The following is a 70,179-nucleotide window of genomic DNA, read 5'->3' on the forward strand; positions in this document are numbered from 1 at the left end:
AAGTTTTGCCAACCGCGCAGGTCATGTCGGAAGTGCGACGGCGACGGCCTCACTCCCGAGGGTACTATGCAGCGGGTTACTCAGCGGGTAGCAATTGCCTGGTGCGGTACTTGGGAGAGATGGGAGAGCAGTGCCAGTTGGATGGGGCTGTGTCCATTGCCAACGGCTATGACCTTTCCCACGGGGTGCAATACATCGAACGTCGGGCCCCTCTGCTGGAACGGTAAGTGCTCCAAAGAGACGTTGTCTCGGGTTTGTGTGAACGTTCAGACTGAGATGAATGACATACATGAGCTTATGCATCAGTTTGTGCAAGATGTCTGGTTCCTCTTTCCTCGCATTGCCGTTTCCAGGCCTTTGTTCATTTTATCGTGTCATCGAATGAACAACAACATGAGGATTCAGCATGCATTTACATCTGAGGAGGTAGCGCTTTCTTGCGGTGTCCTGTTGATTCAAATATTCGTGATTTGGAGTGATGGAAGGACATTTCATGCGCTGGTAGTTCTCCGAAGTCGTTGGTTGGTTTGCAGGATGATTACGATGAATTTGCTGAAGATGTTTGAGTCATGCGAAACAGAGATCGAGACGCACGCGCCTCAGCAAGTGCAGAAGCAGGACGTGAAGAAAGCCAAGACAATCCGTCAACTCGACCACGCTGTCACAGCAAAGCTGTACAAATTCAAAGACGTGGAGTCGTACTACAAGGATTCGTCCTGCATTAGCGTAGTGAATGGGGTCGCGATCCCCTTACTATGTTTGAACGCACTGGATGACCCCCTGATTGATGTCAATCTGAGCAAGATGGGAGATCAGTTTGCGGCCGATAATTCTAACATCATCTCTGTTTTGACGTCCCATGGCGGACATCTCGGCTGGGTCAAGGGGTGGCGACGGCAGTGGATGAGCACCGCCATCTCGGAGTTTTTGCTGGCAGTACACCACGCTCGTGACCAACGCGAGCTGTTGCATACAAATGCTGCAAAGCGAAGATTTTCGTGCGATGGGTGTGAAAGTGTTGATGAGGCCATCACATCCGCTGCATAATGCGGCGATTGGCCACAAGATTGGCTAGTGTTTCTTGCCGTTTTGGCCTCTGTGTATAGTCTTCACTACTACTCATGCTATTACATGGTATTTTTGTTCTTAGATGCGAATTCGTGCCATCATGCTAGATGTTTAGATATGGATGTATGTTTGTTGAGATGTCGTTACATGGGAACAATCTAACTCACAGCAGGCATAGCCGGAGGATATCAAGGGCTGTGACCTCTGTGAGAGTAAACATGGAATCCTTGGAAAGGCACTAGAGTCTGTCGCTGGAGACCTAGAACTCAACACTCCCCTATGCCAGACAAGGATGAACAGGAAGACAGGTCATGTAGTTCGAAAATGCCACACCTAGATCGGAACGGTGAAACAATCCTACATCTATCAGATACCCTTGTCCCATAGCTATTGTGCTTGGGGTCACTCCCCATTCTCGAATGCAACTGTCAGACATGATACGTTCTCAAGTCAAGCAGAGGATTGTGATCAATCTGACTTGAAGCACGCAGTTGAGTGATATCTCCCCTGTGGCAGACTTGCCACATCACCAAATGCATGTTCATTAATATCGTTATACAGTTACTAGGTGCTGCATGAGGCTAGGGAATTTGGATGTTTGTCAATCAACCGGGGCGTACTGACTGAAGCCCCTATGTTGGCTGGCTTGCCCAAATCACCCCATGCCGTGATCCACATAAGCTTGACGAGCATGAACGAGCTGAATTAATTTTGACGGTCGTCTTGTGTGCATTGGGTGAGGAAAGCTCCGCTTTGAAGCTCCTCGAGCCTTTCGTCATCTGTAGGGTTCGCGCCAGGACTTGCGCTTGTATGAAGCTTGGGATGTGTAGGCAGTCATGCTAGCTAATTCGGATTCGATAGCAATTGATGAGGGCCACTGATGACGCCTTTATGCGTCTGCGGCTATCCGATGTGCGACTGGCATGTATGAAACTATGAAACTTGGGGTTGACCGTGAACTTCTTGCAGCAGTGGCGTTTGCGCCGGTGCGAAGTCTAGTTCAGGTAGCGCTGTCACACAATTATATGATGCGTTTAACGCGTTGGCTGCGTTTGTGTTTGGTGGGAGGATCACCGAGGTACAACTTGTAGCCTCTATGGTCCGGCCCAGGGAAACAGCCTCGGCACAGTGCCGTGTATTTCCCAAATGAAGTGAATATCAGATGAGGCTCCGCTGACGCGCGGGCTGCGGGTGTCTTTGGTGGACAGGTCCCCAGGTGCTGCAATTGGCTTCTGACGAGCAAGCCAGCGTACGCCTTCACCAAGGGCGCAGAGTCGTTTATCGCGCCTTGAATCAGATTCTTTCATAATACACCGCCTAGCATACACCGTGTCGCTTGAGACTTCCTCGCTAAACTACGCTGCATACTAATCAACGGCGGCGGAGAAAGCCCAGTGAGCGTACGGACCCATAACCTGTTAGAGATATCGTCACATGGGAACAATCTAACTCACAGCAGGCAAAGCCGGAGGATATCAAGGGCTGTGACCTCTGTGAGAGTAGGCATGGAATCCTTGGAAAGGCACTAGAGTCTATCGCTGGAGAGCTGGAACTCAACGATGCATGAAGGAAGACTTCAATGTAAAATGGCACCAGCTGAGATTATGGGTTTGTTCAATCGGAATGCTTTTTGAAAGCAAATGCTTCATACAATTGAATTCACACATTGTCCCTAACTGCATGCATGGAAAGTAATGGTACAATGCATATCGCGGTGTGACAATAGGTCGCAGAACATCATTTATTGCGCAGAGATCTAGCGATAAAATTCGCGCTGCCTGGTCGAAAATTTGGCCAGCACCATTGTCAAGAGACCGACATCTCTGATGTCATTGGGCTAAATCATGTCCTGCAGATGGTTCCTGTCGGGAATGTGATCAAGCTTTACGACGTTACTTGTACGTCATGTATCTCAGAGATATCTATCAGTCCCAAGAGATTATTGTACATGCTCAGCAATGACCTACAGCAAGGAAATGAAGACTTTCGACCGTATTTGATCCAGCGTAATGATTCACATTTATGGACTTCAAATAAACGCTTTTCACATCCTATCACATCCAGCTGTAATTTCTTCAACATGGCCTCCGCGGTGTCGAGCCGTTTGTTAAGCACTAGCGTTTACAGTCACAGAGAAGTGTCGAGTTTTCGATACGTTAAGCGAACTGCTCGATGCCAGGCGGCAAGTCCCAGACAGCCCGAAAGCGAAGGTGCGGTTGGTGTCAATACTCCTCGCGAGGGACACCACTCTGCGTCACGATTCTTTGAGCAGCCAAGTTCTCATGTGTGGTTGATGCATTTCTCTCCTTTCGTGGCAGTCACATGTTGCGTGGACTGGCGTTTCGGTACGCGCAAATGTTTGAACCCAAACACATCGTATTCAAAAACCGCTGCAGCTCCTTTTCTCCACCGGAAAGTGCTACAGGCTGTGCAATTTTGTTCTTGTAATTCATGTTGTATATCTATCTTCATTTGCACGCTCCACGATGCTCGTATCTTTGTCCCAAAGATTCGTGGCTGCACGAGAGGCGATGAAAGACGCGTGAAACTTGGTGAGAGGTAATTCTTTCGCACGCGCTGGATGCTTTGAATAGTCGCCGGTGGCTGCAGGGGGAGTCGCTGGCGATAGTGGGGCCGCAGGCACGAGCGGATCCCCCAGAGTGGTTGCGCTGCCGTTCCAGGACTTGATCAAGCCGTACCAGGTGTTTGTGGTCGCTGGTATTGCGAAGATTATAACGATGATGTACGTGTCAAACCTGGTGGTCCTCTCCTACGCAGCACCCTTCGCCAATGTTCTGGGGCAGAACATGGCGGTAGCGCTCACGATGGTGCCGGCTGGCTTGGCACTATGGGCGCTGGGAGGGGTCATCCTAAAGAACAAATGGAACGAGTCGAATCTTGGCCTATTTATCATTGTTACGGTTTCATTGTCTGTAGTGTATCTCTTATATGTATTTGGGCAGATGCGGATGACCGAACTCGCTCGTGCAATGCATGCAACAAGCATGGCGCGGTAGCAATGTAATGTGTACACTGCCACTGGTAAGCATGTATTGTACATTGTGGGTTCTCTCCAGAGCGCCTCTGCGTGTGTGGCCTCTTGCAAATGCGGAAGGTACCTGATTTGGGTGGCGCTGGTCTTTTGAATGTCAGGTTGCACTCTAGGCAAAATGCTTTGGAGGGGTTGGTTCTGAGCAGGTTAGGTTCCTCGAAAACCAGGACAAGCGTGGCGGCAGAGGAATGGATGCCAGTGCCTGATTCACCATGGACACAATGTGCTCTTCTCAGAATGGTTGTAATGCAGCGCGGTGTTTGCATGTTGGCCTGCCTATGCTTCCATTTGTTGTCATTGCGAACGTGTACATGCCCATGTCCTCACTCCAGTACGTTTCTGCTCACCAATGAACCATTTGCAGGTGTGTTTGGCTTGATGAAGGGGTTCGTTGCTTGCATGGTTGGTGATAATACATACTCGAACCCATATCTCGATTGCTTGATCAATCAAGAATATATCATTGTTGAGGGGGTAAAGCTATGACTAAATTGGCTAGCATTTGGACACCCAGAATCCCGTCATGTTCAATTTTCACCGTTAATCCTTACCATTGTACTCCCTTACAATCACAAGGGCCTGTCATGGCAGCTTGACACTTGGTCAGCAGTGCTCTCAAACTCATCTGCAGCAACCTGCTCAACATAATCAACAGGGAGAGGTCCCTCCACAAGCAGGACGGAGTTCGTTGACAGAAATAATGGTACGCCATCCATCAAGGCTTTACCCACGTTCAGCTTCAAATATACAGTTGCCCAAGTGTTGACGCGGGCAAGGCTCCGTTTCGTGGCAAAGTGGATGTGGGTGCGGGCCATCCTTCTTAGGAAGCCATCTTGCTGAATCGTTCGCCATGCCTCAGCACTAGTGATGTGTATTGCAGTTGGCACTTGCGAGGCCGAGGTCACAGGCTGTAGCAATGGTGCGTCCAAAGCAACAGAGTGTCCTTGCGTTGCTCTGATTCGAGGTGGTTGATGATTCTCATCCAACTGCAATTGCCAACTCATCCAACTTCAGTGGGGCTTGCAAGCATGAAAAAAAGTATATATATATATATATATATATATGTCGGGTGTCAAACATGCCGCACGGCAGCAGTCTTCATGCAATCTGTTGCTTTGGGGGAGACTGCACTGAAAGCTCTTGCCGCCACCCTGCCACATTGCATCATCAACGAGCAAGTAGGACTGGATGCTGAGGGCACGTCTGTCTTCCCGTGTGAAACGCAAGATGCAAGAACGAATGCATCAATTCAATTTATCCTGTGGTCTCCTGTAATGCTACTGAAGATATATCCCACCCACGCAGGAGAGTACCACAGGTGCCTTGCTTCATTTCACACTGAAGGCCAACATTGCTGCAATTTCACATGGAAGAATGGGACGGTGTTTGCCTGATTGTTTGTTGGAAAGAAGGAGTGCTTCACATTCCCCGTGCTCGCACCAGAAACATTTGGTGCAAGGTTAACCCAGGGTAACTTCTGAGCAAAGTCGTCGTGGGTGCCAAGCCACTGCCATTGGCTCTTGCTTATTAATGCGGGGTAGAATGCGCTCACCTCAAATCTTCCTTTTGCATCATTTTCCACAACCATCTTTATTGCTGCCATGTCAGACCTCTGCTTCATGTGGGAAACCAAGTCTGCGACTGCCACCCATCCGCTGGAATCCATCGTCGGAGGAGGATGATGCCGTAGAGCTTTTGACATGCTTTTGGAAAGTCTCACTAGTGCAGGCTGATTCATGGTAGGTAGTTCTTGGTGCGTATGTGAACACTCGTCCCTCATGTCGAAACCCTGACTTGCCCGTAGTACTGAGTGAATCGGGGTGTAATAATGCTTTTCAGAGCTATTTCAAGTAAGCACAAGACATAACCGATGCAACGCTTGCAGCGCATCTCTCATTTGTTCTCTATGACCGTCATAATGATGGTTGCTGTGTTCCGTTCTAGATAGGCTTCGAACCCTGATAGGCTTACTTCGAACCCAGCATTAGTCAAGCGGAAATGCAGTGGGTGCTACTATGCTCACTGAAACATCGCTACTCACACAGAGAAGCAACATTGACACTTTCATCCCTAGAGATCGTGTTATACCAATCGCGCTTGAGCTTCGGCATGTGCAATCCTGACTTAGGTTTTAGAGTGGTACGGGATTTTAATTGCCGAGGGTGCTTTACACAGTTCCGGGCTAGTCTGGGTGCAACTCGCTCGCATTCAGGCTCCGTCCAATGGCAACGCTTTAAACTTTTTGCGGTATGTGATTTTGGGAACACAGGTGGAGCCCTGCGCGATTCACGAATACGATGAGCGAAGAACCAGATGCACGCGACATCTTGCGTGTCATGGTCTCCACTGACAACCATCTGGTACCTCTCATCACCACCCTCTTCTTCCTGGGCACGCGCACCCCTGTAGCCACAATATGCTTTTCGTGATGCGCACGTTCGCTGCGTGACTTCTCATTCATCGCTTGGATCATTTGGGTTTCTTGAGACACCTTGTGCGGTAATTTTCCTTCAAGTGACATTTTTCACGAATCATCATTGCAGGGTGTGTGGGAGCGTGATGAATGGAGAGCGCAAGACTCGTTCGATGCGTTCGAAGAGGTCTTCAAATGCGCTAAGGAGGCGCATGTTGACCTGGTCCTATTGGGTGGCGATCTTTTCCACGAGAACAAGCCGTCTCGCAGCACGCTAGTCAAGTGCCTTGATATCTTAAACCGCTATTGCCTTGGCGATGATCCTATCGCTTTCCGGGTGCGTGTCAGCAAGATCAATCCTGTTTTTACCGACGGTTGAGGGAGTGCATGCGCGTGCGTGCGTTGAAACGTGCGCCCGCGCAGACGGGATGCACGTAAGGAAAAGACGATTGTGCTACGAGCATGTTGCCATTAGACAGCGACGCGCAACACGCGCATGGCACGCCACGATGCGCTAGCGTAAGAAGATGCATTGTCGAAAGTGTAAGCGTCCGGCCACAGCAGGATGGCAGTCCGGGCTCATTTGTACACGTGTTGACAAGCAATGGATCGGAGATTATTGGTTGCCGAAAGCCGCCGGCTCAAGATATCCACACCCATGCCACAAATCGCGTATCACGCATGTCGCAAGTAGCGTATATGTTGCACGTTGTGCATGTGCGTTGAATCGATGTTTTCACCTCGGTTGCTTTTTCAGAAGGTTGCCTCGGCAGTAACATTCCACCATTGTCTCGCACTCGTTGCAGGTGGTGAGCGACCCGGAAGAGCTCGTGTCTGGCGTTGACATCACACAGAGCAGCACTTTGAACGTGGGGCTTCCAGTCTTCACGATTCATGGTAATCATGACGATCCGGCAGGTGCAGAAAACCTGTCAGCAATTGATATTCTGTCGACCATTCACTACGTCAACTACTTTGGCAAGCACACATTTGAAAGGGAGGCCGACGGCGACATTGGGCGCGTCACTCTCAAGCCTCTCCTTATCACAAAGGTACGCTGAGCAGCGTATGGGTGGTGCTGAATAAATAGCATTGCTCTTGGAGGTGTCAGCAGCGAGGACATTGAGGATGCCCGCTTTTGTGTCTCAGGCACGACACTGCCACTGCCATGCAGCCACACAGAAAGCAGAGCGGTGTTTCACAAGACCCTGTCATTTGTCGCGCCCAGATGCCCGAAAACGCATGTGTTTTGGGATCGAAGTCGGGGGTCGAAACCCATTCTGGCGGAGCACCGAAGCAGAGGTTTCAAACACGCATCAATCCGGGCATTAGCACCGCTTCATATAGGCCTGCTTCTGCATTGGTCAACACCTGAGCGTACCAGCCCACGATCGGCATGTGTCATTTCACCTCTGTGCTGAACATGAACAGTTCGTCGCCTTACTGCGAATTGAAGTGTTAGTTCAAAGGCAGCCCGTCATTGCCTTTGCAGCGTGCTCACATTCGCTGCCGTATTTGCAATGGCAAGAACGTTACGAAATGCCACGCAGAGTGAAGACTGAGTGATAATGCCAAACCCTGATGTTTTCTGATGTCCTGAGCTGGCGAGGTTCGTGATATTGAGTGACTGGTGCTCCGAAGCTATCGCTATCATTGGTTGAGAAGGGCCACGGCAAGGTTGCGCTTGCTCATGTGGATGGGCAAGCACTTTAAAGCAATGTGTGCTGCCTGTTGCTTCATTCAGCGGTGATATCTCAGATAGCTGTAGCGTTCACAGCAGCCAATACCTCCAGGGCGCGACAAAGGTGGCTCTGTATGGTCTCGGCTTTCTGCGGGAGGAGCGTTTGGCAAGGTCGTTTCAACTGCCGGGCCAGGTGCAATGGGCGAGGCCAGCTGAAGATGCCGATGCATGGTTCAACATCTTCACCCTGCACCAAAACCGCGTGCAGCACTATAAAACTGGCCCCAACAACAAGGCCCGCAGTATTCAAGACCGTTTCTTGCCTGCCTGGCTCGACCTGGTGAGGCCTCCCACCCGCTTTATTCTGACTTGATCCCAAGCATCTCTTGCTCGCTCCAGTTGTATTCTCTGCTGGCTGTTCGCCCCCTCGCCTGTCACCGAGTGTTTGCTGCTGGCCAACACTCAGCTTCTAACAGCAAGCCAGGTTGGGCATGGGCGATGTAGCGTCAGATGCTCTGACTCTGACGCGTACTTTGACCTTTGTCAGCTGTTTCGATCCAGTTGCCAGAAGGCTGACAGAATTGAATGAGGTCTCTGCAAGGAGGTGGATATCAGGAAGGTTGTGGATGTCCACGTGCCTGCATGCATCCACTTATGTTTGTTCAGCAGCACTAATTACCAAGGAGTTCTTGGATGTCCTTGTGGATGCGGTATTGCTGTAAAAGATACATCATTACATCACATAGATAATGGCAGGAAATAGTCAACAAGCAACAAAGACAGCTCATTCGAAGTGATACAGCTCATTGAACGTCAGCGGTCGGAACAAGCAAGCCTGTCATAAACGCGCGGCCGCTCGCACGAGCTAAACCTTGAAGAGAGCGCCGGTACATGATACCATTGCCCCTACTTAGGCCGATGCTGAGTTCCCGAAACATCATCATCATGATCATGGACCATGCTTTGCGAGGGCGAGGCTGGACTTGCTCTTCAGTGCATGTTTTGTCTTTCCACCTGTGCATGTAGTTTCGGAGCAACACAAACATTCACTCATGGCAATGTGATCAATCATCACAAGCACCGTCAACACTACAGTATCATGGCTACCAGGTGGTATGGGGACATGAGCACGAGTGCAAGCCCACTGCGGAGAGTGCGAAGGACGCTGATCGGCTCTTCTCAGTGATACAGCCCGGTTCCACAGTCGCAACATCGTTGAGCGAGCCCGAATCGAAGCCAAAGGCGTGTTTCCTTCTTGACATCTGCGACCAGCAGTGGCGTCTGACACAGGTGCCATTGCAGTCGGTTCGCCCTTTCAAGTGGCATGCGGTACGAATCTTTGCTCAGTTCTGCTTTCCTCTGAAAGGTGCATGGACCATGATCAGTCCCCTGGCCATGCGGAGCCATCTATCCGAGATATGTGTTTGTGTGATGCGCCGTGGCATACTGCACTCTTCTTCCAGAGTGCAGTATGCCGCAGCTTTTGTGCGCACGATGAATTGCAAGTAACCCTCGCAACTTCGGACTCCCATATATTGGACAAAGTGGCACTAGACAAGTTGCGGGGTCCAAGGATTTGATGCAAATTGCTGCCTGGCCTGGTTCGTTTCGATCCCTCAATTTTACTTTGTCTGGCATGGCTCTGCGGCCAGATTCAGCGGCATATCCAAAGTACTAAGGCTCACTTGCTTGTCAATACAATGCATGCATGAAGAAACTTCACAGCTTTGCCCGACAACATATTTGACTGAAGCTGATCATGTTGAGTGAAGTTGTTCGTGCGGACGCATTGACCACTGTACTGTTTCGCAGTTAGTAGTACTTAGGTTGCCAATGTCCACGTGGATCCGACCGATGGTGTAGAAACAAGATACATGATCATGACGTGTCCCTAATGTACCTACTGACCTTGTGAGTGACGCGAATTGACGCGAAGGTCTTGAGTCTGGGCTCGGTTGGCATCTCATCAGCATCTCACCGGTGTTCAGGCGACATGCATGACCACTCTGAACGTAAACCGGAGTGGCCTTTCGTGTCAGCCACTTGTCATTACATGTCAGCCAACATGGCACATCAGTGCCACTTCCTATAGCATGTTGGTCAACCTCCAGGCCTGGACTCCAAGGTCTGGAAGCTGTGAAAGTCCCTGATGCTTTGCCCTTGCTGAGATTTATACAAACCAAGCAACATGTCAGGTCAGGTTATGGTAGGTCAGGCTGGTCCAGGTATGCTAGCCTCAGATGATGGTAACGATAGCACTGATTCCCAAGTAGTTCTTGGAGTTGCCATTGTCCATGGGGATGCAATAAGTCTGTAAAACGATACATCGTCATCAAGCAATGTTGACGAGCATGCGGTGCAAAACTCAGAAGCCAGCATCCGATTGTGGTGCCTAGATCTGCAGGTGTCACTGGCAGAGCTTGGAGCAGAGCAAGGCAACCACAAGCAAATCGAGCAGCTGCTTGCGCAAGTGGTGGAGGACTTAATCCAGGAGTCACTTGAGGAGCAAGCCAATGCAGGCAGTGTAGACGCTTTGGGGGCTGAGGTGCGGGAGCCCAAACTCCCCCTCATTCGTGTACGGGTGGACTACACAGGGTACTCCACAATTCACTCGCAGCGCTTTGGGCAGATGTTCATCAACCGCGTTGCCAACCCACAAGATATCATCTTGTGGGCAAAGTCATCTGACAGGTATGGCCTAGTGGGAATGCCCTTGTCACGTCCGTGTCATTTCCCTGTCATGTCTTTTGATGCAATTGTACCGAGGTCTGGCGCCGGTTAATACCCTCGGCAGAGCCGTTGCGCTTCCTGAGTGTGTTTAGTCTTCATTTAAGCCACTCGTATTCAGTGTACAGAATAAGAGTATCTGACTGATTGAATCACTCTGCTTCATGCCTCTCATCGCAGCGCTGTTGCGGCGTGAAACTTGACGATGATGCAGCACCGCGTTCAGGAAGCCGAGGACTGGAACGGGAGCGCAAGATCCAAAAGACTTTGTGCCTGAGGCCCTCGACAAGAGCCACATGGAAGATCTGATCGCGGAGTTTGCGGGGCAGCTTGAGATTTTGCCCGCCAAGGACCTGGGCGAGGCCCTCAAGCGCTTTGTCGAAAAGGACGAGAAGAACGTCCTGCAGCAGACGTTTGAGAAGGCCCTCAAGGACACCCAGGATGCAGCCCTCAACAATCTCGTGACTCACGACTCTGCTGCAGCAGCTCAAGTTGCAGAGCCTCGGGGTGCGGTCTTCTGCTGTATTGTTAGGCTAGCTTTCCTGGCCGCGACCTAGAGCGTATGCTATCATACAGTATGTTGTCCGCACCCAACGCTACTAGTTGCGGTCGCCAGTTGCAGCTCTCCATGCTCCAAGCCTCTTCACCTGCGGGCCGATTCCTTGCTCCCAGACACTCGCCCTGCCAACATCCACCTTTGATGAAGGTCTGTGTTGTCAGCATACTTGGGTGCCTGTGTTCTCGATGATGATGGTGATGTATCTTCAAGTTTCGGCTCGTGCGAGCGGCAGCGCGTTCATGACAGGCTTGCCTGTCTCGATCGCTGACGTGCAATGAGCTGTTATGTTTTGAATGTGTTTACTTGGTTGCTTGTTGACTACTCCCTGTCGTTGCCTATGTGATGTGATGTGTCTTTTTACGCTACCACATCCACATGGTCATGGGCAACCCAATGAGGTGCTTGGGACTTGATAATCCAGCTAGCAACTAGGAAATGTAAAAATAACAACCGTTGAACACATGAATGAATTAATGTGCCAGTTGAACCCTGTCAACATATAGCTTGCAGTCCTCTCAATCATGATGATGGTGCTTGAATCAGGTTTCTTCCCACAAGCTGGGACCAATTCGTTCAATATGCGCTTGTACTCATGCCGCATGAGTCATGCGTATTACAAAGGGTTCGCCTCCTTAGCTACCATGAACATCGTGAGGCTGGGGATGCAGATGGCGAGGATGGTGGTGACAAGGACGGGATGTACGTCATGAGCACAATCCACGCTGCGGGCAAGAAGCTGCAAGCGGAGGCAGATGCAAGGTTTGCAGCAAATGCCGACCGGCGATTGCAGCAGTCTGCGCATGACGATGGGCTCGGGGGGTCCGACGATGACATGGACGAGGACGGAGGACGTGGCGGTTTGCATCCCCTTTGCAAATCAGACCACCGAGAGCTACGATGCCTTTTTGAGGCAGCGTCAGCCATTCTGAGGCAATGCAAACGAGCCACCGCGTGGCTGAAACTACCTCTTGCAAATGTTTGCAGTTCTCGGTCTCGTTTTTCTTTGCGCACTTCCGTCCTTGCTTTCAACTCTTCTTCCGCCCATGTCTTCACACCCCGGGAATCAAGTGCAGTGCATAAGCATGTGGAAGCTGCCGGGTTCCGTCTTGGACGCTTGCGAGCAGCCCTTGTGCTTCCCGATCCGGTTTCCTGCGACTCTTGAAGTGTGAGGAGCTGAAACTCTCAACATCCTGTCCGTTGATTTCCCTAACAATGGTGCTTAGTCATTTTGTCTTTTTGCACTGGTGCAAACTCCACGTAGATGGTCGCAAGAACAGTCGCACGAAAGACTGCAGGCCCTCGTGTGTGTCGCAGTGTACTGCTTTTGCAACGTGCAGTACAACAGGGCCTCATCTCTGTCGGGTGTCACAAGCGACAGATGCACTTGTACTCAGCAGAACATGCATATATTCAGCGCGTTGTATGGTATAGGAGATGGAGAAGAACCCGGTGCCAGCATGCGGCCTCCTCTTGCAAAGCGCGGTCGAGGTGGGACTGGGGCAGGTGCCTCGTCAAGCGCCCGTGGCCGCGCCAGCACCTCCAGGGGTCGTGGTGCCAAAGCTAGCGCTCCTGCCAGCAAGAGCACACTGCATGCATTCCTTTCACAGCCTGGCAGCACAGCAACAAAGGCTGCTGGCAGGTGCGTGTGTCCATTGCATCACAGTTTGTCCCTGCTGGGGCGGATGTGTCTCTCTAGATATGCCAGGTGAAGCTCGTAACATGATGACCTCGCAGGATGAAGCTTGACCTGTTTGAACTCTCCCAGACGTTGATGAACTGTACAGTCATTTCGATATGTTTTCGCTTCTGCCTTCAACATTGTCCATCTGTGCCAGCCGTGTGTGGAATCTGCATGTCCAACCAGGTCTGGAAAAACGCGATGGCAGATGTGGGTGCAGATTTTATACGCAGCACACCAGCAGGCTGTTCTTAGCCCGACTACCACATGATAGAACGGCTGCTCAGGACTTGGGCACTGCCGCCGGGTGAACTTTCCTCTTTAGTTAACTACTCAAATGCAACAGCTGGTGATGCAGTCCTCTCGGCCGGCACTGTACATGTGGATAGATGTTCTGGAGGACAAGATTCGAAGAGAACGTATTTTGGGAGGAAGGAGCTATACTGAAATGTGACATCTGCAGGCAAACACAACGGCCCTCTGCTCAACGTGCGAAGAGCAAACTGGCCGAGGCTGGCCTAGACAGCGACGATGACACCATGAGGAGTGATTTGGAGGAGGCGATTGACGACGATGACGACGTCTCGTTCGTCAGCCATACACCTATCCAGGCGCCTACGACTCAATCGGGGCCGGGATGGAGTCAACAGGGTCGCCAGAAAGCTCCCGTCAAAACGAGCCAACAGAGCACTGCTGCTATGCCTCCTGCAGGTCGAGGGCGCCGCGCAAAGAAGTGATGCAGGAATCGAATCAAAGGAGCAGAAACTAAAGCTGCTTGCTCTCACTTTTCCTGTCTTCTGTATCATTCAATACGCGGACATGTGAAAGCCTCCGCAGTCTGCAAACCGCTTACCAGCTTCCTGTTCATCCTTGCACTCGCTGCCGAATAGTCTAAGCATCTTTGGAAGCAGAGACTTTCATCAGTAAGGAATTGCAATCTGTTGCAGGTGGGGGTTGTGATGTGATTGCACATCACACGCTTTACATGATGCGCGATAGTGTTCCATAGCTTGACATCCTGTTGGCTCTTCCTCACCGAAGCAGACATTCGCATTTCTACCAGCCGTGCCGGAGACGTGATCAGAGCTGTGTAGCTATAGTAACAGCATCAGCATCGCCCTATGAAGCGACGGGTTGCACTCTGACTCTCAAGACGCGTACATGCGAAGTCACATGCATGCACCAGCAAGACCTTGTCGACTGATTGGTACAAGGACTGTGTTTGTGGGTATCGCCACATCACACTTTCATGTTTGGTGCCAGTAAGTGGCTTAGTCGGCGATTATGAGTCAGCTTGCTGCGTCATCAAATCAAGTGCGCTGGTTGCAATTTGGCGGTGCGCATAGTGTGTCCAGCCTGATTTGAAGCAAGATGGGACTATTGTTACTTGTAACAGGAATGGACTGGAACCTGTTGTTGCTGAGAACGATGTCACTTCCCTTCTGACCACGACACCGCGCAAGCAGTTTAGGTTGGACGCGAGTCCAGAACAGCCGACAGCATCATATCATTCCTGCTGCATTTCCGAAGTATTCTCAGAGACATAGGGCAATATGGATCGGCATGTTGGAAGATTTCATATGACTGTTAAGGACAAACGTCCAGGGACATTTTACCAGAGGTGTGTTGCCCGTGTTTTGTAAACCGTTGATGCTGCCGAGAGCGCAACCACCAATACCTACCGACCCTGTCTCGACCCGAGAGCTCTAACATGTAGAGTGCTCATAAAGCGTAGTATACGATGTTCACGTTTGATTGCAAATCTCCAGCACACTGGACCCGACCGGGCATGTTTCCCTCAACGGCGCTTCATATTCGGGACCACGAGCAGAGGTACTCTAAGTTCCCTAGTCAAGGCCTCTAGCAGCAACGCGAACAGCATTGCAGCGAGCCCACTATCACGTTATTACCCTACACCTTATCTCATTGATCTGGTTGGCCCTTGAGCAGGTGAACGCGTCGTGCGAGACAAGCGTCAAATCGAAACACTGTGCTATGCTCCGAGAGGTCAGATTGCATCGCCGAATGGCACGCTAGCTAGGCCCTAGCCTAGGGTCGCCGTAGACAGAGATGGCGTCTGAAGTGTATCGCCCTGTACGTTTCTGTAGCAAGTTGGCAACATTCTCCCAGCAAGGACGTCGAGCTGACTTACAGGACAGTTTGTAATGTAGTGAACCATGCAGGTGGTCTCTGTCCAGCTTGATGCTGATGTTACATCAGACAAAATCAAATACAGGGGACACGCTGTGCAGGGGCCAAGATGTGGACGCACCTCCCGGAACACTGGCTCCAACATTGTGCGTTCCACTTCCAAAAGTTGGGTCTCCGAAAGCCGCCGAGGGCCGGCCTGACAATGGGCAACACATTGGCGTCGTTGGTCACATTGAATCAAGGAATCCATCTCAAAGAATAAGAATAGATATATCTGGTTGCAAACGACTCACAGCGCCATGGTAGCTGCTTGAAGAGCATGTGCACCAGTGACTCATGCAAACAAGCATGCAACAACTTGAAGGAGAATTCGTGGCACCAGATATCAAACTGTATGGCCTGCCACCTAGTACGCATTTCCAGACGTTTCAAAGTTATAGTTATTTGTTTAGGCTACTGTGCTTTCACTCGCTGCTACACACGTCGTAAACGCCGCTTTCTTTGGACTGGCGCATCTCTTTTCTTTTTCGTTTCTTTTACGGCCTGCCATGAGCGTTGTATAAAGGGGGAAGATGGCAGTTGGTCCTTGAGCCTACACTGTTGCGGCCCCAGGATCACCAACGCTCAGGCACCGTACCTAATGGGCCTGAAGAGAAGAAAGATGCAAGTCTCCTTTATGCAATTTATGTATTGTTCGGGTACCACTTTGGTCTCATGTGTGTGTCTACTCCTTGCTCTATATAAGCAGTAGAGAACATTGAGGAATGTCGGCAACAATCTCATCCCGGTACGATGGGAAGGGTGGCAGGTAACACCTGTCGCGGCAGTTACATCCAGAACCGAGCAACGGTTCCTTTTCCGAGCAGCTGCACATGTGCGCAGGGATCTGTGGTTTGCTCGTCCTGCAGATGGCGACGCTGGCGTGTTGTCGCTAGCAATGATTCAGAGGACTGCTGCCAGCGCCAGGCATGTCTCTGCCCCGAGTATGCAGGATGTCCTCGCACCTCTCCGAGCTGGTTACGTAGGTCCTATTCTCTGTGGGAAAACGTGCATCCTGCAGATGTCAGGCAAGTGTTGTGAATAGCCTCGTGTGGCCTAGCGCACCGTCAATGGATAGGTGTAGATACCTACTGCGATGTTGGTATGAATGCGGCAGTGCTGTATTCAGATACATTGCCATCACTGCAACCTTGGGGCAATGTTGACAAGAAATTGCAACTGCAAGGTAGTCTTGCAGTTTTGTAGCGCAGAAGACAAGGCCATACTGAGCAATTGATGGCAGTTTCACAAAAAATGCAGGTTCATGTTATAAACGTGCGCACAGGGTAGTCTACAGGGCCACGTATGACCCTTCAGGTCATAGACCGGGCCATTGTGTGCTCCAACAGTGCCAACGGCTGGCAGAACTGCCTTCCAGATCAGAATCCTTGCATGCCTATTAAGCGGCTACTTCAATGTTTGTACTGCACTGCACGCACATTGGTTAGTTTCACAATGCATGACAAGTAGTTCTTGGAGTTGCCAATGTCCATGTGGATGCGGTAGTGATGTGAAAAGATACATCATCGTCATCACGACTACATGAAATGGCAATGCAGGTCGGTGCGGCAACAGGAGGGCTCGTGCCTACCATCATCCCAGCAACCAGTGTGGTGGAACGTTCCACTACAGGAGGGGCATAGGCCACACGCGCTGGACCTGCATACGTCTAACAGACTATGCCATAGAGCTGCAGACCGCCACCCTGGCTCATCGGTGAACACCAGCGTTGACATTGCACAGTTAGCCAGCACTCGCAACGGTCAACACAGACCAACATCCCTTGTGGTATGTTGCAACCTCCCGCTTGGCGGCTTCAGCAGAACTCATTTTTAGCAACAGGGTGTGCTCGTTCAACATGATCACGCACGCCTGCCAGTTCCTTTCCATTGGCGTTTTTGTATATGATGGTTTACGGCGTACGCCAGCCCTCTGATGAGCGAGGTACAAGCTGCCGCTCGTTGCGCAAGCGCCGCAACGAGCGCTTCCGCAACGACAGCGCTCGTTTCGTTGCAAAATGAAGCGAAACGAGGAAGGCTCTCGTCAGATGAAAGAAGTAGAACCTTCTTTTCGTACACTCAAAGGAATGCTCTCTTGCACGGCATGACTGATGATCTATGAAGCTGATGATGGGACTTGCCACATGTGCAGAATGCAGCTTACATTTCTGAAATGTGTCATGCTTTGTCCAAATCGGCAACTGACACGCGCCTTGCGGTGTCCTGCACATCAGCCGCTGAATGGATACACAGTACGTGCAGCGTGCAAAGCGCCGAGCGGAAAGCGCTAGGAAGCCAACGGACGTCGACAATGCTCCGTCAGCCGCTCCGTTTACGTGTTCGATGCAGCAGCAGCGACCACAAAGCTGCAGGGCTCACTTCTCACACCCTAACGACCAGGCGAACGAAGCCCATGGTCGTTCGTTCTCGATAGCTCACCACCATACCACTCCACTTTCCCCTGTGGCTGCGCCAGTGCCAACTCCTCCACAAGGACGCGATGATGGCGTGACGCCCGATCTTTTGTCGGATACGCACCCAGCAGCTATGATTCAGCTTTGCCTGCTTGACTCGATGCTGCACCGGCGCGCGAAAGTGCAGGGTGACCCTTGCACTGGTCATGTGACTAAGCTGTACGCTCAACAGCTGAAGCGGGCCAGCACTGCTCCCATGATGGATAACCGCCAGCGCCATGTCGTGCGCCCAACGTCCCCTGGCCACTTCACTCCTGCCCTCAAGCATCCCCACCCCGCCGGCTGGCGTAAGTTCCTGGAGCACTTGCAGACCTTGGGCATGCTGCAAGGTGTGCTTGCAACCATTTTCGGGTTTGATTGATATGATTGCACGCAGGGCGTCTTTGCCTACAAGAGGTGACAATGGAACAACGCAAGGATATCACGCCTGCACGCAGCTGTGCTCCACACATATTGGTGACTATAGCTGGCCCGTATTGATTGCATTGATTGCACCACGGATACTAGCATGGGAACAGGGGAACTTCCTCAAGGCACATTGATCTCTAGTTGTTCTTCACCCGCATAATACGAAGGGACCAGATCCTTGTCATACTTGCGAACATGTCGTGTTGATTGCTGTGGTTCTGGCACTTCTGTTACGTGAACCTTGTGAGCAGCACTTTTCTGCAGGAAAGACGGTGAACAGCCTGGCGGCTCAGGTCACACAAGGGAACAGCTCCCTTCCACAGCAAGCGACACCATGGGGCGCCAGCAAATTAACACCGCGCAGCACAAGTGCACATAAATACTTTTCTCGCCCGTGGTCAGGGAACAAGCCCCTGCTGCAATCAGGAAAGCTGAAGTACTCGGCCAGGAAAGAGTTTATGTCAGTAAATAAGCACGCTCCGCAGGTTGGGCAACAGTTGTATCCAGATTTGGTATTGTTGAAGGGCGTGGCCACATGATTATGTCAGGCACATATCTTACATGGCATTTGATTGTTGTTTTGTTCCTGGGCTTGTGAGTTAGATTGGCATACCTTACCTTTGCTGTCAAATTACCTCATTGCAGAGACACCTTGTCCCTAACGCGTTTATGACCAGTAACAATTTCTTGAGAGGCCGGCATATTCAGTAGTCGCGAGGATGTCAAAACGTGCTTGTCTTCGTCGTGTACTGCTGATGACTGACAGATGAAACCCACCTGACAGGATGGATGCCTTGGCCTGAAAACTAAAAGCAGGCAGTGCATGCATAGTCGTTTGCCAATCATAAAGTGCAACACATTGTGCTTCTGCTAACAGGTCACATGGCTGCAACAGAATCGGACTGGTGTTTTACAAGTCTGCGTCCGGAGACTTAACATGCACGTCCAGTGGCGGCATGGCGATAGGCAGTTGGTTCCAACCATGCGCTTGTTGCATCTACATACAAATGATACCCTAATCTAACTTGTTATGGACTACTCAGTAAGGCACCACAGGGCAGCTAGACATCTACAGCAAAGCATAGAATGCTTAGTTTCCGGGGGTGAACTTGGTGGCGTAGTTCCAGGCGTTGGCGGCGAAGGGGTCAGCGACATGGTCAGACCAGTTCTCGATAGGGCCCTTGCCCGTGACGATGGCCTGCACGTAGTACCCGAACATGGAGAACATGGCGAGGCGACCGTTCTTGATCTCCTTCACCTTGAGCTCAGCAAAGGTGTCGGGGTCGTCGGCGAGGCCAAGGGGGTCGAAGGCCTCTCCGGGGTAGTTCTTGTCAAGACCCTCGCCGGCGGGTCCACCGTTGACACGGTAGCCCTCCACCAGGCCCATCAGCACAACCTGCAACAGGCACGCGACGCTGTCAACTGCATAATTTGATGGTCTGGCCAGTGACGTGGAGAAACATGGAGATCAACTGCGTCAAGCGTTACGAGTACTCATGCTACAGCTGTGCAGTGAGTGACAATTTGGCTCCAATGCATACGAACAGCACAAGATTGCCCTACCCATCTTACACGTGCACTCTTAAGTCTTCCATATTACCAGCGCCCTTTTTCCTGTAAGATTCGATTCGCCATTATGGTTAGCAAGCAAATCAAGATAGCAAAAGTAGCAAAGCACGCAACTCGGCGTGTTTTGGTGCATACCTGGAAACCAAGGATGGCGAGGATGGACTGGGCATGCACCAGGGAGGGGTTGCCGAGGTAGTCAAGGCCACCGTCAGCGAAGATCTGGGCACCGGCCTTGAACCACACGGACTCGCCAAAAGAGACACCGTTGTTGGACAGGATCTCGGGCGTGACGCAGCCCAGTGTGCCGAGCATGGCCCAGCGTGCGTGCTGGAGCTCAGTCTCGCGGTAGGCGGCGAATGTCTGGGGGTCAGCCGACAGACCGGCGGTGTCCCATCCGTAGTCACCGGGGAACTCACCAGTGAGGTAGGCGGGGGTGGAGCCCTCGCTGTATGGGCCCAGCCACTGAGCGCGGTTGGGGCCGTAGAACTCGACAGCCGCCTTGGCCACAGTGCTCTTGGCCTGCACGAGCCATTCATGCTGTTGACATATTGCGAAGAACAGAATCTCATCCGTAAGCCGCAGAGCGCCTATGAAAGAGCAGTACCTTGTATCTCAACAGAGATGCACCCTTCACTTCGTGCTAGACTCACCAGATATGTCTCTGACAAGACTTTCGCCAAGATCTTGACACAGACAAGATGAGCGCAGCGCGTCCTGCCAACAACGAAGTTTAGGAGGAGGATAACTTTGTGCATCGCAACATAATTGCTGGATAATCGTCGAGGAAACAGGGCAACGTCTAAACGCAAGCGTCGTTTGGAGCGAGCTCACATCACGTGATGGATGGAGATCCTGGCACGGGGCATCACATTCACGCTCCAAATATCAAAGTAAGCTGCAGAAGATCCAAAGATGCAACAGCTGAGAGGATCGAAATAGATATCCCAGCGCAGCATCAGCACTGCTGATGTGATTGATGATTGCATCCCACTTCAGGCCTGATACTGTCACGTCAGGGGCGAAACCAGTACTGCCTTAGCTGACCGCTATGCAGGCCTCACAAGCGGGTAGGTGCAATGGAATGTGGGATTGAACACTGCCAGTTCAGAGAACTCTTTGGAGTCAGTGAATGAACAGGCGTACCTGTGTGGCCTTGCGGGCAACGACGCCGGAGAATGCGATGGAGGCAGCCATTTTAGTATGTCGATGTGAGCAAAGGCAACTGGTACAAAGTATGTGTACTCACCAGTATTTATAGGTTTCTCCTGAGGAGTGAGAAAACAAAAACTGAAAGTGCCCTGCTTCATAGTCAGGATCACGATTGTCGAGATCCTGTGCAACTTGCACGTGCCTAGCACAAATATCCGTGGTGTGTGGCTACACGTTGTGCAATCTGACGCATCACGTGCCCTTCGGGCACGTGAGAGTCTGTGCCCACCCTGTTGCCATCTAAGATTTTGACCAGCAGCTTATTGCATAAATAGCAGGGTCCGCATAGAGACTACACCAGTTCGTGTTTCACCACAGCACATCACTTCATCATGGCAGCCTCTATCGCATTCTCCGGCGTCGTTGCCCGCAAGGCCACCCAGGTATGTCCATACTGCGCGCGTCGAATCCTCGCCTTGGATTCATGAAAGCGCTCCCGCAAAGAAGTACATTGGTGCTGTTTGCAGTTTAGCTACTGGCTGGTGCTACTTAGCAATCAATCGGTTATCATGCTCGCTCCTTGGACTTGCCGCGATAGTACTGTGGGTCGATCAGCATGTGTCTGGAGAAGCTTTGCGAGTGCAGCGACAATGACAATGTCTATCATATGTTTGTTGTGGTTATTATAGTGCTGGGTTCAGCCTTTGCATGCTCTCTTGACGCGATCTGCAACATAATCGTTGGAGCGTGCCTGGATCCGTATGCGAATCTCGGATCTGGCGACGGTCAAGCTAAACCAACTCCAGGATGATACGCTGTGTAAAGGCAACTCAATCAATTCCAGTCATATCAGCGTGTACAGCCCCTGTGTTAGCTGACCCGCTTTGAAATGTGCCTTACATTCGGTTTCGGATGACGTGTCCCACCTGCCTCTCCTGCACAGCTCCTCCTATTCCATCGTCTACGCGTCCCCTGGTGCGTGCAACCCGTTCGAGACAGCTCGCAATTCGAATTCTGACAGCAGCTTGTTCGTGCAGGCCAAAGGCACTGTGGCCAAGGCCGCTGTCGAGTTCTACGGCCCCAACCGCGCTCAGTGGCTGGGCCCATACAGCGAGGGCTCCACCCCCGCCTACCTCACTGGTGAGTTCCCCGGTGACTACGGATGGGACACCGCTGGTCTGTCGGCTGACCCCCAGACATTCGCAGCCTATCGCGAGACCGAGCTCCAGCATGCACGCTGGGCCATGCTCGGCACACTGGGCTGCGTCACCCCCGAGATCTTGTCCAACAACGGTGTCTCCTTCGGCGAGTCTGTGTGGTTCAAGGCCGGTGCCCAGATCTTCTCTGATGGTGGCCTTGACTACCTCGGCAACCCCTCCCTGGTGCATGCCCAGTCCATCCTCGCCATCCTCGGTTTCCAGGTATGCACTGAATCACGCTGTGCCGCGTGCTGTGTTACCTAGCTCTCTCGATTTGCTTGCTCATCGTCATGATGGACATCATCTTACCGGTTACATGTGAAGCTCTGTGAAAGAATTGTGCACAATTAGCATCTACAGCAAAATTGGCACTCACTGCAGTGCTGTAGTTTGATGTAGTGAAAGACGCTGATCTCCAGGGTTCTCCACATGATTGCCCAGACCAACAAACCTTTAGTTGACACCGACGTTCTTGTTGCAGGTTGTGCTGATGGGCCTGGTTGAGGGTTATCGTGTCAACGGTGGACCCGCCGGTGAGGGTCTTGACAAGAACTATCCCGGAGAGGCCTTTGACCCCCTTGGCCTCGCCGACGACCCCGACACCTTCGCTGAGCTCAAGGTGAAGGAGATCAAGAACGGCCGCCTCGCCATGTTCTCCATGTTCGGATACTACGTGCAGGCCATCGTCACCGGCAAGGGCCCCATCGAGAACTGGTCTGACCACGTGGCTGACCCCTTCGCCGCCAACGCCTGGAACTACGCCACCAAGTTCACCCCCGGAAACTAGACTTAGATGTGCTTTCTGTTCTTGATCAACCCTGTATACTTAGTTTTACATTGATGGGCAAAGGCTGAGAGTCCTGCGAAGATAAATATGACATGTGATCACTTTTGACTCTGTCTTGCACCATGGCATCTTTTATGCACCGTACTGTGCTGCAAGTTGTAACATTCTACCCTTCACAGCATGGTATGAATGATGATGTGCGCTATGCATGTTGAGGATGGGAAGTTGCAAAGTTGCTGCCAACGCCAGTATGGACTGCACTGGACCTATTTCTACTTGGTGAACTCTGAATTCAGCTACCCTCATTGACCTGCTTGGTAAACCCTACACTTCAGCTACCCTCAGGGACCTTGACACCTGTGTACTTCGGTAGGCAAGTCTGGCATTCGATGTCCACATATCAACACGAATCTACCTTTGTTTAGAGGCACTGAACGATGCAACGTACAGTGACGCGGCACAAGGAATATCGTGTTACATGACTTGTGTACGACAGACTTAGCACCGACTCACACCATGTTGCATGTTGGCATGCAACATGCACATATGCATGTAGCATGGTGATTTCCACATAGACGAAGGGTGAGAGCAAATGTTGATCGTACTTCTCGACCCACACGTTTGCTTTGTATCTCACACCAGAGTTACATCGATGGATATCCACGAAACCTGTCTCCCGGGATGCTCCCTCACTGCTGTCAACCCGTTGTGCCCGATACCAACACGCAACATACACATGCAAAATAGGGAATTTTTTCACCTAGTCCGCCTGGTACTCGAGCTCGAGCACCTGACGATGCCATGCTTTGGCCGATGGCATCGGCGATGCGGACGGTTTGACAAACATGTAATGATGCGGCCGTAGCTTTTCAGAACGTCATCGAGCCCTAAACCAGGGATATGACAGTTGCGCAGAAATTCAGTGAGAAATCGGCTGTGATAGCATTTCCGCTTCAATGAATCAGAAAATGATCTCATGTCGCTTCACCAGGAATCGTAAGCTTTCGAACCCTGGGAAGGGCTCAGCAGGGCGCACCCTAGCCATCAAGTATCCGCCCAGAAAACGCTAGTAAAAGATTTCATACGATTTATCAGGTTTGCTGCTAATAGGGCGAAGTGCAGTCTCTTCTCCCCACGTGCAAACGAGAAGTCATTATTTTACCATCTTTGTCAGATGCCGCAGTAACTCAACTGCAGACTTCAGATTACCGCAATGAAATATATTGATACAGGCAGGAGCCGTCGCTTCAAAGGTGCTTTCCCACTTTTTGAGATCATAAGCTCGATATCGTATCACTCTTCGAAAGGCCTTCGACTGTCTTCGCATCAATATTCGGGAAGACGTGGCCATCTTTTATGCGTAGGTACACTCATGAATGTCCTGAATACCTGAGCGCTGGCCAGTCGACGCTGACCTGGTCTGGGTGCAGTGAATGTTGACAGGTGTCGTTGCCACCTGGCTGGTGCAGATTTCCCTTTTGCTAGATCACTACCTGAACTTTTTCACGACTTCAATAAAATCTCACAAGCGAGTTGATGCTCATTGCCACAAATCGAAGTCAGCGGACATGGTGGGTCGCAGAACGCAACATGCAACCGCAACTTCCTTGGAACGTGCACAGTCACAAACGCATGCGTCGGAAGCGTTTTTCCTGGCCTATGGAGAAATTATGACTGCATTTCGGCACGATTTACATCCAACACATCGAGTAGTCCATGATGTCCAGCGTGCTATGGATGTCCTGTACCTTGTCGCACGGTGAGTAGGGGCTTCTGTTCCACAACAGAACTGCCATGGCCTAATGAAATCAAAAGGCAAGTGCAGCACTTGCCGCATCGTGCTCTGTGGTCTTCGTAATAAAGAAATATGCGACAGCATTTGCAGGTTGAAGATGCAAGTGATGCAGCGGGCAGCAATGGAGGATCCAGACACATTTAGGGACTTTGAAGTCTGCTATATCAGCCCAAAAGCTGAGAAGCGCATGGTGAGGCTGACACACGCTATGCATTGGGGCAGTGTGACAAAACTGAACTAACATAATGCGATTCAATCTGCATTTTGACACAGGCCACCAAGAGAGATATCCATGCAAGCATATCAGCATCACATTCGCGGCACGAAGGATGCTGAGCGAATCACCGCATCATGTACCGGGTTGTGAGAGAACCAGGTACCATTGTGCTCTCACAACCCTGCATATGCAGAGGTCAACAAAGCAGAGCCGGCCGCTGTTTCTTCCCCAGCTTGCATCACAATTGCCAACATCTTGAGCCACAGGTCGAGGCATAGGACTGCCAGGGCATTGTCCAGCACCCAGTTTTTATGTGCATGGCTATTGCACTAGTGAAGTCAGCTCAGGACTGGTGCAAAATCAACATGCTCAGCTCATGCAGTGTGGTAGCGTTACATAATATGTACGGCTGAACGACTGGCCATGATAGTAATATAGGTTATCTGGCTGATGATGCTTTCAACAGCCAGTCTTCAGCCTGAGATGCAGAGAGTCTTGCGTGCTCAAGAGAGGCAACTGGGGGTGAGGTAAAATCCATGATGCACACCAACTGACGGGGTTAGTAATGGCAACGGTGTTGACGACGCGCAAGACAGCCTTGGCTGATCTCATGCCCAAATGGAGGGATGCTGCAATCATGGGAGGGGAAGGCAATCAGGGACGGCAACCATGTGACTCACACGTTGTTGCATGCTGTTTCTACGCACATGCAGGCACAAATCTACAGAGTGGACCGACCCAAGCATCTCGCCTTGCTCTTCAGACCAATCACATTGCAGCTGCCAGCGCTGACGGCTGAGTCTCTGAACCATTATGCGGCCGAAGTACAGTCAGCAGCGGCGCGCGCACGTCGAAAAGGCTTGTTCCGGTCGAAGCTTGCAACGATGAGCGAACCACAAGGCAGCATGCACAACCCATACATTCGCACACAATGGGTGACGGAAAGAAGCAAGGCAAGCGCCAACAACATCTCCAATCTTGATGCCGCGTCCATGGTGGAACATGAAACACCATCCAAATCCCATTCGTGGGTGGACCAAGAGACGAGTTCAGTCAAAGCTCCCGTGCGTGAGGGCGCTTTCCCAAAGGCTGCGCAGAAGCCCAAGGGCTCCGATCATGTCATCCAGAGGTATCATCAAGGTGCTCCAAAGGCCCCGCAGTCACGCGCAATCACAGACCGCGTGCTGATGCAGCTCGAAGCAGCCATGCAGGTGCGAAATCGGTGCAAGATAGATGTTGAGATGTGTGCAGCGTGCAGACATGAAACGCACAAGTGCGCTTGCCTATGATTTTGGTGCAAAGCCACGAGCTGGGGTGCCTTGTGGTCTGTGAGCGTCATCAGCGACATCGTCAGCAACAGTAGCCCTCAGCTGGCATGATAACAGAAGAGTGTCTGCAGTTTGTACTTCGCGGTTGCGATCGTATCGTCTGTGTCTGGAGATGTCTCCATGTGCCTCTTTCCTGCGTCAGGTGCCGATCAGTAGACGGCGTAAAGAACCAGATCTTGCATTTACGCGTGCCTTGAGCTATCCATTGTAGCTGTGCTCGTGTGTCTTTGCCATCCGTTCCTTCAGCGTTCCGCTTTAAGCCATGGCTCGCTGTGCTAAGGACACATACTGAGGTGTGCTGCCTTCCACCGGGAGATGGCCTGCGTGTCAGGTAGATCGAGGAGATGTCAGCTGAATATTTGTCGTCTTGAGTCGTGCAACAGCAGGAAGCTGACTTTGAGCAGGGAACACTTATGAAGAGGAGACCAGCATGTTGGATCATGACGGTTAAACCAACACCGTCATGGTTCAACAAAACAAATATTCCTGTGAATTGTGTACCAGTCATGTGCCAGTAGATGGTAGTAGATCACCCTCTGGGCATGCAGGCGGGCTCACCAGAGCAGAGCTCCGCCTTGATGACTGCCTTTCTGCAAGCTTACGTTTGGCAGAACTACACACTGGAGCTGGCAGACATTGAGAGGCTTCTGGGCACTGTGCTACACTGCCCGACGCTCGTCCAGGTTCGTGTCGCAGGCGAGATGATGCGTAACGGCTTCTACTTTACAGCCATCAAGTGCGTACACAAGAGCCCTGACCTCCTCAAGACGATGCTGGTCGAACTGCAGCAGATTTTGCTGCAGAACATGCAAGAGAAGGTGAGCGACCCCACGCGGGAATCTGTCCTGGCACAATCAGGCTGCGTTCAGGATGTTATCTCATTGTTGTGTTCACTGGACGCACATTCTGCTGACACTTCAAGTGTACACGATGGAAGCGGAGGCTGTGTTGATGTATCTTTTTACGACACTACCGCATCCGCATGGACGTTGGCAACTCCATGAACTACTTGGGGTTCAGTGCTATCATTACCATCACCTGAGGCTAGCATATCTGGACCAGCCTGAACTTCCATAGCCTGACCTGACATGTCTTCTTCATCGTCGTCTTGTACCCTGCAAGAAAGGAGATCAGCCACAGCTGACCAAAAACGTCCAGTCAATCCCTTTGGGAGATCGTCGCAAACCACACTCAGAATCTTTGTCAAAGGTTCAATTCCCAACATAGTTCCAATGTTGTGGCATGTAAATAGATAACTCCATCAATCGGGAATCACCCCTCTGCCTCGTATCCCTTCTCTCGAAGGGTGCTCAGCAGCGAGTCACCAGGCTGCACTGTTTACGCACAAAGTATACAAAACAGCACGATCGACTGTTATGTGAGAAAGGGGGTTATGCCCTCTCCGCCAAACACGTGTGTATCGCTCAGGATGGCATGGATGATGATGAGGTCTTGCTTATACGCTGTATTACTTGAATGAAGTTTATCACTCTGAATGCGCTGTCTTGGTTGCTTGTTGACTTCTCCTGCCACTATCTATGTGATGTGATGATGGGGTACCTTGATTATAAACCATACTAATATCCTCACTTGGACATCGGCAACTCCAAGTGCAGTATGGTTGCTTTGAGGTAAGTATACCGTGAGACACATGTTTAACCATGGTCGAGGCTGACGTGTGTTCATGTTAGTTGTCATCCTGCAATGTATGTCCTTGCACTTCAACCGGACCAGCAGTCGCGATTGAAGACAGCTGCGGGGATGCAACGCCCTTCAAAGTCATCACTGTAATGCCAACGCTAACTTGGTCCAAACGCTGTGCAGAATATGGAAGCTGCCTTGAAGACTTGGCTATGGGACGACGTGGATCAGGCACTTTTTACCAAGCAGTTCAGCAAATTGAATGTCATAAAAGGGTTCAAGAATGTGCAGAAAACGATGTGCAACCTGGGAATCAAGGGTGTGTACGCTCTTCTGCGAGCTGAGCGAGAGCTGCTATTCAAGGTAAGCATTCTGGCTATGGACTGGTCGTGGGGATGATGTGCCGATCACTATCCGCGCTGATTACAGAAAAGGTACCCCTAATGGCAGGCGTACACTCAAACCTAATTGAATTCACAGGAAGTATGTGCACCTTACTGAAGCACATGCTGTATGTCCTCGTGCAGGTGCCTTTCATGACGGTAGTCAGAGAGCGCCGTGGTATTATATCTTCCATTTGCATCACATGCCAGGCTGTAAGAGAACAAGACCATCTTTATATACCTGCTCTCTCACAACCTTGCATGTCCCCCCGACGCAGTGGGTCGCTCAATACGTTGTGGCGTCTGTGGCCGTAAGGCAAGGTTGCCATGTACAGAGGTGATGTCACGTTGTGGCTCACTTTGTTGACCATCTGTTAGGCATCGGTCGTGCTTTGCTTGCCCAGCGGATGGTCAAGTACGCACAAACTCACCTGGGGAGGCAGTATTCCCAGTGCTGAAACTTTGAGCCGTCATAATTTGAAAGGAAAAGAGATATGCCAGCCCAAAGAAGGCCGCGTTGACGAGCCGTCATAGCTTGATACATCGCACCAACTGGATAATCATTCCCTTGGTCGACAAGCAATGCCAGGAAACGAATGCCAGTGCCTAAAGTGGCGCGCAACTTGTGCAACGCATGAGCTGCACATGTCTTCGTTAAGAGATTGGTCAGATGGCCTGAAAGAGCGCTTGGAATTGCAGGTTGCCAACGACTTTCTGGAGCAGTTAGATCCGCAGCTGGCAAAGCGGCAAGAAGACGTTGCCATCCGGGTGATGGACGATCAGTCAGATGTAAAGATTCCAACATTGCCGCCCCAGAAACCGTACGTGCCCATGGCACCACTCCCTCATAGGAGCGGCACAAACAAGACAATTTCAATGCTGCTGGGTCCAGGTCGAAAGACAAGGGCACGCAGAGCGACTACATGTCCACCGGGCTGCGCCTGCCAAGGGAGCAGAGCACCAACATTCGCCCGGGTAGCAGCACGTTGCAAGAGTCTGGCACAATGGCAAAGAGCGCATGCCCACCTGATGAGAGCGTCCACGTCATGCTGGTGCCTATTCGACCGCCGACTCAGTACGTTTCTGCGAACTGGGTGGGTGAGTTGTTGCATGAGGATAAGTATGTAAATCAGCGCATTTCGTGCGTTCCCACCTTGCAACATACGTGGTTAACACCTTGTGAGGCAGACTGCCATGCTTCACCTTTTTTTTTTTTTTGGCCTTTTGACACTGTCCTGCAAAGCTGAACTGCATCCAAGTGAGTATTCATCAGTGAGCATGCTCCTGCAACTGTAGATGAGGTCTGTTTGGGTAAAAACGGCCGGGGCCGCGATGGGGCGTGCAACTTCTAGGCATTCACGAAGGACGGCAAGCAGGTAATGACTAGATCAGTGACTAGTCCTAGTCAACACTCGGTTTAAAAGCGAATGCTGGTATTCCAGTTATTCCGTGGAGTGCAGGGAGCTCCGGATCACCCAGCAGGAGCTGCTTGATCTGAAGGAAGAGCGCAGGTTGCTGAAATCGCAGGTTGCTGAGCTTTCGGACAAGACCGGTAGGCTTGAGGGCGAGAAGCATGAGCGAGAGCGCGCACTAGAGGACGAGCAGTGCAAGCAGATCGCGCGGCAGTTCTCACGGAAAGTGATCGAGAGCGTAGTGAAGACTGCAAAGGTAGAGCGCAAAATCCTGAAGCAGAAGACCATGCAAGCTCTTGCGGACAGGGAGCAGGAGATGCTCCGTCAAATTGAAGAGACAGAGCTCGAGATGCAGCGCCAGATAGAAGCAACGCAGCTGGCCCTTGCTGCGAAAGCACGAGCTGAAGCAGAGGTGGAGCAGCGGGTTGCAGCTGCCAAGCGCGAAGCTGAAGCTGCAGTCGAGGCGCGCTTGGCCGCAATCAAAGAAGACCGTCGGAAAGCTGAAGCAAACAGCACAAATGGTACTGCAGCACAGCTCCCCCCACCCCCCAGGTCCTCAAACGGAAGGAGGCCAAGTACAGATAGGGCAAATCGAAGCCATCGTCTGTCTGGCAATCAATCTGGAATGGGAGCGGGTCCGAGAACGCTCTCTGCAGGAGCGCCTTTACAGCCGCGGTCAGATGTCCTACGGACGGAGGAGGATGCTGCTGTTGCCCGGGTGCAACGAGAGCTGGCTGAGTTGCGTGCGCACATTTCGCAGGATGCAGACGCAATTCGAGACGGGCGAGAAAGGCCTCCGTCCAGTCGAGGACGCACACCAGCAAGCAACGATGGGAGTGAGCCAGTGGGTACGAATGCTTCACAGCATGCATTTTGGTCAGGTATTGGCTATGACAATTTGCCGCTGGACTACGGCAGAGCCATGTACACTTACATTGATGTTGCTGTCAGCATTCTTAAGGTGCTCTGCCAGTATGCCAACCCGAGAAGGCGATACGATGATGTCGGACCGATGGTCAGAGTGGGTTATGCGTAACTGCATCCCAACAACCCCAACACGTGCAGGAAGGAGCTGGCAGACATGCCTGCATTATACAGTCACCAACTCTTTCCACTTGCCTGTTCACTTGCCACTCCCTGTGTCATACTGGCTCAAGAGTTTTGTCAAAGTGTCTGATAATTGCTGGAAAAGGGATAGGCACGCCTGAGTGACAAGGGAATCTAATGCGGTTGTGCTGCATTGGCTGTTACATTGTGGAGCCTTGACCACCTAAGGTTGACCTTCCCAAACGAACAAATGATGATGGCTCGTGCAGCATCATTGCTGTCAACCTTCGAGGCGAGACAGCTTGAACTGAGCAAGATTTTGCAAACACGAAACACAGAAGGTGCTGAGGATGTCATTGCCAACATGGGCTTCATGAAGTCCCAGCTGGAGCAGAGTGAGAAGATGCTGCTTGCGGACGACAGCGTGCATGACATAAGTGACGAAGAGGTACGCTCCAAGCACAATCGCCTCACGAAGAAGAGGGGTGCAAGGCCTGAGTGCTTGAATGCGCATTCATTGCTGGCACGGGACTTGGCGACAGATATGGGACATGCGATCCAAATTCAGATAATTCATAATTCAGATCCGATCCCTGCTCTGAGACTTGGCAATAGCTGTGGTACATGCCATCTTGAAGCAGAGCCAATCCCTGCTGTGAATGAGCTCTTGATATACGAAAGCTGCGACGTCAAAGTTGTGAGAGCATGTGGTCTCCAACCAAGACGAACTGTTATCAGTCAATTACAGACTGAAATTGAATTGGGACGAAATGACGGTAGCTTTGCAAAAGATGCAGAAATGTCAAGCAGATGATCATTTTGAAATGTGCGAGCGGACATAGTAGTTCTTGGACTTTCCAATGTCCACACGGATGCGGTAGTGTTGTAAACGGAAATATCATCATGTAGATGTTTTCGGGCGACACGAGGAGAGACTGTATCGGATGTTGCCTTGACATGTCAAGTGATGTCCTGCGACTTAACACATGTCAGGTATCTGCAGGTCCGCGAGTACGCTGAGTACCTGGGCATCGACACCAAAGCGGATGCCGATTTGATGTTCATCGCTAGATACGCGCTGGCAGCAGAGCTGCCCCCAGGATGGTCTGCATATTTGGACTCAGATGGCAACGAATTCTTCCACAACGTGGTCACCAGCGTCTCACAGTATGAGCATCCCATGGATGAGAACTACAAGGAGATGTACGCAGATCTGAAGGCCAAGAAAGCAGCTGGATTGCTCGCTACTATCCCACCTGGAGAGCATTCTTTCGACGATGATAGCTAGCTGAGCCCTGTGACCCTGTTCACAGCGTCACTCTCCACAACGCGAGATAGCATGGCTCGAGCTCTCTGACATGGACTGCTACACTTGCAGCAGAGCCTCGTTCAAAGTACAAAGTGAACGCACAATGTAACGTTTGTTTTAGTTGCCTAGTACGAAACGATACCCAACAAGGCTACTGTTTTGGAACAATCCATTCGACCCCGTGCGGGCTCGAGGTTAAGGAACCTTGGCCGGCCCTGCCGGCATGAGAACACGATGAAATTGCCTGGCATACGTTGCATGCTAGACAGACGTGATCCATAACGACCTTGGAGCCAGGAGGATTAATAAGTTCTGTTATGGGATGCGTAATGGGGCGAGTGACGATTATCAGGCTGTCAGACGCCTTGGTGGTGACGATGGATTTGGGCTTGGTGGAGGCAATCAAGAGCAAGGCACCGGATGCTGGGCAGAAGTATGATGGACGACCATGTCCATAGCTGCACATGAATGTGCCGTAGCACCTGCGCCCGTTGTTTCACGACTGCACAACGGCATAGAAGGCTGGACAACGCTAAAGAAAGAAATTGACACTCACAGGGCTGAAAAATGAACATGGCCTCGCAATGCAGCCTCTCTGTGGACATGACGTGAAAGTCCGGCGGCTGGGAGATGCATTTATTGCAGCTGTCAAGAATTTGCCTGCTGTAAGCGTTTTTAACCTGGCCGCGTCGAACAGGTTCATAATGAGTACACCATGTATCGGGTGATACTGACAGCTGGAAACATGTATGTGATCGGGAAGGAAAAACAAAGATCGCACCGCTGAATGAGGGAGTCGCTATGTTGGGAAAGACAGGGCAACCCCTCAAGTGTGGGAGGATGACTGCTACAGCGCAATCGGCAACGCGGCAGAGATAGGTTGATTTTGTATGAAGCCTCTGATTTGGATCACGTTCAAAGTGTGAGGACGTTTGCCAGGGGGTAAGAAGAAGGGGGCTCTGCGCTCCTTACGCATGGCTGCGTGGCCATGCCCTTGTATTAGTTGCCAGCGGATGGTTACGAGGATGGGAAGGACATTATGACATCCCTTGAAACCAGATGCTACGGAACAAACCCGCCGTCTGTTCATATAGCGCATGGACGCTGGCACGATTGCTGACTGTGTGTTTTGTGAGGGTCCAGGCCAGCTGCCACCTTGCATTCTCAAGTTTTTGTCCTCACATTTGCTTGTGTGCCTGGAATGCGGTGTGCATTGAGTGGGACTCAACTCAGACCAGTGAACATCTCTTCTCATGACGGAATCCGCCCTTGAGGTAACGATAAACTTTATTGGCATGTGAGGGGCCGTGGTCACCACCCAGCAGCACACCTGGTAGGCGTATCCTTGGGCCCAACGCCTTCCACCTCATCGCGTTCGTCATTTTCCTTGAGTACTTCCTACCATGCGGGGCAGCGCTGCTGCGCTGCTTCACGAAGTACAGCCAAAGCAGCGATTTCAAAGCAGCGCTTTCTCCCACCTAGCGTCGTCAACATGGCAACTCGCAAGAACAAGCTGTAGATTACGCATTTGTTATTTCAACCTTCGGTGCACCCCCAGGGACGCGTTGGGGACGGACGTTCGTGATAGCTTCTATTTGTTTGATGGTTGACACATGGTGACACGCTGACCGAACGGCGTGTCACCGTCGGTGTCACCCCTGGAACCTGTTGGCATTATTAATCCACGGCAAGCAGAGATCACGGGCTAGTTGCCAAGCAAACACACTGTGTTAAGAAGACCACGAGTCAACAACTGAAGCTGACAGGCAGGAAAGCGTATTGTTGTCTGTAAGCAAGAATATCTCGAAAACCTAGAGTTGCGGTGAACACAGTATATTCCTGAGCGGCATGAGTGGCGTTCGGCTCTACCCGTGGCCACAGCGCTTTCAACGTCAACTTTATATACTGTTAAGGAAGAATGGTGCGCATTCTTGTCGCTTGCTCCTGCGGCAAGCACGCTTCGTGCCTTGTCGCCTGTCTTTTGAGATGGCTTCCATCAGTGAGTTCGGGAACCAATTGCAGCAAAATAACAAGGGTAACTAATGCATGTTCGCCTTGCTGTGTCGTAGTGTCGCTTTGTTGTTTGCCTGTTTGTGCCGTCTTTGTTGGCTGACGTAATTATTTGTCAAGCAAGCCTCGGTTCGAGTTTTTGATGCTTGGGCTGCGTTCTGTCATTATAGAGATTTACTTCGCGCAACCTCGATGAATTTTCGTAATCAGCGTTGGAATGTACATCGTGTGCATCGCTGTGCTAATATTAAATGCCATCCACGGTTATGCTGGTTGACGGGCGAGGGTCACACTCGCTCGGAACCTCTCGGGCACCAATCCCCCTTGCCTCAATCTCCCATACTTCCTTCCTGAGAAAGGGGAATGCTCAGAGCTATTGCATAAAGAACAAAGCATCGAGCACGCTCCCCCTCGTTGTGGAGACAGGTCTCGGGGAGCTGGTGGGACTGCGAAACTCGCCCGGCGACTTCGACACAGCATTTGGTCCAGTGGCAGCTTCCTGTCCAGGGTCGCAGCTGTCGATGGTTCTGTCCACGTACTGGTCACACCACAACAGATTCGTGATGCAGTGCACTAGTTCTGCACTACTCTAGCTGACACCAGCGAATGTCACCCACTTCAGCCCACATGCGCACATCTGCTATCAGCGCGATAGTCAGTGTTGCCAGTCACGTCCGGCTCATTTGTGCATCGCTCTCTGATTCCCGACAGCAGCGATGTGCTGCATCTTTCCTTTTCCTGCCGCCTGCTCTTACCAACCAATGGCCTTGGTGTTTGTCTGATATGTTGTTGTGGCTGTTCGTTTGTGTATTTTGGCCAGCCTGCTATGCCAGGAGAAGTTTTGGTAGTAGGGCAACAACGGAGGGCGGGGATTCCTACAGAACACGCGACGCTGTCTGTGGGTTCTGCCACTCTTGATTACAACAGTGCCGTCTCTGCTAGAGCTTTCTGGTGACTGTACTTAGCGAGTCAGCGCCCTACTGCACAAGTACTGAAGGTGGACTAAATATTCCTGTCACTGTAGGTCTCAATCGCACCAGTTCTAATATCTTATCCATGTTTTGCACCTCTGCAGCGATTCTTCATCTTCGAAACCGGCGATCCTTGATCCTTCGCTTGGCAGCTCCTTTCTTCTTCATGCTCTTGCTCTGGCTGGTGGACAAGGCAATTCAAGCAGATAACTCCAATAAAACTCAGTATGAGAATCTGCGGGAGCCTGAGGAGAAAGCAATCAAAACGATTCCTCCTTGCGAGAGCGACATCTTTTACAGAAAGGGCAAGAAATGCTATGACTTCCTCTATTCCCCTGTGGGGAATCCGAAGGTCGAGGTGCGTATTTCAAAACGACGACCTGCTGAGTATATCTCTGTCAAACCAAAGTGAGACCAGCCAAATTTGTCACCTACTTTGTACTGGATATTAAGTTGAATGCGTCGGTCATTGCGACCTGCCCGGTGATGACCGAACGCATGTCTTTCATGTACCTGCATAACGACAGTCGCACCATTTTCAACTGTGAACTGCAGGTGATGTAATTGGCTTGCTGACAGGGTGATGTTCACACATCGGTGCATTTTGTCATTCACTCGTACTTTCTCGAGTACTTGCGAGTTCAAACTAGCAGAGCAGTCGTGAGGGGAGGTGGCGCAGGGAAGGAGCAAGTGACATCTCCTCTTCAAGTGCAGCCTGTGCACACCACACCATTGTATACAAATGTGCACCTGCCAATCAGCAAACTTTGCTTCACCTGTACGCCACCTTGTCTGCCGTGATAGACATGTGTGATGGCTGTGATGTTTCAACCGCATGCTGCCTCACCTGAATCACTCAGATATGGTGATGAATCCGCAGAAGGTCCCAATATCTCCCATCAACCTTTGAAGTACTCTTGGCATCATCCTGGTTGCAAGGTTGTCCTAACTGTTATCAATCAAGTAGGTCTTGGAGTTGTCCATGTGGACGCGGTAGGGTTGAAAAGGGTACAACATCATCGTCATTGAGTTACTCAAACCTCAACCCTAAGCAGTGAGGATGTATTGGTGACAACGCAACTTGCTGCAGGCCATCGTGGCTTCCATGCGTACTGCAAGCTCCATCCCAACAGACAAGGTCCTGGGGTTCAATTCGAAGGAGGAGACCGACACTTGGTTGTCTGATAACACTGAGGTAACCAACGGCGCTGTGCACTTCTATCTGAGCGGCAATGACATCAGCTTCGCGCTTCAGACGAACTCAACCGTCAAATACTTCAAGGGAGACTTTCAGAACGTCAACACCAAGTTCCAAATGCCTCTGCAGCTAGCTGCACACGTAGCAACCACTGCCTACCAGCTGAAAGAGGTGCGAGACATGTGTCGACAGATGGCTGTTTTCAGCTATCTCTGGAAAGTAGCTTACTCGTGTCAAGACTGGTGATTTTAGGCCTGTATTCGGCCTGACAACAAGCATGGCATTGCAAGAATGGTGTACAGTGTCACTACAATATCGCAGGCACATTGACATTGACATTGCAGGCCTCAAGTACAACCTGGAAATCAGCAGGGTTCCGTCAGACCGTGTGATTTCTGGTTCCAGACGTCTGAAAATGCGTAAATTTTGGGGATAACTGGGGAACTGCATTCTGTGATAGCATCGGGACTACCATGTCTGTTGACCTTGACGCGCGGTATCTGGACTAGCGAGGCTGACCTAACGGTGACCGTGCGGTATCTCATCTAAACTTCACTGATGACGATGTGATGTAATGATGATTTATCTTTTTACAACACTACCGCATCCACATGGACATTGGCAACTCCAAGAACTACTTGGGAATCACTCCGAGAGCAAATGTGGGTGCAGGATGGGAAGGCGGTGACGCAAGGAGACGTTGCCATGAGCGAATTCGCTCATCCTGCCGAGGACACTTTGTCGGTAGTTTCAGCCGCCGGGGGGCCTTTCATCTATGCTGCTTGCATGTTTGGCTTCATCGTGCAGCTGAGCAACGTGGTGATGGAGCGTGAGACGGGCCTCAAGCAGAGCCTCCGCACCATGAGCATGATGGACAGCGCCTACAATGTGTCTTGGGCTATCTGGGAGCTCGGCATGGCTTTGGCTGCGTCACTTGTAGTGGTCGTATCGGGTTTGTCTCCTCATATCATCTTGTCCGGCCCACCTCATGTTGACTTGACCTGCCCGCAAAGCCTATGATTATTTCATTTGCATGGAAGATGCGCGAGATGCATCATAGTACCGCTCTTGAGCGACGCGTACAACACAGCCTCCGAAACATGCTTGACAGGCCAATGTCTGTCTTAGAGAATGTAGGTTCAGGAACATCCTGCACAAGCCTACTCTGGCTTGCGAGGTGATTGCGACACAATGTTACTCGCTCAAGTGCTCCATCTGTAGGTATACCTGAGGTCAAGTACCACATATGTAAGTTTCACCTGAGGTCATGTATCACACCTGTAGGTATACCTGAGGTTATGTATTACGCCTGTAGGTGTACCTGAGTTGAGGAAACTGCACCTTCGATGCAAGGGATGCCTTTGCTGTGTGCTCTGATGAAGGTCTGCATGGCAGCTTGGCATCGCTTTCATTTGTTGCTTTCGTTGTTTTGAAAGTAAAGCACTTTACTGGGCGGATTGCCGATTTTTGAATGAAGAGCCGTGCATTTGAGCCCGTTTGGGATTTTGGCCAACATATAGAATGCGACTTCGATTCAGGTCTGCTTGCAAATGTTGATACATATGTATAGTTTGCATGTCTGCATGTGCTGGTTGTTGAGCTGACCTGTGGTTTGCTTATGCAGGTTACATTTTCCAGTTCAAAATGTTCCTGGACAACAACTTCTTCGTCTCATTCTTCCTCATCCTCTTGTTTCAAGTGGCCATGAGTGCATTGGCCTTCCTATTCACGCCTTTGGTCAAAAGGTACGCTCACAGATGTCAAGATACACTTCCGTTCTGGCTGTGCCTTTCTTGATGGAAATAAGATAATGGTCCTGTCAGCGCACATGTACTGTATCGATGATGTGTTCCAGCATCTTCCCTTATGAAGCTGCTCGTCATTAAGCTGCTCAGTCAAGATGCTCTCTCAGTTGCGGAGAGCGATTATTTTACAAGGTACCACCAGCGGCCTGTCCTCGTTCATTCATGATTGCAAACAGCTGCTTGTGACCAAAGAGCTCGTCAGCAATGGAGGTTCGACAGTGTGCCATATCACTCTCTCCATCCGATGATGATGTATCTTTATACAACACTACCGCATCCACACGGACATTGGCAACTTCAAGAACTGCTTGGCAGTGCTATCATTACCATCTGCTTTTCACAATACTAGCGTGGTTGGGAGGCCAGGCCTTTGGTTTTCTGGAGCAAGGTCAACACTCTGACGGCTTTGCACCCTACAGGTCGTTTCAGGCAGTTTACCTTGGGTTTACGGTTTTCTTGCTTGGCTGGCTGATGCAAATCGTCATTGTCTTTGGGATCCCGTACAAGCCATCTTATGAGGACGGTGCCCTCTATGTCCTCTTTTCTATCTTTCCTTGGACGATCTTTTACAAGGGCATTCTCGATCTCGGAGAAATGACCTCAACGTCCTCCAAGCCTGGTGCGTTCTTTGCGCTTGAAAAAGATAGCAAGTGGTATAAGCAATCCGAGACATCACCGCCAAGAACGCAATTCATGGTATGCAATGCTGCAGCTGTCAAGGTGGTGACATGCGTGGACCAAAGCGCACCATCCTTTTCGAGTAACTGAGCCTTGCACTATGAAGGGAGGTACGACGAAGGGTCGACTGCGAATGCATGTGATGATGATGATGTAAAGGTAATGATGTGATGTATGGGCGCTCTCTTCAAGTTCTGGCTCGTGCGAGCGGCCGCGCGTTCATGACAGGCTTGCCTGTCCCGACCGCCGACGTTCAATGAGCTGTATTGTTTCGAATGTGTTGATGTGGTTGTTTTCGGCCTAAGCCGTAGCTCTTGCTCTTTCTCTGTGCGATGTAAAGGTAGTGTTGTATCTTTTTACGACACTACCGCATCCACATGGACATTGGCAACTCCAAGAACTACTTGGGAATCAGTGCTACCATTACTTTCATCTGAGGCAAGCGTACCTGGACCAGCCTGACTTACCATATCCTGACCTGACATGTCTTCTTCATCGTCTTGTACCCTGCAAGAAAGGAGATCAGCCACAGCTGACCAAAAACGGCCCATCAATTCCATTGGGAGATCGTCGCAACCCATACTCAAAATCGTTGTCAAGAGATCAACTCCCAACAAAGTTTCCAATTTAGTTGCCAATATCCTACCTTGTGGTCCAAGACCTCCAACCACTTCAAGAAATTGGTCTATTTTAGGCCACAAGCTGGGACAATCCACGGTGCAGTGAACACAACCTGTGTGAGCATCCCGCAAATGCTCATCGCAGTCATGGCAGTGATACTGAGAGGGATCAACAAACTCGTAAGTTTGGTTTTGAAGTCTGCTTCGAAGGGCAAACAGCTTGCCGCTTCTGGCGCTCATGATAGTACGAGCCTGAACAGAGGGCAAGCTTGACAGATATGGTGCAAGGCCACGTGGTTGCCCGCCAATGAACCCACTTCCAAGGCACTGCAGAGTGCAGCGCTGCGACATATCTGGCTTTCCCCCGAATAAGGTGCCAACTCCAAATGTTGTCAAGGAGGTGTTGCCTATCAACCTGATCAGTAGGCAGCACCTCTGCATGTCCACGATATAACACACTCAAATGCGGTGTCATGCACCCCGCGGTCTTTGCAATGTGGGCACAGGTCAGAGTTTCGTTTTCAGGTGTTCTGCGCTGGTGCCGTTGCAGCTGCACTTTTGTGTATTAGTACAGAGCGTTGCGCAGCCCAAGCACGTCAGTGCTTCGCAAGGCCGTGGTATCTGCGGGTCCAGATACCTGAACATTCATGATATTTCTGTCAAAATTGGAGGTCGAAACCTCATGTGGCGATGCACTGGAGTACATGGAGCAAGTGCTTGCCGTGTACCAACGCCTTTCCAATGGAGCTAATCCCATGGCACATGGCTGCGTGTTGCATGCAGGCATCAGCTGGGCGTCACGCTCAAGCTATTGCAAGTCGGAGAAAGAGAGTGACTTTGCGACCGGCTGCAGCTCACAGGATGCTATCTGCGAGTGCGTCATGCCAATGGGGCAGATCTATCTCATTTTCATTGGCCAGTACTTCGTGTACATGATTCTTGCCATCTACCTGGACCAGGTTATCGCAAACGGCGGTGTGGGCAACCCTCCCTGGTTCTTTTTGCTTCCAGGGTGTGCTCTCGTGTTCATCATCGTACTCACGTCTTCCTTGCATGTGTGCGCGCCCCAGTGCAGGGCGGGCCAGTTAAAACGAGGGAGCTTTGCTGTTATCTGTATCCTGATGATGTATCTTGTTGCGACATGACGGCATCCGCTTGGACGTTGGTGATGATTTTGGCTGGCACTTGAGTGTGGGACCAAAGGGTAGGGGGAGATCAATGATAGGATCTCTGATTGAATGATTGCTATTTCTCTCTTCCTCACCCATGCTGGCGTGCAATGGCCCACGGGGTATGTTCTATGAAAGTGTGGCTGGAACGTTCATCGCTTGTGTTTGCTCACCTGCAGGTGACTATGGGCATCGCAGTCGCCATGGATGGTGTGTTGTTTCAGTCCGCAATCATCGTCTCTTGCCAAAGAAATTTCTCTGCCTGTCATGTGAAGCTAGAGGCAGATGGCCTCTCTGCAAGGTGGAGTGGAATCTGTTGATCCGAGATGGCATCGGGTGCTCTGGTTGTGAATGAGGGGTGATTGATCCAGGTACTGGAACTCAAGCCGAACAGCAGAGGCGAAGCACTCAAATAAGGTGGAAGGGACGGGGCACATTGCATTGAAGCCGGTGAAGGTAACCGATGATGGGGGCGCCTCTGCTATGACTGGGCAGCACACCGCCAGCGACCAAGGCAAGCAGACCGTGCAGACTGAGAAGGAGAGGATGCAGGCAAACCTGGTATCGGAAGACGGTGGCAAGCACGTTGTCAGAAAGGTAACGGGCGTCTTGAGCGCAGATCAAGTCGAGGCTGGGGTCACGGATTCTCTGAGCACGTTGGAGGTGTACGGCTTGCAGAAAGTCTTCCCTGGTGGGGGCTGTTGTTCCAAAAAGGAGGACTTTTGGGCAGTTCGGGGCAGCTGGTTTGGGATCGACGAGGTGCGTGCGTTTCTGTGCAATAGATGCTGACGCAGCTTACAGCACAAGGACGAGACTTGTCACAGGCAAGCGTCGAGCAGACTTGATGATCATTTTTGTACGAAGCTTGATTGCCCACTATCCCATGCGATCAACTTGATTGTGCTTGGTCTCAACCCGCCATGCAGTTTTGAAGTCCTTGCTCTTGGACTAAGGCTTTGCTTGTCTCGTATTGTTCGTATATGCGTGGACGGGAAGGGTTTCCTCACAGGAATTTCAGTCATCTGGGATGACATAATTTCATTCCTGCTGTGGTGCTGGTTTTATTGTGAGTGGAGATTTCTGTTGCAATCGTCTCTCTAATAATACACGGCCTCATCCAGAAAGAATGACAAAGAGGACAATACACGGCCTCATAAACGTTGGCTAGGATTTTCATGATTTTGTGTAAGGGTTGAACAGAAAAAGTGCGATCAGCTGCGGAAAGCGCCCTGCAAGTATTGCCCACACTCCAAAGCCACAGTCCTTGTGGATGTCTACAATCGGGGGAGCGATTCGCTCAGAAGCACTTCCACCAAGCCCGTCAAATCACAAAGGTCTTGAGTCATACAGATCTAATTATGTGCGTGCATGCAGGGCACCATTTTCTGTCTACTTGGCCCGAATGGAGCGGGTGCGTGCTCATGCTTCGCTATGTTGGACCGCCATGATATCATTACATTACACGACATTGCCTATGTCTCCTCTTGCAAGCGATCTATTCCATTTCCCGCGCCTGATTCGCATGTATGTAAACGTTGAGTTTATATATACTCGCGGTACAAGGTGAGTACCTTTGTCTCAGGGAATCGGCATCACCTGATGTGCTGGTCATGGCTGTACCTGCAGAACGCGGCAGGCCCATGGTGCTGAGTGTGTCCTATCTCCAGTATTGAATCATGACGACTGAATCAAATTGGGATGGCAGCTTCGCTTCATCTGTTGAATATGACTGCGATGCTTTAGTCGTCATGCTACAACAATCAGTAGCCACACGAAGGTCCAAGTTTAATGCAGTGCTACACCTGAGAGGCTCGCCTGGCCATGAGCAGTGGTGTGTCTGGTGTGGGGTTATGTCGCCGAGGAAGTGAATGAGCGTGTACCAGTACAGGCAAGACCACAACCATCAACTGCCTGACGGGCATGATGAAGCCTACCGGAGGCGATGCACTGATCTGTGGAGCGGCACTGTCTGCGCCGACGGCACTGGATCACATTCGAGCGAGGATGGGAGTGTGCCCACAGTTCGACGTTCTGTGGGATGAGTTGAGTGGACAGGAGCACCTGGAGGTGTTTGCTTGGGTGAAGGGTGTCCCGAAAAGCGACATCTCATCCGTCGTTGCTTCATCACTGGCTCAGGTGCGTTTACAACGACTGCGCTCGTCCTCGTATGTGCTCTTGCATAGGGTTGTGCCAGCAGGGGACGCCTAGTTGACAAAGTGCTCAGGCCGCCGGATATTCGTGTCGCGAATTACTATTGTGGCCGCAGCCCTGGCTACCTGGCCTAGCACCATGCTTTGAGCATCATTCTACATGCAACCCATGGCAAATTGTGCTTGGCAATGGCCACTAGGCAACGAGGCGTTTCGCAGGATACCCAAACCGTCCTGGGAATGTTCGAGTGCGAGCTCTTGTGAAATGTGTGAAAGCAACAATTTATCACCCCTCCCGCAATCTGCCTGATCCATGTACATGAGAAGCTCAAGGTTGGTGCTCACATTAGAGCATCGCTCTGCTTTGAGAGCGTTTTGCATACGTGTTGTCTTCTGGGTAGGAGTCCACGAGAAGGCTGTTCAGATCAGGCTACGATCTGTCAGGTTGAGCCAGTAATGCTTGCCTCGGGTGATATGAGTAGCACCGAATCCGAAGCACGCGAAGTTGCTGATGGTCCATGTAGATGTGTAGTACCTGACAACGAAGCATTAGCATGTGTAGGTCAACCTCACAGAATCAAGGCTGGCCCGCACCTCGACTTACAGTGGAGGCATGAAGCGTCGCTTGTCGGTGGCCCTCGCCCTGCTTGGCAACCCCAAGATCGTGTATCTTGACGAGCCAACCACTGGGATGGACCCCATCTCCCGCCGTGCAGTGTGGGACATCATTGAGGTGAGCCCGCTTCAAACACCCGCAGTCAAGCGGGTTTGACCCATTGCACAACAATTTAGATCGATTTTGCTCAGCCGAATGGTCTGTTGACCATTGTGTGCGGATGCACTCATATTTAAGCGTGTCATCAGGTATGGCTCCATCCGCGACATTTTCTTTTCTTATATGCTGACGGCCATTTATCTCGCATTGCCATTTGCTGGGGGCCGCTACAGGGCTTGTTGTCTGTGCCAAAAAGTGCAAAGCCTGGCATTAGGATGCCATTATGAAGAACGTTTGCCTGGTCATCGAAGTGCGGCTGTATGATTCAGGCGAGCAAAAAGGGCCGGGCCATCGTGTTGACCACACACTCGATGGAGGAAGCCGACATCCTGGGAGACAGGATTGGCATCATGGCCAAGGGCTCACTGCGGGTTGTTGGCACATCCATCGCTCTTAAGCGGATTTTTGGCTCTGGCTATCAAATCACTATCAACTTCACCCATCGAGGTGCGGAAACCTTTATAGAAATGCCGCCTGCGTTCGCATGTCTCTTTATATGTAGCCCGTGCGCCAAAGTCAACGTTGATAGCAGTCACGTATCCACTCAAGGGGATTCAACTGATCCGCCTCTCCTCCCATTGATACGTTTGCTACAAGGATTCTCATTAAGTGGCGCGTTTGTCGCGCTGGGCTGTGTTGGGTTAGTGGGGAGTACAGCCCAGAAATTTACAGGGTTCATTGAGATTTATTCTTGGTGGTCAACTTTGTCTCTGGTTTCGTGCATTGCGATGCATCACCATGTTGTTTGCGCGATGTAGTCACCACACCGCTCAATATTCAAGAGTCCCTGGTACGAAAACCGTTACATGCAAGTTTGCCCGCATGCCATCGAAATTACGGACCATGAGCGAGTGCCACACTCACGATAACACTCTTCCTCGCACACACACGTGCACAGCTTTGCACAGGCTCACGATCCGTGTTTGCCTCTAAGGCCTACACTGCACAGATGCAGTCCATTCCATGTGCTGTGCTGACACCTGTTTTCGTGCTCAGGCAATGGAATGGGTGGCTCGAGGGAGGCGAATGCAGACGCTGTCAAAGCTTTGTTCCACGAGAAGCTGCAAGTTGCACCGGCCGAGGAGAATGCAGCCTTCCTTGCATATCTTGTTCCCCACGAGAAGCAACCACAGCTCGCCGGCGTGCTGAGCATCCTGGCGTCTCAGCGAGAGGCGCTGGGCATTCGGGACCCTCAGATCGCTATGTCCTCCTTGGAGGAAGTCTTTCTTTCGATTGCACGCCAGGTGCGTCTCGGACAAGCTCGAGTGTGCAGTAGATTTGTTCTTCCCATCCAGTTTGAATTTTTCTATGCACTCCCGTTCCGACTCACCTCGCTCTGTTTTGTTATCAATCACAAATTTGCCCTGTGACGCATCTCCCTATGAGGTCTCATAGGGAGATGCGTAGGCAGGTAGAACAAAGCAGCGCAGGCTGAAAAGTATCGCTCGCTCAACATGGATTGTCAGAGATGACCGTTTCGCTTCCTGCGGCTCTCATGCTATGGGCTACACACCAGGGACGCTTGGTCTGGCTTTCATAACACCAGGTGCTACAGACCCACCCATCTGACACAGCGCGGCCTCGTGATGTCTGCCGTTGATGCTTCGACGGTGCAAAAGCAAGCCATCACAGAAAGTTTTACAAGCAGCATGCATTGGGAAGGCTTGGCAGTTGGCAATGCCCACCGTGGTAACCCTCAAGCAAGCCTGGACAAGGTGTTGGTATACTGACTATACATGCCTGGAGATTACCTCAAATCGTTATATTAACACACAGCTCATCCATTGCTCAGAGTTTGCTGTGGCATAGGCTGAAATGGAGGCAGCCACCGCTGCGGGGGGGAAGACGGTCCAATTTACCGATGCCAACGGTCTGACCATGGAGGTGCCTCTTGGGGAGGAAACTATCATCAACCCGCACACCAACCAGGTTTGCAAGGTCGTCTGGGGCCAGGACGACGTGGGAGCGCTGCAAGTGTTTTCTGTGATTCCCATTGAAGGTTTGGTGCCTCCGTCTTGACCGGATTTCACAGAGAAGAGAGATGTGCCAGCAGCAACGTCATCATGATGTATTACTGCGCATTTGACCTATCTTGCTTTCTCATCTTTTGATATGGTCTTGAAGGGTCTTCTACTGTCTGATTTGGTGGGGCAATGGCAACTTAAGCTGTTGCTGAGTATAGGTTGTTGGTTGGTGTTGTTAAGGCCATCCCCGTCCCACAAGGTGCAGAGTGAAGATGAATGTGTCATCACTTGGTAGCTCACGTGGTAACAGTTTTGCCATGCCATGACATCCAATCACTTTGCAGTGTACATCTGATTAGTCATCCAGTATCCGCTCTGCACTCCAGCCAATGGTACAACTTCTATTGACAGTGTCTGGTGTAAACAACCAGTGACATTGGCCAAATTTGGGGGTCGGAATACAGGTAATTAACTGAAAGTTTTGGATGGCAAATTGAAACACTTTGTCACACGCGGTAGGTCAGGTGGTGCTATGAAGGTGCCTCAGAGAGGCACCTTACCCCCTGACCCTCGAGTCGCCGCTCAGATGAAAGGGGCGTCTCCAAAAGGGACCCTCGACCCCCTCCTACCTATATGGTATGGATATTTGAGCTCCCGACATACCTACCTCAGCGGCATGGCCCCACAATAACCATAGAGCGAAGACAACCAAACACATGCAAGGACAAAGCATTTGCTGCAATAGTGTCTGGATGCGGGCTTTGATTACTTTCCCTATCTCGAGATACTGCATTCTAGGTTAGGGAGGTCTCAAGGGCGGGGGTGGGTTGAGTTTGGCCAAATTTCGACCCCACGCCCCCTGAGAAACATGGAACCCTGGTCAACCTTTCGGCCATGGGTCAAGGGTCATCTCACCCCCTGACCTACCGCGTGTCACGAAGTGTTTCAAATACAGGAGACATCTCTATATTCACAGCCCAACACACCTGATCCAAGCAAGACTGAGACTGGCATGGAAATGCTAGAATTTATTATCATGCCATTGGACTACTCCAACTGTCACTAGAACAAGGTTGTGTTGTCAAAGCACTTTCCTTAGTTGATCTTCACCATCTCGGTTTCAAAGATAAGCGTGGCTCCACCAGGAATCACATTGCCTGCACCTTGGTCCCCATAGGCAAGGTGGGGGGGGATTGTTAGAGTCCTCTTCTCACCCACGCACATTCCTTCCACACCCTGCAGGCCAGCCAGCATGTCAAGTGGCTCACTCCAAGTTTGTACATAGATGTCATTATTGATCAAAGCTCTTTTCTGACTTCTCTAAAATCAAAGCTCTTTCTGAACTCAATGCCGTCAACATGCCCTCCCGTTCTGAGCAAAGGAGGTCCAACGAAGGATTACCGCCTGTCACAGGCTCAAGAGAGTGAATAATTTGGCTGTAGACATACCCCCCTTCTGCAAGAGCTTCCCAACATCGCCAAAAAACCAGGATGATGGCCGTTCTTAGATTTGCGTCGTGATCGGCATCAGGCGCACGCAGGGTAAGTGCTTGCACTGAGGCCATGCGCTCGTAAACTTTTCAAAATCACAAAATGTTGATTGGTCCACAACATTCTAGATGACATACGCAGATCATCAGGACCAGTCTCCTACCAGTCTCCTACCTGATCCCAGCCTTTGATGACCTGTCCTGCACCCAATTTGAAGGGAAGCGGGTCGCCACGAGTGTAACTAGAATCGAAGACCTTGCCGTCGGCCAAAGTTCCTTTGTAGTGAACCTCCACCTTGTCACCGCTCTTCGCGACCTTCGAGCAGTCTGCTGGCTTGAACTGCATCTCGAACAAGACGAGTGAACAGCAGCAACAATCCGAGGACCACAATGATCAGATATTGTCATTCAACTGCACTTATCATTCAACGTAGCATTGTATTCTGCAAATGGCAGGCAACGCAGAAACGTGAAGTGTCTAGGGCCTCACCGTTGTTTCACTGACAAGCTCGGCTGCGCTTGCGCACAACGCGAGGCATCCGAAAAGGATCAGATATGGCAATGATGTCTTCATTTTGTCCGCCGTCTGGCAGATTGACGGGTGCAACAGCAGCGCGCTTTCGATATATGGGAATGACCCAAGTCTCGGAGGAGGGTCAAACACAGAAGTCTCGCTACACAATCACCTACTCCGAGTACGTGAAAGTTTGCTAAAATGGATTTCTTATGACAGTTGCGAGTACATTGCCGAAGTCTTCGAGCTTTCGGACAGCTGTCCATGATCGATATTTGAGCCCCTGTCATGTAGGTGAATAAATAGGCCATGTTATCTATGCCGTTGGTAGAAAACGTCAATGCGGCCAGCTCGGCCTCAGTTTTGGACCTCTTGCCAGACAAGGATAGTTGTGCCACTACATCGCCGAGGATTCGAAACGAATCCTGGCCGCGTGTATAGACTGGCACCCTCATGAGCATGAAGGTCCGGGCGGGCTCTCAAGTGCTGCCAACTTCAAGAACCAGATGAACCAACCCAGGGCTACGCGAACCCCAGAAGGATGACGTCAAAGGCCTGATCTCAATTACGTGCCTAATCGACTAATTGCATCGGCACTGCAAAGTAGCAAAAATCATTACGGCAGCGTATGGCTCCAGACGATTACAATAAGGGCCGATGATTGTTACTGATTGTACGCACTGGACTGCTGCAATCATGTCAGGGTCAGCTCTTCAACCTTGATGCAGTGGTGCGGCATTGTGTAAGGTAGGCATACGCTGCCGGGAGTGCATTGGGAGACTCGCCTGGTCAGCCCCGATACCGGATGCAGTCTTCCTACCCAGACAACGAGGCAACGACTTGGTTGGCCAAGCTTGACCTGGGCCACCTGAAGGAAGTGGGTTTTCCGTCATCCGAGGCAAGGCTTAGGAATGGTACCACGCGTTTTTTGGGCAGGCGTACTTGTTTTGTCGTGGTTCTAGGCGTCTTACCAGGCTGGCACCCATGCTTTGTCCTGCGGGCCCCTCCTCGGTAAGCAGCACTGCATGCAAAACATGATTATCGGCAAGCAGGCGCATTCGTGCAGTGCAGGGTGACAAAGAGCACCAATTGCAGCCTGCAGATAGCATCAATTAATCTGGTTCCGCACAACACGTTGCAAATGGCATGCCAATCTGCTGGTTTGTTTCGAAACCCGTTGTCTCCTATGTATGGCAATCAGCTTGATGGACAAGTCTTGCACGCATGCCTTCGATACTGACTGCTATGTTTCCTCACACCGTGGCAGCTCGAGCTCTGGTGTCGGCATAGTTTGATCACGAACACTTGGCTTAGTTTCGGATAGGTTGATTAAGTTGGGTGAAGTATCATTGTTTGTGAAAACTCAGCATTGTCAGCAATGCAGGGAATAATGACACACATTGATGATGTGCGAGTATGGTTCTGCAGTCGACTGTTTGAATGTGCTATCTTTGTTGCTTGTTGTCTATTTCCTGCCATTATCTATGTGATGTAATGATGTGCGAGTATGGTTCTGCAATCGATTGTTAACACAGACATATTCCACATCAGGTCTTCCATAGTGCAGATCTGCATGACTGCTGCGTTGCGTAACTCGCCCCTTTTTAAGACTGGCGAGTAGTTGGGCATTTGATTTTTGATTGACCTGTCTGTCAAACCGGCTGCAATTTACAGTTTTGCCAGCTGTCCAGTACTGACAATGTCAGTCTGACAGGCCTGAAGGTCAGTCCTGTCTGCAAGGCCTTGACTGCCTCGTGTAAGGAGCTGGTGACCAGCTTGATTGCGTTCAGCAACATCAATTCTCAGTAGAGCCAGATTTGCATCCGGGCAGTGGCTTCGCAAATGGCATAGCTCCAAGCTGTAGTCCGGACAGAATGAACGTGGCACTTCCATTGATTTTTGTTTTCTGTGCAATCCCAGATGTATGGGAACCAATGGTATCTGCATCTGCATATGGTTTCAAGGGTGATGCTTGTCTACTTGATGCATCATCTGCTCGCAGTTGTGGCAGCAACCAGTTCAATTGGTTGGTGAGCTTTCTCTTCTTGAACGGATGCATGTTGCAAGCAAGAGGCAATTCGGCAAACCTGATCTTGCTATTCGGCCCGACCTAGGCCGTGCTTGAGCCGAATAGCAAGATCCGTCCCGCGCTCGCAACGTGGTAAGCCGAAGGGCTCTGGCAGCTCCCTCCTCGTTACCTTGACAGACATCGACTGGCCAAGCTGAAAGCGATAAAAGTTTCGCACTCGCAAAGTCGCGTCAAGGAAATTTGGCTATCTTCGTGGCGGTGCTTCATCTTGCGACAAGTATCTCGACCTGTCACCCGACTGCACTGCAGAGAGTTGAACAATCATGAACTCCCATTCAAGGCATTCAGACGACCGAATACAGCGCCAACCCTCAATTAGCAGCACACCTATACTCTGTAAAGTAATACCTCACGTACCATCTCAAACTGTGCTCGAGTTGTGAATGTCCCTGCTTTTGTCATGTACTCGTGAACGACTTTCTGTTTGCGCACCACGCGTCCCTGCTCAGACGATACCATCGCTGTCAAATAATTGATCATACATCATGCTTAACTGACGAGTGAACCGTCCGTGAGGTGCATGCATCGATGTAACTCAGTGTCGTGACCCTGACACTGTCGATGACAGCAGGGCCCAGGAGCAAACACGTGTCCCACTGCACTTGACACTCGTTACGCTGGCACACAGCTTTTGGGCCTATTCAACATCTGTGTATATTTATGCAACGTGTAAAAAAACCTTTTGCGAATGTTACGAGCAACCCTGCAGGCTCATGGTTAGTCATTAGTGCCGCGGAAGAGAATGAATGCCGTTTCACCTTCGAAGCTGACGTGCCTCATCACCAACACAGCCGATACGTCACCAATATAGTTTCGCAGACAGACAGTAATTGGCCTGGGAACGCTTCGTACCATGTAATGTACTTGTTAGCTTTTGCATTTCCTGCCATCCGTAGAGGGAAATTGTCTTTCGTTCGTCGTTGAAGGAATGCTGGCTTTGGAAATGAGCAAGCAGGAGTGCAAAGTTTTTATAGGAGGGCTGGTGCGGCACACTCCATTTCGTTTGAGATACAAATTCTTGTAGCTTCCGTCGCATCGCTGACAAACTGCGGCCAGCACTGCGCATTTGTGGACGAGGCACACTCGGCATCTTACCCGTTGTTGTCCTTTGCAAGTCGCCACTTGCGCCCTTGTTTCCGCCAAATATGGTGTCAATGCAGTCACTATATTGCAATAATCGAACCTTCGGTGTACATGTGGCATGCGATGCACCGGGCAACATTATATCAGAGGATGCATATCTCACTACCAGGTACCAACTGGATGATGCACTGTTCCATTTGCATTTGAAACATATCAAATGAAGGCGTGCCATTCCAGATAGATGGATATAAATATGTCCGATGCAACGCAAGCCACCCGTTTTCGGTGGATTCTGTGCGATGCACAATGGGCACCACTGACACCAGGCCATGCCATGCACAGCTGGGAGACAGACGTTGAGTGTGTGCCGACAGTACTTTGAATTGCCTTCTACGTGCAGAATTTGGTGAGTGGTTGTGTCCAGTGATTCACGGTGTTGGAATCACCAATTGCTGTGACATGCAGAGCTGGGACACCAACGACACCAGGCTGCGGACATATTTTGAAAATTTCGGCGAGGTCAAGGAAGCCTTCGTCTCGTATGATAGAATCAATGGGAAACCGCGAGGATTTGGCTTCGTTGTGTTTTCAGACGCCGTAGTGGCCGACCGTGTGGTGCAGAGCAAGCACACTATCGACCGCCGCGAGGTACGATACTTCTTAGCGAAACTGATAATGAGAATGTCAGGAGAATAAGGGGTTGTCTCGTTACAAGCATGTCGCACGAGCGTTTATGTAGAGGAAGACACAAGGACGGCACCCTATCAGCCAACACATAACAGAAAGTGTTCTTCCAAGGGTTCGTACATCCGTGCAGCATTGGTGTGATGCAAACGCGTGCGCGTGGCTTGAGGAGCCCTGAACATGGACGACTTGAATACGCAAGTGGTGTTGTCCCGGCTGACGTTCACGTTGTTAGTGGAGGCGAAGTCGAAGCAACTTTGAACTGCTAGCGACGCTGCTCCTGCTGCCCGCGTCTTCGCTGCTCGGTACTCCGGTTCATTGGGACGTTATTTGTCTGAGATGTGTTGAGCTGTCCAGTAATAGCACAGGGGGGATGCAGGTTGATGCCAAGCACGCAATGCCAAGGCATGACAATACAAATCTGAAGCCTGTGGTCCCCGGACCTCAAGACATGCCGTCAAACATGCGCAAAATATTCGTTGGGGGCCTTCCAGCGAGTGTGGTGGACAGTAACTTGCGGCAGCACTTTGAGAGGTATGGAGCAGTTGAGGATGCTGTTGTCATGATCGACCATCAGAGCAAGCGCCCGAGAGGGTTTGGATTCGTGACGTTCATGGACGAGAAGTCGCTGGACAACGTCCTTAAGTATGACAACCGGCAGACATTGCACGGGAAGGAGGTGGAGATCAAGCGAGCGGTGCCGCGGGATCAGTTGCTGCAGCATTCCCCCCGGGGCAACATGCGCATGATGCCCAGAGGGTACGACGTGCGGGCCATGCAGTTTCCTCAACGCTTCATGCCACCTGGGACGATGCCGTTTGGCTACATGGAAGCACACCAGCAGATGGAGCGCCTCCATGCGTACTATGGCGGCCGTTTAACGGATCCTGACATGCCGTCACAGCTTCTTCACGGTGGGCAGCAAATGATGCCCATGGACGCAGAGGAGGCAATGCCAAGTGGGTTGCATTGGCCCCCCGCCCAGGTCCCTGACAACTCGCACATCGAGGTTTCTGATCAAGGCGCTGACCCGGGTTGGCCTTCCCGGGCAAGAAATGCCCACGACATTCACATGCACGCAATGCAAAACGTCGGCAACCTGCCAATGTTCGGCATCCATAGCGAGACTGAAGATGCTCAGGGTGCAGATGTCATGGCACAGGCAAAGAGCCAGCCTGTGTCGTTTGCCCACAAAGGCCACCCCCCTAACAGCATGCCATTCACGTCCAATGGCATGTTCACAGCGGGCGGTGGTGTGACAGACGCGTTCGAGAACCTTGCAAGCTCGTTGGGCGCCTCATTACCACTCTCAGGGGGAGCTTTCCTTCATGGTCGATGAGGCTCCGTTGAGCCGAGCTGGTATGCGTGAACTTCTTCTTAACTCCCCTTTCTTGATACGCTGCTTGTGGGTGCAGTGGCCGATATTCGACATGCAGACTTGTCACGACATCGACTAGTGAGACAATTATGAGCACAAGGATACGCTACTTAGGCTTTGTGTGATGAGCATCAATGGCGCAAACGCAGTTGTTTTTGTTTGTTCCTACCAGCTTCTGCTGCCACGTGGCGTGCTGCCCCTCTTCTTAGGTGGCGCACCTCTGCATGAAGTGCATTGTGGGCACGATAGCGAACTTGCAACTGGCATTATCCTGTCATTCTGTGGTGGGGAGATCGTCAAAACTGATTCATATTTATTTTTCAAGAGTGCGTGTTCGAAAGGAGCGGTGTGGTTTGCAACTGAAGCATGCTCGCCACGGTCACTGAACCCTGCAACATGGGCTGCATGGTTGACTACACTGTCTGCCTGCTCGTTGCGGCTGCGATTCGTTCTGATCTTGAAATTGTGCTCTAGGTTTAGCTATGTCAAGCTACTCATATGGATGTCGTTCTGAATCACGGCGTGTCCATAGTTCACTGGTCTTGTTCAAGTAGCCGTGTGCAGCACTTGCTCCTTGTGGTAAGTCTCTTTGGCTTCTCAATCTCTAAATTGTCTCGTCTTGGTTCTAACATCCATCATCTCAAGGGTGCGATGGGTGTCAGCTCATGCCATATGCATGCAAAGCTTTCTCTTCCAGTCCAGCGTCTTGCGAGAGCCGTGACACAGCTCATCAAACATTGGTTCTGCCACATCGGCGTCCATGTTTCCTTTGCATGTGTGTGCCACTGCTTGCAACGAGATTGCCTGCCCTAGTCGACAGGCCTAAGTGTATTGCCAGAAGTGAATGTTTGCAGCGACGTGATTTGTGATACATGGCCACAGTTGCCATAAATTCACCATGACCCTCGATGCGCTGAGCGGTTTCTCCATCGTTGCGTGCCGTTTCTCATCCCATGGATGCATGGCAAGTTCAGGGCGATGGCACACCAGGCACACCCTGCATTTGACGTCTGCAAGATTATGTCAAGTGTTTGTGATTGTGATGTGATCTTGCCATGTTTTATATAGTCTTCAAGTAGGTATGGGTTGAAGGTGTCCGTTGATGTGGGTAGCTGCGCTGTACACATAGGTCCGCAGGTTTGCACCACGAGATAAACCTTCCATGCGTCAAGATTTTCAAGAAGCTCATCATGCCGATGTACAAACACACCAGTTGTGACAGGGGCTGACCTGACATCTGTCAGCCGTTGCTGTCACAGCCGGCTGACTTTCTTGTTGATCATGCGCATGTGGGATCTGCTGGCATATCACTCTTTTGCCCCTTAATTTAGCACAGATAGGTTGTCAACAGTCCATAGGGTTCATTATTCAAATCAGCTCCTGCTCGGCACCTGCATTTGCAAGACGTGATGTAGCTGCTACAGTCCTTGTGATGCAAATGTGGCTGTACAGTTGTAATTCATGAAGGCAGGTAAGTTGCAGTTGAAGGGAGATGTTCGACACAACTTGCATTGCCATGCCCAAGGTGGTCACGTAAGACAGTGCCCGTGTGAAACTCAATCCTTGTGGGATGCTGATATATGTGTGGCAGAGCTCACATCTGAGTGCACCTCTGCATTCGGTCTTCAGATAGTCTGGCTGGCTGTCATACAACACATGCCTGACAGCCTCTGGCAATGTCTGCCACAACGGAAAACATTTTCTTTTGTTGCCTCCTTTATTCAAACCAAAGAGAATGCCAGGAGCTCTGGAGAGCGAGACCCAAGTCCCTGAAGGTGTCTGCGCATTCAGTCGCCCTCAGTGGGTGCGTTTGTACAGTGGCAACGAAGGGTGCTTACGTGGATGTTACAAGCGACAGGGCCGGCAAATCTAGGAAAGGCTACCAAAAGACGAACAAAAGAAGGGTTCTTACGTTGCTTCACAGCGCCGGGTGAGTTTTTGTTTCGGGGGCTAAGTCGATGTTGCCTTGGCTTCCTGGTTTGGGTGCGTTTGCACAACTTTACATCTCCATGCCAATCAAATGATGGTCCTCATCATATGCACGCGACGAAAATGAGAATGATGACATCCCATGCCGAACACACTGCTTGTGATCAATACGTATACATGCCATCATTACATCACATAGACAATGGCAGGAATTAGACAACAAGAACCAACGACAGCACATTCGAAGTGATACAGCTCATTGAACGTCAGCGGTCGGAACAAGCAAGCCTGTCATAAACGCGCGGCCGCTGGCACAAGCTAAAACTTGAAGAGAACGACGGTACATGATAGCATTGCCCCTACATAAGCCGATGCTGAGTTCCCGTAGCGCATTGGTGATAAATCCATCCTTGATAACATCACCCCCAGCACTCGCTGTTATCGCCAGGGTATTGAGCAGCTCCATCGCCGGCTTGCCCATGCCGAACGTCTCATGTGACAGCGGGCTGAAGGTGTAGCCATTGGGGTCAGCGGATTGATACTTTGTCCGCTTCAGCTGATCCCGTGCAGCTGCTGCGCCACCTTCCACTTGTGCGGCTTGCACGTGGGAGGGTGCGCTGGGGTGCACAACCGAGATGTCGGCAACTGTGAGTCCGCTCGGCAATACGAACAAGATGTCTCCGCGTGCCGCAGAGTGTGGTGCGATTGCGGCGGCTTGAGCGCCTGGCAATCTGCGGAGTCTCGGTTCAACGGATGATGCAATCCCAGCGCGGGAGGCAATGCGGGGCCAAATCTCTGTGAGAATATTGTGGCGCAACGTCATTGACGTGCACTGGGACCGGCAGGACATTGCGTGGTCGATGTCACCTGATTGCATGTGCTGCCCACAGCAGCACCGAATGCCAGGTGTATTGGCAGGCATTTGCGTAAGGCCGAGACGGTGGCGCATGGCGCTGATGAAGTCAAAGTCTGAGAGCTGCAACGCCGTAGAGAGTGGCAGCGTGTCCATCCATATGGAGGAGGCGCGGCACACGCAGCTGCGCATGCGAGCTATGTCGCGACGGCCAGCTTCGGTGTTGGCGTCGAACGAAGCCAGAAGGTCGTCGCTGCGGCGTTGGGCCACAAATCGCACGCAGGTGCGCTGTACGTCGGGGAGGATGGTGACAACGCAATCCTCGTCAATGTTCAGCGCCTCCGGGGCCAGATGGCTTTCGCCTCACCTTCGGCGTGCAGCGCCTGCCATGTTTGCTTGAGGGCGGCACCGATGGGGCTAGCAAAGGGGCTGAGTTGCTGTGGCCCGTCACGCATGGTGGTCTCTGCCATGGCTGCCGCGGGTAGAAAGGCAGCCTGTGCCTCCAGCGCTGTGGTGGCGCGGATGCCCATGCCTCCGTGACGTAGTGGCAGGGTCAGTTGGCCGGCGCGCACGTCGGCTTGTTCTGGACGTTGCATGATGGCAAACGTGGCCTGCGCTGCTTTGGCCTCAACGCGCTGAATGGAATCACCCACAAGATTCCATGGGGTGACACGTGGCAGGTGGGCGATGCGCGTTTGCGCAGACGAGCGCAAGATCGTGAACTTATCTTGTGCCGCAAGCGGGGTGTCGCGCAGTGTGTCATTGCTGCTGCAGATGATGTCAGCCTGCTTTTGTGCAAACACTGTGACGAAGGCGTCCGTGCCAACTGGGGTGTCAGCGGCTGCGAGACCGTCAGCGCAATGAGGGATGCCGAGGGCCGTCGCTATGCCGGCCGCAACTTGAGCATTGGGTGAATACACCCCGCACTTGTCGGGCCGCACGTCCAGGCCAATCGCAGCCCCGAGGTCGCGGAGGGCAGGGAACGCAGCAATTACAGCTGCCCAGAAGGAAGGTGTCATCCGTGTAAGCTGCGGGGGCAGCGTCTGGGTGTGTCAGTCGCATCTTCTCGAGCTGATCCTGGGTCAGCGAGAAGTAAAGTACGCCACATGGATGGCCTTGACGGACGCCGCAGTCTGACATGATGGGTGGGGTGCCCTCGGGCGCCCCGCTGACAATTAGGCGGCTAGGCTGTCGGTACGCCCAAGCGGCGAAAGGCAGCAAGGTGGGCTGGCGCCTTGCGATAGCGTCGACCATGGCAGTACGCGACGGGCTGTTGAACGCGTTTTGGTAGTCCATTTGCAGGACAATGCAGTCGGGGTTGGCTGCGAGGGCAGCGTTGATGGCGTGGCCGACAATCTGGCTTCCCCCCTTGACACCAACTCCCAGCTGCAAAGGTGCGAGTGCTGGGCCAGCTGTGGGGCAGGTTGCCATGGCGCAGAGGCCAGCCAGCCGGAACCAGACGTCGCCGATGGCGATCGGACGAAGGCCACTGTTGTTGGGTTTTTCAAGGCCGATGAGGGTGCTGTCCAAGAGCTCCGGCACATGTGGCAGCCCGCCGCCGACTATGGCGTTAAGTAGGCGGAGGATGGCGCCACGGGCGGAGTCGACGCCGTGTGTGGCTGCTCTCATGTGCTCGTACGTCCAACCGGTTGGGCCCGGGGCTGAGCCTGTTGGGAGCGCTGTAAGCACGTCGTCAAGAATCTCGAGGGTGATTGCGGCTGGCGCGACAGTGGGTGCCGGGAGAGCGGGTGGCTGGCCGGTGGGGTGCAGCGCTTGCAATGCAGCTACTGTAGCCTCTGTGGGCTGCGCAATGGGGAGAGCATCTAGGCATTTGGCTGCGCGTGAGATGCTGCCGAGCGTGAGCAGGCGATGAGCGCGTGCAGCCACTTGGTGCCTAGGATGTTGAGGCCGACGCGGGCAACGTTGCGAATTGCCGGGAACCTCGGTGTCTTCCTCATCCGTGCTATCTCCGTTGTCAATGCGGTGTTGGCGAGTGCACGTGCGCCGGGCCCGACCCTTGGACGAGCCAGGATCAGTCAGCGCTCGAGACGGCAGCTTGAGGAGCGCAGAGAAGGCCGTGACGATAGCGTGTTGAACTCCGCGATCAATTGCTACCAGGACGTCCTCAATTGAGCGTTTGACAGTCTTCGTCCATTGCTCTCGGGCTTGGAACGGCACGGTGCGGCTAGGTCGAACCGCTGGAGGAGGGCGTGGCATCTGGGGCCCTGGGACTGCATGAGGCACAGGAGGAGGTGGTGGAGGCAGTGGCGGTAGCTCGGCCTCCGGCGGGCCAACCGCTGCTTCAAGCGCCTCAGGCGCTCGGTCGTTCTGCGGCAGGGGTGGGGGTTGTGGCAGCGGTGGTGGCGGCAGTAGAAAAGGAAGCGGTGGCGGACCAGGTAGTGGGACCTAGGGGGCTTGTGGGGGTGCGGCGTCCTCTCGGCAAACGTGCTTCCCGTGCGAGGCGGACTTCAAAACCCCGCAATGACGGCAGTAGGTTGCCCTAAGGGCTTGCAGTTGCCAGGCAGTCAGGGTTGTGGCTGCGTGTTTCTCCCGCAAGTGATCCAAGATCCCGAAATTCTGCTGCCGAGTGACGCAGCAGCCTATACAGGGCACCCGGGGCCATGCTCCTAAGAGAGGCACCCGGTCAGCCCACTCACCGCAGGTTCAGGGAGTCCGCTGGTTCCGCGAGGCACAAGGTATAAGACCAGAGTCGAGTGACAGCACTCGCCTAGAAGTTCAATGCTCCTCTGAATCAGCTGGTGAGGGGGGGAGAGAGTCTCGGTCACTGTCTGCCCCAGCGCCACTCTTTTGAGAGGGACCTCACCAAAACTGACAGGGAACAGTGCGACAGGGCAACAGAAACAGGCAAAAACACTGACAGGCAAAAAAACAGCACACGCCGAGCAAAAGCCCTAAGGGACAAAGCCGGCCCACAGGGGAAAACGAGGAAAAAGCAGGGGCACGCGCGCCAGCAAGGAGACGAAGACAGCACAACACAAGAGAAGACTACAGAAGGACAAGGCGCGGGGCCTCAAAGGGGCAGGCGCAAAAGGCGAGGGCGCTACGAATAGCAACCTTAACAACACCACAAGGCAACAAGCCACGATAAAGAGACGCCGCACAGCTAAACACGCAGCAAGAGGCTGCTCGAAAACAGAAAGCAAGGCCGCGACGGGGAAAGCACCGCTGGCGAAGGCACCTCGAAACAGGTACCCTAACAACGCCACAAGGCAGAAAAACCATGACACAGAGAAACCGCAAAGCACGCGCAACACCACAGAAGCTAAAACACGCAGCAAGAGGCTGCTAAGAAACAGAAAGCAAGGCCGCGACGGGGAAAGCACCGCTAGCGAAGGCACCTCGAAGCAAGGACCCTAACAACGCCACAAGGCAGATAAACCAGCAGATACATCAAGATCAATCCCTAATACGTGTACATGCCATCATCATCATCATCATCGTAGTCCGTATGCCTGGAGGGTCCAGCAGCAGAAGATGGTAGCTTTGCGGCAGGATCTACCCCCTCAGTGTTGACAGCGCCTGCTGCCCTAGTGCAGGCGACTTCGCTGGCTGGGGCCGTTGTGTCAGTGCTCCTCAAAAGTGCCACCATGTGGCGGAACTGTGCCATGTCTCGGTCCTGACCGCTGAGAGCCTGATCCATGCGCTCTGGGTTCACTCGCTGTTCTTTCAAGTACTTGTTTTTTATCTGCACAGCGACAACTTCATTTTTAAACTATCCTTGGTACAAAGGTAAGCCGATTGTTGGAGTACGCAAATAGAGCAACTCAACATCAGTCTCGCAGTAGTGATTCGATTTCAGATTGAGATTGGTATATGGACAGGCAGGTTCTTAACAGACTGTTGAGATTCTTGGACTGGTGGTCGTTTGAAGGGATTCGGTAAATAGTACAGACATGTACAGCCACAACTTTGTTCACATGAATTACTCCGTGTGCACTCAATCGCGAAGACAGATTGAGCACAGCGAATCAAAACAAGCCAGAGCCAACAACAAGCGCATCGAGGTGTCCAGCCACAGCGCATTGCTCTGCCCACATGCAAAAAGAACGTGCAAGGTAGCTTGAGGGACGAATGTCACATTACGATAATTCCAAAACGCATACAGGCTATGGTGAGTCAAGCTGGTCAAGGTACGCTTGCCTCAGGTGATGGTAACGGTAGTACTCATTCCCAAGTAGTTCTTGTAGTTGCTAATGTCCATGTGGATGCGGTAGCGTCGTAAAAAGTACATCATCATACGGTGACATATGCAGCCCCGGAGCAGACAGAAGCTCGCACCTGCTTGCGGGTCCGAGCTGGAAACATCTCACTGATGAGGCTGAAGTCGGTGCCAAACTGCGCAAGCGCCTTGTAGAACGTTGCCGACTCCTCAACGGTCCAACGATCCTTCGTCAGCTTGGACAGCGGCAAGAACGACAAGCTGTTCATGGGCACGTTGTCGTCATCATTCACCAGTGCCAGACGCTCCTGCCGCGTGGCCTGCAGCATGACTTTTTTTTTCACAGCCCCAGGTACCACGCAGACCCAAGAAATCAGTGAATATCTGGCATATGTGATGGCATTATTCACGTCATATCTGCCGAATTGAAAAGCCTTGGCCTGCTGTGCATGGTCACCGAGGTTTATGTTATGAGCGTTGAAGTACGTTGACATCTCGACACCGGCGTTGTACTTGCCAGCGCGTTGGAAAGCTCCATGGGGTGTTGCAACACAGCGTTTTGCGGAGGCTAGGCGACATGGAATTACACGAAGTGGCTGCTTAGAACTTGACTGAGCATGCATACATGACGTGGCGTCGCACACGCTGTATGCTTGCAAGCACTGGATCGTGCATGTGTAAGGGCAACGTCGAATGAGTGCATGGGCACTGTGACAACATACGGCAACATAATTATGGCATTTGATGTGGGCACTCACCAAAGCCTTACAACCCCGAAAACGGCGAGTTTGTTGCAGTTCCATAGGCGCTATGGCACACCCCCTTAGCCCCTCCTCACACAGCTCCTGCATCAGAATGCGGTGACAAGAACGGGGTTGGAAACTACACAGTGGCGCACCTGCACTCGCAAACTCGACTCATCGACCTGCAGCCTGCCATCCACCATCTTGACTTGCGGAGCCAGCACAAAGCCTGCAGTGTTCAAGTCCGGCTGTGGCTCTGGCTGGGCGCCCTGCAAACGAGGCGCCTCAGGCTTGCCACCCGCCAGCTTTGCAGCCTCGTCTGCAAGGCTCTTAGCCGTCTGATCAAGCTGCCGGTTCAGCAGGCTTGCACGACGAATGACATGCTCGAGCGTCATGTCCTTTGACACCTCCTTTTCTAGGTCTACTGCCTCCACATTCTTCTGCATAGCCCGGGCACCGTCAGCATTTGACTCGCACCAATGTCATTCCTTGCTGTGGCAAACGGGCGCTCTACCCACATCATGCCTATCCAGCATTTCCATCCATTTCATTACAATTGCATTTCAAAGCTTCATGAACTTTTGACAACACCTGAGATGTGCATTGCTGTGCAGCTGCAGCCAAATACTCTTCTTGGATGATCTTGCCTTTGTTTCAGCGCAAGAAGAACAACGCATTCCGCACTTGAGATTTGTGGTCGTATGCCTAACAAAGGCGTGTTACTTCTGCAACTCGCATACGTAAACACGCACTTTTGAAGCTTGGCATGCAGCCCAAGGATATGCATGAACTTTGCAGAACTAGTACCCCAGTCGCTTTGTGCTGTTGAGTCACTCCACCTCATTTGCTAATGCCTTGCTTGCCGAATGACACAAGTTGGATGCCGGAAGATGTGTATATGTGTAAACATAAGTGCATTTCACATGCATTCGTGCCTTCCAGCGAGGCGCTATGGCAATTGTAGCTGTGGGGCACATGGTACAAGACAAGAAAGAGAATAAAAGAACGAGGATATGAATAGGTGTGTACCTTGCGCATGGGCACAGCTCAGCCATGACAGGGTCAGCAGGTGCCTTCTCTCGTCGCGCCTTGGCGACTTTCCGCTCGGCTCCGGGCTATCGATGTTCGAGTTGCCTGTGTACGGCACAAGTGCCAGGGCTTGCGGGTCATTGGCGTCGTGTGTATGGGACATGTCTCCCAGGTCCCCGATCATGGAGGACGGCTTGCGGCGCGGCTTCCGGGGCGCTTTGGGCCTGGCGGCACTTTTGGGCTTGCCGGCAGCAGCGTCGCCTTGCGCGTCCCCCTGCTCGTTCTCTTTCCGAGGCTTCCGAGGCTTCCTGCGAACCGGCGACACGTCGGCAGCGTCGTCGACTTCGTCATCGTAGTCTCTTGAGTCCCAGGTTGGGCTCGTGTCGCCGCTCTGCATGACAAAAGCTCAGATAAACAACCGTCGATCGACGCCCCATGCAGTGCAACCGACCATTGCAGGTCCGTGCAAACAGTGTACATTGGCTGCACATATGTTGTATCAGCACCAACAAGGTGACGTACTGAGAAATCGGCAGATTTCATATCAGACACGCCTGCACAGGGTTGACTCCAGCCAATTTCCCTTCAGGATACCCAGCCAGATGAGTGTGCATGTACTGAACATTCATTCCATGGAAATTGCCTTGGAAACTGCCTTGGATGCACCAGCTATTCACGCCTGAGCGCACGGCAGAGATCATCAAGCGCATGAGCATCATGGCCACGTGATTCTTTCAGGCGTGGGATACACAGGGCCAACAGCTCACCTCGTTCCCATCGCCGGCACCAGCCCCTTTGCGTTTGCGTCTTATGAAGCGTGGTCGCGCATAGGGCGGGGCACGCCGCGTCTTTGCACGGGGTGCCGTGGCCTTCCTGGCACGCTTGGAAGTGCCTTGGGGCTCCAAACTCGTCTCTCCAGTGCCATCAAATGCCGAAGGAGGCGTCGAAATAGCCCCCATGGGTGCTGGCACGTCGAGCGCACTGCTAGCTGTGGGCATCGATGGCATGGGTACCACATCCAGCTCCTGAGTCAGCTCCTCAAGGGCAAGTTTCGTTGAGGGCAGGGATTCAGGCTGCGAGGAAGTCGGCCGCGCGGGACCCACTAACGGCAAGGGCTCGGGCGCTGATGTACAAGCCTCGGGCTGTGCAGATGTGGCACACTGAGCAGGCAGAGGTAAAGCGGCAGGCGGCGCAGCTGCTTGCGTGTCGGATGCTGTGCCAGGCTGAACAACCGGTGATTCAGAAGTTGCCACTGCCGGTGCTGGCCGAGGCTTTGCCCGGGGCCGGCCGATTCCAGGAGCAACCCTGCGGGCTCGTACAACGCTGGAGTCCAGAACACCTAGGCCCAGGGTGTCCTCCAGCGGCGCCTCGGCCTGTTGTGCATCACTCAAAGGCTGGACGTCGGAGGCAGGACCCGCAGCAAGGGGCACCTCGCCGGGAGGACGAGGTCGCCCTGATAATACGGGCTCTGGACCTGCGCCAGCTTGGCTGTCTGCCTTGCTGGACAAAATGTCCTTAGTTGCGCCTCCAGCCACTGCGCTCTGCAGCGCTTGGGCAGTCGAGCGCTCTGCTGCTTTAGTGGGCTTTTTGGGTGGCGATTTCGCATCCGCAACTCGTGGCTGGCTTGCTTCTGGTATGCTGAATGCATGCGCAGCGTTGCGATTGCGAAGATCTGTGCGAGGTGCATCGGGGGGGCTCGACAGGTGCTCTTTGGAGCCAACCGACGCAATAGAAGGTACGTTGTCCGCTGTGGGCTCAGATACCGTGGGCTGTGGACGCGCGTGCGTATGCTTGAGGGCGGGCCTCAGGGTGCCATGAGCAGGGATAGAAGCCCCAGGCGCTTGGGAGGCAGGGCGTGAGAACGGCTCTCCCAGACCTGTTGCAGTCGCTGGCGGGGCCACGCGTGACGAATGATTGGAAGCGGTTGTGGACGCACCCGGTGTGCCAGTCACAAGGTCCCCAAACGTTACGGTTTTTTTCTTCTCAATGGGACGGGTAGCCTGGAGCTCTTCTCGCGATGCAGAGGTCACAGCATCTGTGTGTACAGATGCCAGATCTGCAGAGGGGCTCCAGTGTTGTTAATCACCATGCCGTGGCGCCATCCTGGCCAGCTCAACATCATGCCTCTCACTCCTGTTGCACACTCTGTCACAAGATGCCAATTCAAGACATGAGGAGACAGGGTGGGAAGGCACCTTCTGCATTGGCTTGAGACAGCCGTGCTTTTGTGTCTCCCTCCTCCTGGCCAGCTTGCGCAGCTGCTGAAATATGAGGCTTGAGCCTCTGCATAGTATTTGTTCAATTAAAAGCCGACGACTACCAGTGACGACACATTTGTGTACGGATTTGCATACAGTGGCTCCAGGTTCACAGCAACAGAGAAATTGGAGACCATCACCAGCACCTATCATGCGTTCAACTCAAAGACAGAATCGCAATTGACAGTGTAGCACTGCTGCATAGTGAAGGTTTCTGTGTGCAAGAACGACTGCATTGTTATGCAATGTGCCAGCGATGGCATTCCACATGAAGACACAGAGCATTGCAAGACTCGGCAGTGAAGTGCAAGGCTTTAAAAAGGCTAAATGCAGCAAGTCGAGGAGAGGCTCACAGGCTTGGGCTTCAGGCCAGGCCGAACTTTTCGTTTTCCGCCTCCGTCCCCGAGGGCTGATAAATCAGACAAATCAAAATCCATTGCACACGCGACGAGATCGCCCTCAACATCCACACGAGCACATAAAGGATAGTATTACATAGATTCGGATGGCTATGCCTCTTCTGAGATAGAAGACTAACAACTGTGGGCGTTCGACCGATCCCGTCCGTTCCCGTTGGTGCAAACCCTTCCACTGCGATTTCAGCAAGTCTGCCGTGCTGCCCGTAGTGTTTTCTGTGTCTCTTGTAGCGCTGAAAGACTCTCAGAAAGTATTATAACAGACGTTCAAAATAAATATCCTATCTTGGTATCGTCAGATAGCGTGCTGCAACGATGTTGCCTCGAGTCGAACATCCAGCAACTGCTTTCAAAAACGGCTCCGTTCCCAAAAACACGATTCCATGACAATCAATTCGAGCATTCCATAAACTATGGCATTCGTTTACGCATTTTTCTCGTCCACGTTTTTTTTAGGCAGCTTCACTAAGCGTCATACATCAGTTGGTCGTGAGACAACATGGCCTGCAAGTTCCTGGACACCTCGCCGAACACGTTCGAGGGTTCAGATATGGACGGGTTCTACAGCCCACAGGTGAGTAGCTTTATTGCCACTGGTTGTTTTTGCGTTGGCTTGAAGCGCAACCCAGGAAGGATTCTGCGATGTTATTTCTACGCAGTCAGCTGTCATGCGGATGACAGTGCTGCCAGCTTTACTTTATTTGGACAACGTTGCACAAACGTTGTGTGCGAGCAAGGTTATCAGCCTGAGCATGGCAGTGTATATAACAATGGCCCGCTTCAGGTCTTGCAAACCCTGCGTCGTCGGATTGACATCGAGGGGCTTCACTGCTTGCAATGTCATCCTTGTTTGGCAAGGTCGTGAACAAATCTCGTGGGGTTCACCAGGTAATGCGTCCCGTTTTGCTGATGACTAATATGTGCGTGTGCAGCAACCATCTCGAGCTCCTTCGGGGACGTTTACTCCAATGACTTCTCCAGGAACCCCGTTTCGGCCTGAGCATGGAGTCGCCCCATTGTCTCCCTCGTCACATCGACGGGATTCGATTATATTCGACGTACGAGCGAGCATGCAACAAGACGTAGCTCATTTACGGCAGCAGATGTCGGGCCTGGCGGACGACTTGACACAGGAACTACATCAGGAGCGGTCGCACCTAGTCTCCCTTTCCGACAAAGTCACAGCTCATGACGAAAGAATTAGCCAGCTTAGCCAGCAGGTCGCCTTGAAGCTGGAAAACGATTGTGAAGATCGCCTGGCAAAATGGATGTGGTCGAGCAGTTTGAAAGAGGTGCGCACGCATGTGCTGGCGGGGGTTGCACGAACAATGCCGTACAGTAACGCCCCTTGCGCGAGCGCACTCAAAATAATAATTATATCGACGACGTGATTCCCGGTTGAGTTTGTTTTGTTTTGTCTCGGAGATTGCTACTACGGAGTGATGTTCATCATCCGCGGACGTGCACGCATAATCTCGGTTGCGCAATTTTCGCTGTCGACGGTTGGGAACCAAGAACACATTCGAGGGTCTAGGCAGGCACGGACATACAATGGGACGAAAGGGTGTCCTCTGTGTTAGGCTAGCCGTGCATTGTACTGTTTTGTTCCTGGACTAAACAAAGAAAACCTCTCACTACCGGTGATTTGCGCCATGGAAGACGCTAAACCAAAACAGGATACTGGCACACAGATGAACTGTCCTCTGCTTGCACTCTGCAGTTAAGCTGCCTTGCAGAACAGTGCATGAGCTGATGTATCGGCCCTTTGAGGAAGTCAGCATTCTTGTCTGTTGCAGGCCACGACCGAGCTGCGGGAGATGATTATGCAGCAGGCCGCTACAATAGAAAAGCTACAGGCTCGATTACAAGCAGGGCCTACACGGTATGAACATGCAACGCAGCTGCAAGCGCTGTGGCGAATGCTGTCAAGCTGCTCGTGTTGTGGCTCACGGGAGGGGCTGTACGAGTCATTTGAAGGTGACACTGATGAGGAGGAGGCAAACCTCTCAACACCCCTCTCGTGCAGATACTCAATGTCCCGTGGACACGCCACCCCGGTGCTCAGCGCCCAGCAAGCATCGGAACGCTACATAGCAGGCATGAGTCGCTTCAGCATAACGGCGATGCCCGAGGAGACATTTGAACTTACAAAGCCACCTTGAAAGCCCAGCGCTCAGCAGCTGGGATGGCTGTTTCAGCGTGGCCGCCATGCCCGAGGCAACCGTCCCATATCGACGGTTGGGAGTTTCAAGAGGCAACGTGGTCTGTTATTCTGTGGATGCCTCATGGTCAGGTGACGCCTTGGCGATGCGATTAGATATTACGGCATGCAGTACCGTTAGCGGTAGACAGCCTAGTTATAACTAAAATATTTATAATAGCATGGTGGGCAGCGATGGCGCCAGCGGTCAGCGCTGTAGGCTTTTGAGCGCCCTTGCAGGAAGTGGATGTATGTGCTTACGTGTGTACTGTCGTCAGGCCATTAGTAAGTATCACTTGTCTGTGGCTGTCAATCTTCATTCGTAGAACCCACAAACAGGCAATCGACTCGAAGACTTATTATGATGGGGTGTTACCAGTACTTGTTGTTTACCAGAGAATGTAGAGCACCATGAGTGCCAGGCCCGTACTTTTGCAATGGCCCATCGCCGATGGTTGGCGCCATGGACAGCGACCATGCAATTCTCACTTTCATGGAAGATACAAAACCTGGAAGGTTACTGCCAAAGGATACGGGCAGGAACGTTGCTGGTTGGAAACCGTTGTAAAAGCCCACCCACCCGGCCGATTGTGCGCTGTGCTTGGCGCGCAATCGCGCTTGCCTTTCCCAGCGATGTGCAGTCGTCCCTGGATTCAAGAGACCTTGTCGTGCCTCGGGAACCGTTTCTTGCGTCAAAGTGTCATCGTACTGATTTGCATTGGCAGGGATATCTTGCTTTCTGTCATGCGCTTCAGCTTTGTCTTGGGCTGGAGTTCGCTGTATGTGCAGGTTTCGATACCATAGTCTAGACATCAATTTGTGCAGATAAACTAGTATAAATTATTGCGTTTCAAGACGTGTTGTCTCATTGTCAAAGCTTTAATCAATCTTCTTGACCCAGAAATAAGTCCTGGTGATGACTTGTCTGTGCTACTTGAAGTTGCATTCAGAGTTCCGTTAGATTTCATGACATTCCCATTCTATCGATTGCGGTAGCCAAGGACCGAGCATGCCGTGCAAGGACTTAGCGTCTTCAGGTGCAGCAATAGAACCGCACGGAAGAAAGCATGACATAGCATATGGCATTGCTGTGCAATTTATGCATTACATACGAGCTTCCGCAGTCATCCAGCAGCATAACTGTGTGCCACGGGGTGTTCTAGCCTGCTGTCTTGTACACGGAGCAATCGTTGCACTTTGGGTCATGACACGACAGCCTTGTATGTTGGTTGAATGAGGCAGCGTGGCAGATTTTGCACATCGAGAGGGTGCAACGGACTCCTGACATAGCTTGATGCATTCAGTGAGTATCATCCTTTGTGACAGGATTGCTTTTGCAGTGGCAACCGTCACTCAAAACAGGATTTTTGGTACATGGCCTTGGTCATATCGAGTCGCATGCTTTGCTTTGCATGCGATTTGTAGTTTAACTGATATTAAATATCATCACCAGGAATTCTTAGAAATGTGCTTGAAGAAGGGGAACCATGTAGATGCAATGATTGTAACTCAATATGCATGTACAAGCACAATCTCCAGGCACATGCATGTACCACGTATGAACATCACAGCCAGTGTGCGCCGCGACGCAGCATGTACTCAACCGATCAATGCCGAGCTGAGAACTGGTTGTTTTTTGCCCGCTATTTGCTAAGACAAGACAAGTATGCCAGCCCAAAACAAGGTGGCATTGATAACGGGCGAGACAGCCAGAGCTGATCTCGCGCCTGTATGGAGGGATGCAGCATCCCCCACAGGAGGTCGCAGCTCCTCAGAGGCTTATGGAACGCCAGATTAATGAGGTGGCCGTCAAGCGCACGACGCTGAACAACAAGGCCATGCGGATTCAGGGTCATGCGCACAATGGAGGCGACAACAGAGTTTCGTGCGGTCAAACATCTAAGCATGACAAGGTAAACAGCACCAACAACCCCAAGCGTCACAGCATGATAATGCACAGTCCTGCCCACATCATCTTTTGCTAGATAACTTCTGAATTGAGGTTCTTGTCCCGGGCACTGCCACTGTGGCGGCTCGAGTTCACTGCGTTGGACAACAAGGCCATGTGAGGGATGATGCAGTGTCGTGCGCGCAACGAAAGCGACAACGACGGGCATACACGTATGGCATACATTGCCATGTAACCTACGAGCTGCCATACACAAGGGCGCTGGCCGCGTCTCTGCTTGCAGGCAACTCTGCTCTGCAAGCCTCTTTGGCCACCTTATCCCGGACAGGCCTTTGCCAAGGCACGATGGTGTCCGACGGCGCCTCACGAGTGCTGCCAAGCGCAATTTTCTTGTCAGCTATGTGTCGAGAAAGAGTTCAGAAAATGTCCAGGCAATAAGTCGTACAACAGCTTGGATATTTCTTTAGTTGTGCTTTTCATCACCACCAAATCCGCATACTCAACCTGTGATGATCAGCTATGCCTGGTGACAATGATGAAAATATTGTGCTGAAGGGCAAGTGAGTGGCGGCTGATTTGACTTGCCCTAGATTGTGCAAATCCCTCATATCTGAGATACTTGGCGAGGGAATCCTTGGCACCCCAACATTTTCCGAAGTGCGAGCTTTGCATCAAGCGCTTATGTCCGTCAACTGGTGGTACCATCGCGATATTAAGCTAAATAAATAAGTGAGCTCTTATGATTGTCAAGAGGACGTACACCTTTGCCGATTGTGTAGGTCACGGCCACCGCCGTGACCTACAGCTGTACCGTGCTGTGGTTGTCAGGTCCATGGATGGCATGGGAACATCCTGATGACCAGCCCCGGCCTTATCAGCAGACTGGAGAGGATATCAAACTACTTTCGCATACTTTGTGGTGCCGTGCAGCTGCAGAGTGACTGAACCGTTGACTGTTACGTGAGGAAGACCCTGGAAGGAGGAAGCCCATTTGTCGTTGCGAATTGGTGCAAGCCATGCAAACTCAAATAATAAGCTATGAGACTGGGTTGAGGAGGCGATGTTTATTCTCCACAGGCTGTGGCAGAGTCTGAGGTTTTTCCGTCGGGAATGCACACTCATCATGAGTCTCATGTTGTGAGTCAGATTGCACAGACAAATCACAGACAGGCACTAAATCGTGACCATTACGGATGGGCACAGATGCATCAAACCTCATACAAACGTTTGTGATCGTGTTGTTGTTAGGTGCAATGCATCTGCTCGCGTTGATACCGGTCCATGGGTGCACGAAACGAGGTGTGTCCGCGCATTGAAGACATTGTTGTCAGTCCGTGCGCCTTCACATCGATGTGTGCTGCAATTGTTGCACTGTAAGCAATTTTGCTTGCCGATCGCCAATGATTGCTAAACTGTTCAGGCTTCTCGTTGCAAAGCAGGTGAGTCAGCGATAATTTGTTGCAGATGTCAAAGCGCGACAGGCACCACGACTGGACACCAGGGATGGTTATTCAGCCTCAGTCACTATATGCAACAAGTTATCCATCACGCGCTAGTGCATGGCGACAATCATTCCAGCATGCGAACGAGGTGGCGCCATGGTCAGAGTTCTCGTGAAGACCAGGCTCGACTTCCTGAGGGCTCGCATGGGCTGTCACACGATTTGACGCGACGCCGCCGAACCAGGGGTACGACTTCGAATGTTTTTGCGAAAGGTGCAATTATGCTGAGGAAGGAAGTTTGCCACAGTTTTCTGCTTGCGTTTTTATCCACCTCAGCATTCAGGCTTGGTGCACATATTTGCACAGGCTACCTTAATTGAAGCGGAGTGTGCTCTGCGCGTTATGGTTGAAGATGCTTATCCCGTGGCAAGTGCAGGATGCTATTTGAAGTAGCGGTAGGCCGGGGTCGAATTTGGAATTTGAACGGCGTGTGGTTTCATGGGTTTCGAACATTGGTTTGGGCAACGTGTTTCAAGCCCCGTAAGGTGAATGGATCGT

General features: G+C 51.8%; 5 protein-coding genes and 1 pseudogene across 5 annotated transcripts in view; 3 read left to right on the top strand and 3 right to left on the bottom strand.

The window, feature by feature from the left end:
- The window catches only part of LOC149810889 (monoacylglycerol lipase-like), a 1,789-nt gene extending 742 nt beyond the window's left edge, over nt 1-1,047 (top strand). Inside the window, exons 2-3 of the mRNA XM_089994094.1 lie at nt 21-223; nt 534-1,047. Coding sequence (XP_089850220.1) covers nt 21-223; nt 534-1,047 — 717 coding nt within the window. The remainder of the gene's footprint in view (nt 1-20; nt 224-533) is intronic.
- Nucleotides 1,048-4,689: 3,642 nt separating this feature from the next.
- On the bottom strand, nt 4,690-5,124 carry LOC149810890 (putative tRNA 2'-phosphotransferase). Its single transcript, XM_089994095.1, has one exon. It carries the CDS (start codon nt 5,122-5,124, stop codon nt 4,690-4,692), a length of 435 nt encoding a protein of 144 aa, XP_089850221.1.
- Nucleotides 5,125-19,162: 14,038 nt separating this feature from the next.
- LOC149810891 (chlorophyll a-b binding protein of LHCII type I, chloroplastic-like) lies at nt 19,163-21,039 on the bottom strand. The gene is made up of 3 exons (XM_089994097.1): nt 20,962-21,039; nt 19,954-20,337; nt 19,163-19,645 (listed from the first exon to the last, which is right to left on the bottom strand). The coding sequence occupies exons 1-3, from the start codon at nt 21,010-21,012 to the stop codon at nt 19,340-19,342; spliced, it is 741 nt and encodes a 246-aa protein (XP_089850223.1). The 5' UTR covers nt 21,013-21,039; the 3' UTR covers nt 19,163-19,339.
- Nucleotides 21,040-21,338: 299 nt separating this feature from the next.
- LOC149810892 (chlorophyll a-b binding protein of LHCII type I, chloroplastic-like) lies at nt 21,339-23,120 on the top strand. Its single transcript, XM_089994098.1, has 3 exons — nt 21,339-21,410; nt 22,005-22,388; nt 22,648-23,120. The coding sequence occupies exons 1-3, from the start codon at nt 21,360-21,362 to the stop codon at nt 22,951-22,953; spliced, it is 741 nt and encodes a 246-aa protein (XP_089850224.1). The 5' UTR covers nt 21,339-21,359; the 3' UTR covers nt 22,954-23,120.
- Nucleotides 23,121-33,876: 10,756 nt separating this feature from the next.
- LOC149810893 (ABC transporter A family member 11-like) lies at nt 33,877-45,739 on the top strand. The gene is made up of 14 exons (XM_089994099.1): nt 33,877-34,006; nt 35,171-35,424; nt 36,157-36,435; nt 36,937-37,216; nt 37,889-38,009; nt 38,489-38,688; nt 40,151-40,379; nt 40,908-41,295; nt 41,911-41,947; nt 42,425-42,672; nt 43,249-43,419; nt 43,731-43,908; nt 44,458-44,705; nt 45,271-45,739. The coding sequence occupies exons 1-14, from the start codon at nt 33,934-33,936 to the stop codon at nt 45,478-45,480; spliced, it is 2,916 nt and encodes a 971-aa protein (XP_089850225.1). The 5' UTR covers nt 33,877-33,933; the 3' UTR covers nt 45,481-45,739.
- Nucleotides 45,740-46,520: 781 nt separating this feature from the next.
- LOC149810894 (FK506-binding protein 2 pseudogene) lies at nt 46,521-47,260 on the bottom strand (annotated as a pseudogene).
- Between the last annotated feature and the right edge of the window lie 22,919 nt (nt 47,261-70,179).

Source organism: Nuphar pumila, unplaced genomic scaffold (assembly GCF_984573655.1).
Source record: "Nuphar pumila unplaced genomic scaffold, dmNupPumi1.hap1.1 HAP1_SCAFFOLD_184, whole genome shotgun sequence".
Lineage (NCBI taxonomy): Eukaryota > Viridiplantae > Streptophyta > Magnoliopsida > Nymphaeales > Nymphaeaceae > Nuphar > Nuphar pumila.

What these genes read in the sequence shown, in the direction of transcription:
- LOC149810890 (XM_089994095.1), bottom strand. Translation starts at nt 5,124, where the DNA reads ATGAGTTGGCAATTGCAGTTGGATGAGAATCATCAACCACCTCGAATC.
- LOC149810891 (XM_089994097.1), bottom strand. Translation starts at nt 21,012, where the DNA reads ATGGCTGCCTCCATCGCATTCTCCGGCGTCGTTGCCCGCAAGGCCACA. An exon ending in TTGCCCGCAAGGCCACACAG is followed by an intron (nt 20,338 to 20,961) that starts GTACGCCTGTTC and finishes TGGCTCGTGCAG; the next exon opens with GCCAAGAGCACTGTGGCCAA. An exon ending in TCGCCATCCTTGGTTTCCAG is followed by an intron (nt 19,646 to 19,953) that starts GTATGCACCAAA and finishes TGCCTGTTGCAG; the next exon opens with GTTGTGCTGATGGGCCTGGT.
- LOC149810892 (XM_089994098.1), top strand. Translation starts at nt 21,360, where the DNA reads ATGGCAGCCTCTATCGCATTCTCCGGCGTCGTTGCCCGCAAGGCCACC. An exon ending in TTGCCCGCAAGGCCACCCAG is followed by an intron (nt 21,411 to 22,004) that starts GTATGTCCATAC and finishes TTGTTCGTGCAG; the next exon opens with GCCAAAGGCACTGTGGCCAA. An exon ending in TCGCCATCCTCGGTTTCCAG is followed by an intron (nt 22,389 to 22,647) that starts GTATGCACTGAA and finishes TTCTTGTTGCAG; the next exon opens with GTTGTGCTGATGGGCCTGGT.
- LOC149810893 (XM_089994099.1), top strand. Translation starts at nt 33,934, where the DNA reads ATGAGTGGCGTTCGGCTCTACCCGTGGCCACAGCGCTTTCAACGTCAA. An exon ending in TGGGGAATCCGAAGGTCGAG is followed by an intron (nt 35,425 to 36,156) that starts GTGCGTATTTCA and finishes AACTTGCTGCAG; the next exon opens with GCCATCGTGGCTTCCATGCG. An exon ending in ACTTGGCCCGAATGGAGCGG is followed by an intron (nt 41,948 to 42,424) that starts GTGCGTGCTCAT and finishes GTACCAGTACAG; the next exon opens with GCAAGACCACAACCATCAAC.